Below are 72,089 nucleotides of genomic sequence, written 5' to 3' on the forward strand. Positions count from 1 at the left end.
ATGTGCAAGATGAAGTGCTGCATCTGTTGAGTTAATCCTAATCTACTATTGAAATCTAGTTGCTTTCAAAATGTGTTGGGTGTTGTCAAACATGCCTCCATGGACTCAGTGTGGTATCTTATTGTTCTTCTTCCAGATATTTTTATTATGAATGCAGGTAAGGCTGATGGCACATTACGTGACTTCTATTCATGGGGTTTGTCAGATTTACTGACCACAGATGCTGATCTTATTGTCAGTCTATGTCAACCTAAATCGTGTGCCAACCTTCCAGCAGTCTAGCTCACCTCTTACTGTGTGAAGAGTTAAGAGTCTCAGCGACTTCAGTTGCAATCTCTGCCCTTTTCTCTTCTGTTCTTTTTGTGAGGTCCAAAGCTCCTGTGTTCCACATTCCTTGCAGCTGCATTATATCCATTATAGTACTTGATGAACATTCATTGGTTGTAAGCACTCATACATGCAAGCATGCCCATACGGCTAAAGACAAAATTAACCCTGTTTTATTTTATTGAAGTGGGTTGCATACTAATTGGAGTGAGTCATGGGGCAGGACACATTATGTGACGTTACCAACTGCCTCAAACTAGCTAAGTGAAGGCTATGACCAAAAAATGTTGGGAAAGCTGCATAATGTGACATAGCCTTAATCAGCACTATGTTTTTTTTAATTAAAAGCTCCAAAAATGGTCAGTTTTTTATCTGTTACTTTACTTTACTACTAATCAAAGAATGCATATTGTCTTATTGCCTTGTCTTTACAACAAGCTGAAATGACCATGATGAAACTGTTGACCAAGACCTACAACTGAGATCTCCTTCACAGACATGATTCCATACCTGACAGCAGTTACATCTGATGGCATGTTCAAGTATCTTTTAAGAATGTTGAAAACTTAACCTAGAAACCAGCACATTTTGTTTCTGCCATAGCATGAACATCTGTTTTAGCATGGATGATTGTATTCTTGCAGTTTTTATTTTTATTTTTTATCCTCTTGCTACTTCAGCTTTAATGAACAGGCTGGTTGAGAGTCTTCTTTTGAGCCTGAAATGTGGGATTTTCACTCAAATGCAAGTGTCTTTTTCTGTGAAACAACAGGTAGTTATTTCTACTGGACATTACAAATATCCAGACTTTGTGCTTGGCCATGTATTGATAGCAGTAATTATGGTCATCTCCTACTCTGTGTCTCTCCATCAACATCTTGCTTGTCCTGAAATGGCTATTTCACTCTTCTTTCCTTTACACAATGGGAGAAAAATTAGAAAGACAAGTAAAAGCTTACCTTCTTCACATAATGAGATTTGCCTATTTACTAAAGTCTCCTTTATTGATTTACAAAGGATGAAACTAAGAACAGGAATGTTCAAAAACAAATATATAACATGACAGAAAGATAAAATAGACTATTTCATTGTTATATTTTGTACATTCATTTTAATAGACAAAATAGAAAATATAAAGTAACATTCAGGATCAACCGGGACCACCTCTGGCTTTCACCCATTCATTCGTGCATGTCCACAGTTAATTATCTTAAAAATGAGTCTATTAAATGTTGCCATTTAATACAAGCATGGTGGAAATTCTAACAATGGCTGTTACTTTTATTAAAAAAATCATTAACTGTTAAGGGCAAATGCAAAGTAGAGCCTTAAAAATAAATGCTATAAATGTCTCGTAGCATATCTTAGAGTGAATGGCTAGCAGCATCTTGATCTTATGAAAAATGGAAAAAAAACACAAGGCTCTTTCAAAATGATAAGGTAAAAGTTACTACTTAGTATTTATACTATCATGAGAACAAGCCCTAGTAAAGGTCATAAAAAGACATGATAAGCAATGAAGGTGAATAGTGATGAAGGAAACTGTACCAAACATGCCCAGCAGGTGGAGGCAAAAAGTAAAAATATATTAGTTTTAAAAACGAGCAGTGTCAGGAAGCTCCTGAAATAATTCCTAACCTCCTATTGATTACATAAGTCCATCCATCCATTATCCAACCCGCTATATCCTAACTACAGGGTCACGGGGGTCTGCTGGAGCCAATCCCAGCCAACACAGGGCGCAAGGCAGGAAACAAACCCTGGGCAGGGCGCCAGCCCACCGCAGGGTGCACACACACACATATACACACCCACACACCAAGCACATACTAAGGACAATTTAGAATCACCAATGCACCTAACTTGCATATCTTTGGACTGTGGGAGGAAACCCACGCAGGCACGGGGAGAACATGCAAACTCCACGTAGGGAGAACCCGGGAAGCAAACCCGTTTCTCCTAACTGCATGGTGGCAGTGCCACCATCCTGCCCGATTACATAAGTCCTACCCCAAAAATAGACACAATGTAAACCTACTTTCATTCTACAAACTCATTTTTTCCGTTTTAGCGAGACCATCAAACTCTAGAGTATCAGGCACAAAGTAATGAACTGGCATGAACTGACATTATAGGGCACACTTACCCACTCTGACTCTTAAAGGGTCCATTCAGAGTTTGCCAGTTAACTTAAAATACATGTCATGATGTGTAATAAAACATGGATATTCAAAGAAAACTTGTATGGCCACTACAAGACTCTAGAGAGACAGTAACTTATCCAAAATTGAACTCTGTTCCATGAAACTGTGAGTCTGCAGTATTAAACACTGCACCGCCAAGATTTTATAAATTTCTTTGCAGTATTATTAGTACAAGGAATTCAAAAGTAATCAATGTAAATGTTCCATTTCACATTTATGCATAAACTAAATCCTTATTTTCTCCTGCTGGATGAATTGTGATATTTAGAAGCTAGCTGCCTAAAGCGTTTCTATATTGAAGCACAGAGTATTGATCCTCAGTCAAAGAGATGCCTGACTGCATGAGGGTGCAATCTCAAAAAGTGGCTGAAGCAGTATATTGAAACTTGAGGGGAAAAAATAAATAAATAAAGCTGACTGAAGCAAAGTCATAATCAATATTTCATGCAGGTGCACTGCAATCAGGCATAATGCCGTTAGGCATCCTTTTATGACTCAATAAACCATTAGCTGAAGTCTGAACCTCTGCACAGTCTGGGCATAAGTGAATCGGAGGTGCTTTATTATTATGTTCCTCTGTTTTAATAATTTTTTCTTTAATAAATCAAACCTTAAGCTCACTTTTTTATTTTTCTTATGTTCAATACTTTGAAACTAGAAGACCTCATTGACTTTACAGTGTTATTAAGATCCTGTGTCTCTTTGTCTTATTACTTCGAGAGTGGAGAAAAAAGATTTAGAGGCGACCTGGCCGACCTGGTTAAACCGACAAAGTGGCCATACACAGGTTGTCACTGATAGCTATGCATGTCTACTTGTATGTGTTATAATTCTATGACAAACATCATCATGACCTGTTGCATACTTTGGAAACATAGTAGTCTTATTAAAAATGTTATGTACACCAGTCATTTTGGGCACTACCTTCACTGTTACAATGCAGCTGTCTGTTACATTGAAATCTTCAGAGAAGAAATGTCTTATAAACTACACATTTTAATTATAAACTTATTTAATTGTATTCAGGCAGTGCCATACAATTAATTGAAAACACTTGAATGTAACCAATAGAAAAACTAAAATTAAAAGATTATTAATCCAACTTTCTGTTTCCTGAGCAAACTTTTTCATTTCAGGATTACAGCAAGCCAACATACATAAAGTGGACGGAATTCCAAGACATCACAAAGCACATTCTTAGTACTGATAAACAACCACAAAAAGTGAAACATATGATTTGAACTTTTCTGACATTAGAAAAGCTCCAGGGACTTGAATCTGATATCTGAACTGTTCATTGTCTGTATGGCCTGGACATTCTCTCCACATCTTTGTGGGTCTTCCTGGGTATTCTTGTTTTACTCTGTCTAGCAAAAATATTCGTGATAGGTTAAAGGATATCTTTGGCATTTTTTTTTCCAAGTCCAAGTTATTTTTTTTAAACTATGTTCTAAAGTTAAGCATTTTCTATAAATGTATTTAATAAATAAATAAATAAATAAAAACTGATCACACTGGAAAATAAAAGCCTAAAATCTTACCTGGGTCTACCTCTTTTTGGGATGAATTCACACATATCCATGGTCACTGACACCAGACTAATTTACAAACCTCAATCAACCAAACATCCACATCTTTAGGATGTTGGGGGAACGAAGAAGAAAACAAAGTTGGGGCAAACTCCATGCATAGACTGAGTTGGACTGGACTAGAAACCTGAACCTTGGCATCGAGACACAGCAGAGAGAAGCAATTACAAAAAATGTGCATCACGTACTGTTTAAAGATAATAAAACACCTACAGTCTATACAGATTCCAGCCCCTTTGGGGTTAAATGTATGTTGTTTTTCATTGTAGGTGCTTTATTTTTAAGTGGAATTGTAATTTTATGTTTTTTCTATAGCATAATGTTATGAAAACTACTTAATCCAATACTGAAATCAATTTTGTTTCAAAAATGTAATGTATGACTTACAGTAATGAATGATATTTTATACTAAGGTACATAAAACTGTATGACGCAACATAGATATATTCAATACTATGCTTTCTAGGTTAACATCAGGGTCAAGGTAGTTACTGAGGTCACACTATGATGTGGAATTGAAAATTATATGGCAGTCAATTTCTTTGTTTTATTTTTATTTGAGCTAAGGATCAGTTGACAATTTCAAAGGTCATTTTTAAACATTGGTAGTAAATGTGATTTATTAGCTATCTTATCTGTAAAATTGATGTTGTCCTAAACTATGCATAAGCAAGGGTCAGGGGAATGGGGATACAGAGGGTGACTAAGTACCAGTTTATTTGACCCTGATTTAATTTAAGCCATTACTTGGACTCCATCTGAAATCAATTGAGCATTAGATCTTTCCTTTTTTTTGAGCACCTTCTTTTTAAATGTTTGTATGTTTCTGCCACAAAATATTAGACATACCATTTTTCAAGCTATATTTACAGCTGTCTAATTCACCTCACATACCTTGAGTTGTTCATTCTTGTTTTGAGTGACCACTGATGATGACAGAAAATAAAGGTCACATCACTATGTCTGCTATCTGAAGGGTAAAACTTCTGCCCAGTGAACTTTATCAACAGACTTCTTGATTACAGTATTTCTGTTCACAAATGCCATTGAACTTATGTCATCTTCTAACTATTTACAACAAAGGAATACATATTTACTTATATAAGTAATCTACGCACTAAAATATGTAAATGATAAAACCTTACAGGGTATTTATGCAAAGTATTCTAGAGGGCAGCATATTCTCCCTATGTTTGTTTTCACCAGTGGTGTAACCGAAAAGTGATGGACTCTAGTGCAAAAAATTATTTTGACCTACCCTTTTGTGAAATGAACTTACATCAAATTAAAAATGACTACCATCAATAAGATACTTTTAAGCATATAATTTACATAAAAGGTCAATAGTCATGTTCAAACTTAATGAAGTTGTAGGAATGATAACCTTCTCATTATGATGTCAAGTAGACAAGCATGTAATAAGCCTTGCAAAACGTCAACAATGCAGTCAATGTGGGGCCTGAGGTGTAACTGCCGTCCTTACACAGCATATTGGTAAGCCACTCGTCTCCACAACTTTCCAACATCTGATTGACTTTTTGGATGAGTTTGGAGGTCTCATCTGGGGTGAATTCTAGCCCCTTGCAACCCTGCATTCAAAATAAACAGTTTGGAAATGCAATTGGTTGACAGGAACAATTCACTTTAATTGTTTCAAAATTAAAACCAAATTCATTATCACCTAAACTGCTAAGAGAATTAGAGAAATTTTTGGTTGTTTATTTCAGGTAAGTGGCAAGGTATTCGTTTCCGTGTGCTCTATTTTCCTTCCACTATCCAAAAACTTGCAGGTTAAGGGAGATGGCGTTGCCAAATTGTCCCCAGGGTTTGTGTGGGTCGGTTGGTTTTTGTGTGTGTGATGGACTGGTGCCCTGTCCAGCGTTTGTTCCTGCCATGCACCTTATGATAGCTGCGATAGACTCTAGCACCAAAACCCACCAAACCCTCCACTGACACTGGTCTGGATTAAGCAGGTTGAAAATAACATACTGTATGTTCATATTAGTTGAACTACTTGTCAAGCTTGCACGATCATTTGTCTAAAGTCCTTTGATGTGGAGGTAAATAAAAAAAATGCTACCAATCTTGTTGTTCTCAATATAACAAAATCTATTTTAGATTTTTTTCTAATTCAGCTTTTTGCTTGCTTTTTATTTTATTTATTATGATTATACTTGTGCCCATCGGTTAACTTAAAATGAGCCGTCTAATCAGCACTCTCATTTTGCCAGCAGGGGTGGGTGCTTGTTTACTAATGTTAATGATAGGCACTATTTTTTCTTCTGAAGAGAGACATCCATCATGGTATCCTCAGTGGCAATTATCTTTGAAACATGTCTGATGTTAAAGCTTATTATTTTGGTCTTTGACCTGTAATGTTCTCTCTATTCAAAATGTGCATAATGCATTTATTAATCAGGCCCACACACTACACAGTAATATAAAGTAAAAAATACAATGTTATATTGTTGCTTATACTGTACTTCTTTTTGCGCTGTTACAAAGGCATTAACTATTATATGTTTTACAGTCACATTAATAATGTTTAATGATATGCGGGTCAGCAAAGCCAAATATTGTACTTTTGATGGTTTTAAAAAGCAAAATGTTCTGAAATCAGAAGATACAAAAACTTTATTTCCTGCCATATTTATCCTCTTTTATACAGTCTTATTATTTAAATTGTATAACAAAGTGATATTTTCTACTAGCCAACCCGTGGCGTACCATACGCCGCATAATCAGGCCGGTTTTTTAATAATTTTTAAGCACAGGGAGAAAATTTAACATTTGCAAAAATCAGTAATGTAATAAATCAGCAAGAAAAGCAACATTGTAACAATGCACTAAACGAACCAACACACAATCGTCCGTGCGGCGTAGCGAGGTGGGAGGGAGGTGTGTACAAAGTGCAGGAGCATCTAAGAAGACGCATGTTTGTTGCGGATACGAAATGCTGTATGTAGCGTGTACAACACTTTGCCATGCTGCACGCGGTCGTGCGTCATAACGAAAACTCGTTTTTTAAAGACTGCTCACTTCATTGTGTTTTAACCTCAGTTGTAAAGGAATGTTTTAATGATCCCATGGGATACCCCTCGCAAACAGTTTTACACGCTGCATATGGCAATTCACCTCCGCGAGAAACATGCATCTATTAACAGTCAACGTGTGGAAGGGGGCTGTGTACAAAGGGTAGGGACGAAAACAGTGGGAGCATAGGAGTCGCACTTAGTGGCAATTCCACGGTTTACAGCCTGAATGCTAAGCCTCAATACACTTTTGATTTCCAGATCGTCTCTAGTAGATAAGTCCACCTCTCTTAGGCCATTCGTACTCTGGCTGCAATAGGAAATTCGGGCTTTGTATCCATGTTTTACTTTTGATGAAGCTTTCTATTGTCAAACCTCTTGATGCCTGATCCGCGGGATTTTGCGCAGATGCGACGTATCTCCATTGCAAAGGTTGCGTGTGCTCTCTTATCACTGCGATTCTGTTGGCAACAAAGGTTTTGTAGCGTGCACTTTCATTTGCTATGTACCTTAGTACTGTGGTGCTATCAGTCCAAAAGATTGACTCTTGTAGGGGAATCTGCAGTTCTCGTTTTAACATTTTGTCCATTTTGACTGCAATCACTGCTGCTGTAAGTTCCAATCTTGGTATAGTGACAGATTTTAGTGGTGCCACTCTTGATTTTTGCATTAGAAATGAACAATGTCTCTCGTTTTCTTTGTTAGTCAAAAGGAGGTAGGAAACAGTGCCGTACCCATTTTCTGATGCATCTCCAAAATGATGCATTTGTGCGGTCACGCCTAGACACACGCTCAATCTCATGCATAATTATTTATTGAATGGTAAACACTTCTGGAAAGACACGGTTGTCTAAAACAGGTTAGTGTGAGAATACAACAGTAAGTGAATGAAAAGATGGAACTCTGGAGAGAGCAAAATACAACACAATAGTGAACCTGCGGCATAACAAACGCCGCATAATTATTTATTGATGGTTGAAGACTTCTGGAAAGACACAGGGACACCCCTCGCAAACTGTTCTACACGCCGCATACAGCGATTCACATCTGCGACAAACAAACTGTTTTACACACTGCATACAGCGAATCACATCCGCGACATGATTTTTCCTAGATGGTCCTGTCGCGTCCACCCTCGCACTCGAAGCATACACACTGCCTGCTCATGTGCCCGGTCGCAAGCCGCATCCAGCCTTGTTCTCGAAGCATACACACCGCCTGGTCATGTGTCCACTCGCAAGAGAAACTCACGGAGAGCCTGTGTGTGTGCCTCTGTCTGTCTCTGGTGCGGCTTTCTCTTGCGCTGCCTCTGTGTGAACCGGTCAGGCACAGAGAAGGTCAGCTGCTGACAGAGCGTCTTGACTGTTGCAGGGCCTGCATTGGTGAAGCAGGTGAGATGAAACAGAGGCACAGGGCCTATTGGTTTTTAAAGACTGATTCCTTCATTGTGCTTTAACCTCAGTTTTAAAGGATTGTTTTAAGGATCCCATGGGATACCCCTCACAAACCGTTTCACATGCTGCATATGGCGATTCACCTCCGTGAGAAACATGCCTCTATGAACAGTCAACGTAGCTCGGTGCTACATGACATTAACCTGACCTGCACTGCATGTGGCCTCTACGACAGATGAACATAAATGACGCCATTTTTTCTGTGTCGTCGCGTCCGAGTTGGTGGGCGTGGCTCCTTCCTGCGTGCGCCATAGGTGTCTCACTTGTCGGCGGCTTAGTGAATCCACGCCCCTTCCGCCGTGCTTTTCATGGTTGTCTTGCCTTAGTGAATTATATATATAGATAAGGGAAACTAATGGAAACTTTGCTTAGTTTAAGCAATTGTATCATGCTTGCAAGTTATAAGTGTAAAATGTGCACAAAGTGAGTCACTGATTTGTAGATGTAAAATATTGCTTCTCTAGACCAGCTGTGTGCAAAACTTTAAAAGCAGGTTCAGGAAATGACACTCCTTGATGGAAGCATTTTAATATTTTTAAAGTTAACAGTACAATGCTGAGACTTTAAATGCCAGAACGTCAATGGTTAACATTATTTTGATAATAACTAGTATTGGGACATACAGATTTATTGCTAATCCATACAAAAATTATATTTGTAAATTAGTGCCCCATTAAAGTATACAAAGCACATGACCATTTTTTAAAATTTTACTGATTAACAAATTCTACACTGAAATTTTATTCTGTGTGATATTTTTATTTCAAAGCAATAAAACTGAAAATTATGTTTTTATTGTAACATTGTTTTATGTTGAGAAAATCTTAAAAAGAATTAAACAAGAAAATAGTCCATGCACATAAGTATTAAATCCCTGCTTTATGGAGGTGGTCACTAATTTACACCAAGTTTAGATGAAAAACAAATGCCCAACAAGGACATACAGTAGTTGTTTTTCAATTGGCCTTCATCAGTGACACCCTTTAACATTTTCTGGATAAAAATTCCACAGATTAGGAATCGTTACATAGGCTGGAAATCTGAAGGAAAGAAGTGGAAAAGGAAACATTCCAAAGAAATTAGAGATAACATAAATGTATAAATTAGAAAAATGATATTAAAATATCCAAGTATTTGAACGTCATAGTCAGCACAGTTGGTTCAGTTAATCAAAGGGTGGAAGCCACAATATATTACCCACCCACAGTCTGAAAAGGTTGTCACTGAAAACTCTGCACACAAACAACAATGATATTGTGGAATGGTAACTTCTTTAATATGTTTAAAATTATTCTGAAGCTGTTTTATTAAAGGTATACATTCAGTTAAAGGTTTTTCTTGTGCAAGGAATTCAAAGGTAACATTTATTTTGTCCTATAAGGTCCCTATAAATGCTTGAAATTTAATTTATTTTTATATGGTGTTACCATTTTATGTACTTTTGGCTTTGTTGTTGTCATCATGGTAACCTTTCCCAAAAGGACCCAGGGACATGTGGCACGTGACCAGAGCATACAAAGGTCTGAACATGCATCCTGTAATTACAGTATATGAGATCAGTAACAGCGTATTGCACGATAATGTGCCGTAAATACACTTGACTTGAACATTCATAGTTTTCACACTCTTTTAGCATTTGTTTGCTCAGAAGTTGATGCACTTGCTGCTTCCTGAGCTGCTCTTTTTTCTCCACCCTAGCTGCCCGCTTCTTCTCTTGTTTCATCAGCATTTTTCGGTGTTACTATTGATTAAGCCAGCGTTTGTGTTGCTATTACTTAGTATGTTTTCCTTAATTTTTCAGTTAAGCTGGCACTTACTGTAAGTATTCAATCTGCCTCAAGAATGATTTAAGATATGAAGAGGTAGGGGAAGTGATGGCAAAAGTAGCATGAGAACAGCACCCATATGCATGCACCGCCCTGCTTGACGTTGACAAGAGTTGATTCTACAATAAAATAAAATAAAAGTAAAAAGCTGAATAGCCTTGGAGGTCAATCATCACCCCAAAAGCGGATTGTAGACGTGTAGTATATGTGTACGAAATTTGAGGTCAATAGGTCAAATGATTTGCGAGCTACAGGTAATTAAAAATCCTGGACAGACAAATGGACAACCACAGTAGTGTATTATATATAAAGACTTGGGTAAACTTTGCATGTTTTTAGTTAGCAATTCTAGTTAAGATTGGTTTCTTGACATTTCTTTCTAGCTTAAAGCCTATGCTTTTTGGATAGTGTTTAGGTTTTCATAACATTGTTATCATACTTCCTGGTTATGACAAAAGAACCCTGACCTTACTGATGTATGTAAAAACAAAAATCATACGCCGCAGTGTACTGACTACTTGGGGTGAAAGCAGTATTTCAATAAGAATGGAATCAGGAGATGGGTGGTGGTTTTACGAACATAAAATGGTTAATACTGGAAAGACGTTAATGTTTTAAACAAGCATAGGTCGTGATACCAAAATTGTAATTCAATCAGCATAGTGGAAAAGTTGAAAACCAAAATAATTTCATATAACTAGAGTCAAAATGTAAGACAATATTTAATTTCAATTAACAAATTAATTCAATACCAAAAATAACATCAAGACACTAATGAAAAAGCTAAGCCTTCTCTTTGTTGTATCCTTAAACATGGAAAGTCAAAAACTACATGATGCTGACCTCTATAGTTTCAACCTGGTGATGTCACATGCTGCACACTTCTGATTGACTTTACCTAGCTATGACATAACAGCCGACAACAGAAAGATCCCTAAATGGCAGTGAGTGTAAAAACATGCTGCCACAGGAGACTACATTCCACTTTAAACATGGTTGAAAAACAAAAATAAACTTAAGCTGCTGGATTTCCTGAGTAACAGTGAGCACTCCTCTCTAGACCATTAATGGGATCCATCACCATTACTTTCAAGATATAAGTCACTGTCTTTATGGTACTGGAGTGCAAGTGGCATATAAAAGGAACCTTGTCAATAGTACCTTTCATTTCACAGCAAGACCATAATGTTTATGTCCTTCTATAATTCATTATTATTCCCTAGATATATTTCATTAGTGTATAATTACTCCCTGTACCTAGTACACCGTCTCCGTAGTAGAGCTTGACGCTAACCAATACAAGCAAGTCTAGACTTGGCATTAGAGATTGTGAGCTCAGCCGTAGTTTGCTATTTGACCTGTTTGGCACAGATTTTCCTTTTTATTGTAATGTTTTTTTATTCAGTCCTTATAGACCTAATCAGTATAATATCTGTGGACTAGTGCAACAGTTGTAACTAAGCTGTCCATTGTATTTATTACCCTCCACTTGAGTCAAGTTTATTTACGCTAGTATGGTGGATCACAGCCTAAAATGACTTCAGTATATTTAAGCAATGCAGGCTACAATGTAAATCAGTCCTCGGGCCATTCCAAGATCAATATTTCCCATTTCCCAAAATATTTTGGCAATTATCTACATGACTACATGATTATATTACCGAATATTAAACCATTTGTAGAATGTCAAAGGAATCCCTTCCTTAGTTTGAAAAAAGATGGATTACATGAACAAGGAAACACAGGTCAAAGAGGACCACCCGTTGCTTTGTAAAACCTGCCATGATTTTTTTCACTCTAAGTGAACACACCGTTGGACTCTTTTCAAACACTGTAGGTAAGAGGGCTTTAATGTCAGGGCTAGTCAATTTTGAATCTACTTTTATTTGTAGTCTTGATGGATACATTCCTGGAACACATCAGAAAATATGAGGTTAGCACATGACATTTCTCTGAAGTACCTGACAGAAGAATTGTGACACTCAGAAAGCAGCAGGTTTGAAAAGTCATCAGGTTTAAACAGCTGGGTTCTGTCATCTGATGAAACTTAGAGTAAGATGAAAAACAGAAAAAAGAAAAGCAGCTTGAAGGAAGAAACAGAAGCTGCTAAAAGAAGTCTGTGTGATAAAAGAATGTCTAGGAGTCAGGAAAAAAAATGCCACAGCTTCTGTATATTTCCACTTCTGCTCTATGGGCTGAGGATATGGTCTTAGAAGAATGAATTGATTAAACATGTCAGTGATGCCAATGATCTGTGGCACAGGATGTGTAGCGTATCTAAGCTGGAGAAACTGAAATGAATTATTTGTAGATCAGCAGCGCAAGTAAACGAGGCCTGAAGGAAAGCACAACAAAGAAACCATAGCGTATCACTCGTATACTTTAAGAACAATAACCTAATAAATAAATACCTCAGTAATGAGGAGGCAGTAAACTGATACAGGGTTAAAGGAGAAAATTTATTTTACACTAGAGTATACTAGAAGATTACAGTATGAAACTGCAGCAATCACTATCAAGCCTGTAACATCCATGTAAAGAGAGGCCAACTGAATCAATCAGCTAATTAAAAGGGAAGGCTGGGATATACTCCTGACCAGCTGGAAGCAGTAGAAGAGGAGAGTATTAAAACAAAACTAAGTGCCATTATGTACTGTACAATGCTGCATATCCCATCCCTGACACACTAACACTAAGTACTCTCAAGCAATAAATTATTCACCAGAAATGTGTCAAGAAATGCTACAGGGGCTCCTTTATTCCAATGGCAATATGTCTGCATAATGCTTCACAGTGATTGTGGCTGCTCTTATCTTTAGCAAAGTCAAAAGTTTTTTTTATTTTTTAATATACTTGTTTGTATTTGTTATAATATGAAATCGTGAGGTGGGGCCTCCATGAATTGAACTTTTTTTTGTAGCACATCTCACAAACGCACAATTGGATTGAGATCTTGGGAATTAGGAGATCAAGTCAACACCTTCTTTGTCATGTTCCTCAAACCATTTCTGAAAAATATTTGCACTATGGCAGGGCACATTATCCTAGTGAATGAGCCTACCGACTTTAGGAGATACCAGTGCTATGAAGGGGTGTACATGGTGTGCAACAATCTTTAGGTAGGTGGTACATGTCAAAATTTCAACAAATAAATGCCAGGATCCAGTGTTTCCCAGCAGAATATAGTCCAGAGCATAACATATGCCTACGCCATCTTACTTTCTTCCTGCTTCCTGATTTCTACTGCAGTAGTCTTTCAATGGTAAATGATGCTGTGCACACCAAAAAGCCTACAAGATTTAAAAGAAAACATGATTAATCAGACCAGGCCACCTTCTTCCACTGGCCTGTAGTCCAGATCTGTCGCTCACATGCCATTTGTTAGGATAAGTGGATAGGATGGGTGAGCTTTGTTGAGCCGAATTGCCTGTTCTCATCAAAACTGATGTAATGTTCTAAATGACTTATTCAAAGCAAGTGTCAATGTAAAGGGGTAAATGGCTTAAACTCTTTCTAAATATTGATGAAAACAAACAATGACTTATCTGCTGTAGGACAGTAAATAATAAATTAAGGTTCTTTGTTTCATGCATATTAAACAACCATTCTCCTCACAGCACTGTATCAAATACCAACCACTGCTTGACAAGCAGGCTAAATGACTATTATTTTTGAGCCACCTATTACAAAAAAAAAAAAAACACTATGTCTGTATGTAATTAGTAGCAATTGAAGGATGAAACAGCATCACCAGTGCAACATGTAATGCTAACGCTGTGACTTATCAACGGATGTAATTATTTTCACTGGTATAACAGAGTTCAAAATTATCGTGTATAGTGTCTGTAGATTGTTCATACACTTTCAGACTTTTGTTAGTTGTAGGTTTTGTACAACATAATGGATAAAAGAGATTTTTGACATCTTTCACAAAATTTGAGATTTGCTCATAAAATGTCAGTCTGAAAAACATTAAAAAAAAAAAAACAAAACTATCAGGCTGAGGCTGAATGCACTCGTCATATTTTGCAAATTTTGAGTTGCTAAGAAAGCTGTCAGGATATCTCCTGATGATGGGATGAAGCTGAGCTGAGTTACCAGTGGAAGCTCTTGAGATCTTAGGAAGAACATAATAATGATATGTAGGAGTCTAGCAAATTTAGTTTTCTGAGGAAGTAAAAACATGGCACTATTGTCATAGCTGTATGAAGCACAACAGATTTTTTAAAAATAACTTAATGCTCTAATATTTAATACACACCTGGTTTTATCTAATTGGGAATGTTTATACTTCACTTAGCCTTATCCTGTATATCAAAAAATGTAGGGCTCTTTGCTTATATAGGGATATACAGAATGGTGATATGAAACTGGTAAAGATGGATGTTTTCTTTAGGGTTCCAGGCAATAATACAAATATTTGAATTTAATTTTTAACTCTGCCAAAATTGAGAAACTGTACAAATTAGTTTCTATTTAAGACCAATTATGAATTAATGGTTTTAGTGCAACGCCTAAACTTCTATAAATAACAATGTGTGATTGAGCTTTAGACCACTGGTGAGAACATTTTGTTCTGTGGTGAACAGCTGTCTTCTGTACAAGTTTTACATACACAGTCCTTTTGAACTCTAAAAGCAAGAAATCGGCTGCAGAGAAACAGAATGCGGTTTACAGCATAACATGCGATTTATGCCTAGCTGTATACTGTACAAGGAACAAATGCTAAAAGTGCAAGAGAACTAGCTGAAATGTGGCTATCCAATGAAAACGCCATTAACAGATATTTGGAAATTAACCCAGCATATGGGAGGCTTGAAAAGAAGAACATGCACATGATAAATAAGACTTTACTACCAATATCCTCCAAACCTCATCTCATCAATCCCCCTCACCCGAACATCCACCTACCCTCCCCTCCTTATTTGCTATATTGCCTTGGATTCCTGGAAGTCTAATCATTTTTCCTCTGTTGATGATTCCTGATAGAAGTTCAAAGCTTAGGAATAAAAAAATTGTAAGATATTTTAAGATACGTGATTCATTTTCTCCCTTTGTGGATTTAAAACTACAAATATGCAAACAGACCTTCAGTTCTACACACACACACACACATACATTCAGTATATTGTTGTCTACTTTTAGTCTTGTTCTCTATTACTTGTTAATGTTGCCTTTTTCTGTCTTTCATGAGAATTGTATGCATGCCTTGTTTTTGTAAGTCACCTTGGATAAAGAAATGTGCAATTTAAGAATAATATTAAAAACAGGGTGACTGAAAACCCAATTGAAAATGCAGAAAGACAAGTTTAATAGTTATAATTCCTAGGTCTAGTAGTGAACCGATCAGCTGTATTTTAATGTAACAATTCAAGACAGTCTTATAATTGAACACTGCATTCAATTCTACTTTAAAATGCTTTCCTGCATTATACATAGCAAGGAAAAAGCCATTTTTTCTTATATTTATTTACTGGGAAAAAGCAGGTGTTGTGTAGGAGAATTTTGTACATAATGAAGGATAGACAATAAACAAAGATGACACTCAAGTTACATGCAGATTCAGCAAAAAAAAAATATCTTGCAGTTAATAGTTGAGTATCATTACTATCTGCAATTGTTTTTGCTTTTTCTGGATTTAAAGTAGTTCACTCATTAAACCAATCACTTAATGTCAAATTAGAGAAACATCATTAGGTCTGATTTATTAAGTACAGCTGAGAGATCATTAAAAGGGAATTTTTGCTCATATTTGTACGCCAAGAGAAAACAGGACTGATCCCAGTAGTGAACGTTGAAGCATGTGATACAGTATGTGACATCATGAGAAAATAGTTATAGTCCTATCATCACATTTCTGTAAACATGATAAGTTTGAATTAAACTAGAAAAGAACGAACCATGCCTGGTACCCCAAAATAATTTTAATTTTAGAAGAAAGTTCTTGTTAAAATGGCTCTTAGTAGTAAAAGGTCCAGGAATAAGAATATTTTAACTTTTACATTTTTTTTTTTAATCACTGGCATGCCTACTAGGTAATTAGAATTTGCAGTAAGGCATCCCTATATAGTTTGGAAAAGTTTAAACAGAAGTATAGTCTTCATGGTAGAGTTGCTGCTAAAAAGACATGCCTCCAAAGTGGAAACAAAACCAAGAAATTTACCTACGCACAAAAACACAACAATTGAGGTATTACACGAAGGCAGCATGTTCTTTGGAGTGACAAATAATTTTTTTTTACCTAAACAAGAGGGAGTTTGTTCATAGAATAGCTGGATGGCGAGTGTCTGCAGCCAGTAATGAAACATGGTGAAGGTTCATTGCAGGTTTTAGGCTGCATGTCTGTAAATGGAGTTGATATTGTCTGAATTAATGGAATTCTCAGTGCTGAGACGTACACACAGATTCTCATCCAGTAAGTAATATCATCATGGAGGTGTCTGATCAGTTCCAACTCTGCAGCAGTATAACAACTGCAAACACTTGGCCACGGTCATGAAGAACTATCTTTGGCAAAAAGAGGAAAAAGACGTTCTATAAAAGATGGTACGCCCTCCCCAGAGCCCTGATCTCATCATCATCAAGGCTCTCTTTGATTACCTGGAGAGACAGAAGCAAGTAAGTATGCCAAAGTGTGCTTAAGCATTATGTTAAGTTCTCTAAGATGGTTGAAAAATTTAGAAAGCTGACTTTTCTACAAAACTATATGACAGCTCCCCTAATAGAATGGAAAAATTGTTTTTTTTTACATTCATGGGTCTCTATAGTAATGTTTTTGATGTTTAGAAAATGTTAATTTCATTATTTTTGAAAGCATCTTCATTATACAGAATATTTTTTATAAGTGCACATACATAAAAAGGCACAGGACAGACAAAACAAACAAGAGGTTTAATTTCTTTATTTTACTAGTCTTCTCTTAGAATATCTTCTTTTTGGAGAAGATTGTGTCCTGCTTTATTGCAGCCATCTGTGACACAGTGGGTACTCTATAGAGCAGGGATGGGCAAAGTCATTCCTGGAGGGCTGCAGGTTCTTGTTCCAATCCAGTTGCTTAATAAGAAGCACTTATTGCTCAACACTTGTGCTTCATTTTGGTTATTTCACTCATTAAGATTTTAAACCCTTATTGCTTACTTTAGTTGTAAACAACTGTTCTTAATGGTTTTTAATGTCTTTTTATTAGCAATAAGATTCAGATGACAAAAGAAAGCAGCAGTTCTTCATTTAGCTCGTTTCCATTTGCACATGTGTATATTTATTATGCACCATTTGGTTTAATTAAATACTTGGGAGGAAAATGAAGAGAAAACAGTGAAAGAGTGAGTATTAGTCCCCAGTTTTTGACGTCAAATCATTTGGATGATATCCTTAGAAAGGAAAAAAAATATCTAGGATATGAGAATGGCCTGATATGGCAGAGTTAATGCATTAACAAGCATTGAAATCGAATTATTAGCAAGGATTGTTTTCTAATTAAACAATTGGATTGGAGGAAAAACCTGCAGCCACTGCAGCCCTCCAGGATTGACTTTGCCCACCCCTGCTATAATTACATGGTGATAAAAAATTTCCTTGCTTGCTAATTAGTTTACCTGATGGTCATTACACCTTGTAATACAGTATCAGTTAAGCATGGTATATAAATATTTTTCTTGACAGTTTACTGGGTATTTACTGCACTATTTTACCATGGCGCAAATAAAAGACCATAATACTGAGCCTGGAATGAAATACCTGATACTAGGTAGATTGCTGTTGTCTTTAGTTCAAATGAACAACCTTGCTTGCAACTGAGTGCTCTCATTTAACTTTGTCATATGGTATTTTGTGTTATGATATAGTTTACCTGCGCTCACTTTGAATGGTAGATTATCTTCTTTGTCCTCTGCAACTTTGTAGGAAAAGCATGACCCGGCTAAGGTGTGATTTTGCAGTTTTTCCATGACCACTGGGTGATGAGATTCACTTCATGGCTTCCTGTTGCAATATGTTCTGCATGTACATCTGACATCTCTTGTTTTATCAGGAAAAAAGTCATTGTGTGCCCTCTGAAAGCCAAGAGGAAAAGAGGCAGTTGACAGTTAGTCCTAAATTTTATAAATTATGCCCACGTTCCTTGTTGCTTATAATTTAATGACTAGTCTTTCATGGGTTTACTTACCAAGTGTTATTTGGTAAATTGCATAACCATGTTAATAATTGCGTACACACTATTGTAATATTGTGCTTTTGTTCTTTCTTCATAAAACATTCTACAGGGTGGCCCACGAAAAAGTAGCCCACCTCCCTGGCGAAAAAAGGCGCCCTTCCATAAAGAAAGAACTTGAAATGCAAAAATCTTTATTCACTCTTTACAGAAAGTGCTGAAAATGATTCTTTGTGGAATGGAATATGTCGCTCAGCTCATACTCACACGTTTGCACTACGTCTACACAGCTTTCGTGATGAGGGTAGTCAATCGGCGCGCCACTCTGGCAGGAAGGCGGGCTACTTTTTCGTGGGCCACCCTGTATATAAGCGATACACTGACTACTCTGCCTAAACTAGGCGGCTAATTCTGTACATCTAAACAAAACAGCAGATTAGATATCTCTTCTTTTATGATTTCTTGCATTACTAGCTACAGGTAAAAACTGACTTACCTATAGTTAAAAGGGTTGACTCCTTAGGAAGGTCCTGCAATTCAGCAACTTTTAGAAATGCTACTTAGTCCTCAAATTCTGTATAGTGCAGCAGACAAGCCACATATGCCACAATATGGGCAATCTTAGCAATTTTAGTGCATTTTTAAACCAGTGTCAACTTATATTTGACTAACTACTCTATACTTACCCTACAAATTGCTCTAGTGTTGCATTTACAAACTCCTTATTAATGGGCAAACAACCTGACTGAGTGTCACTATTATAGGCCTCCAACTTTCCATTAAGTTTAGATAAATTTATGAAGGAATTCAAGGAGAGTTCTGATCATCCCAAGCAAAACAAATCAACTTGAAATCTGCCATCAAATTAAAAACGTTAGGAGATTATGCTGTCCATTTAAAACCAGACAGATGTGTTTGAGAGCACTCAGCATTGGTTACACGATTTAGAAATTCTCTTTTAGAATATCTCAGAGTCAGGTTAACAAGGTATGATCTTTGAAATTCTTTAAATGGGATCAACCAGGATTTCAAATGTGGAACAAACACACAAAAGACAATGAATAAAATAACTGCTATCTGAAATATTAGCAGGAAGGAATTTCACATGCAGTTGGGAGAGCAGAGCAGGACCAGGAGATGAAAACGTAAACCTGAATGGAGTTAGACAGACAAAGTGAAAAATCAGCAACCAAAATGAAAAAAGTAGCACTTGGGAAAGGTTTTTAAAAACTGTATCCAATAACTTGGATAAAGATATACATGCAACAGTGTCTTTAAGTAGAGTAGCAACAATGACGTGACATGGCATAACTTCCAGCATGTGTACCCTAAGAAAGATGTTGTGCCATAGCAATGGGCATCCAAAATAGCATCGGCCACAGAAATCAAGATGGCATTATGGTAAACTCCAAATACATAAGTAAAATAAATTAACAAGTAAAACTGAACTCTGCATGGTTTAAAACCTGCAAAAGTTATAAAAGAAAAATGTATTAAAATAAAAACCTTGAGCCACTATCTCAACATTTCTCAGACAAAGAAAAAATAATGACCCATTCTTTCTGTTAAACTTGTCCTGAAGACATTGCCTTGAGGGAGAAGAACATACATTCAAGATGTACTTAACTTAAAAACCACTAATCATCTAAATACTTGGTGGGCAAGGTGGTCTTAAATTTTTAGTAGGTTCATATCTCAATCTTTCACAGAGCAGGGAATAAAAACCTTAAAGCTGAAGCTTTGACTATTCATTTTGAGGATTTCAGAACAGACATTTGACACTGATAATATAATTCCACAAGAAAAATGTTTAACAGTCGTCATGTCATAAGATTTAGCTAATTTGGCATAGGGTCTGGTAAAATCATTTAAAATACAGAATCCTCCGATAATACTCAATTAGAACTTCTTTTTGTTCCTGCATCTAGAAGAAAAAACAGTGCTGCAAAAGTAATGTGATTCTCTAATTGCAAGACAACTTGGAATACACAGCACATTACAATTAATTGAGTGATATTTTTGGTGGCACAATATGAAATCAGATATTAGACATTGTACACAATAATGTGATAACAGAGCCAAATCACTACCTGGATGTCAGATAGGTTTGTTTCAATCCATTTCCCCATCTGAAGGAACTTTGGAGGAGATATCTTTAGACTTCTTTACCAATTTATCAATCTGTAAATCCTGTAATACTATTTTGGATATTGTTGGTCACTTGTCAAAAACAGCACAACTCATCTTATTAAAACAATGGCCTACAGCAAGGGAATTTAGAAGCATTATATTAAAGAAAATGTTTTGAATGCATGAATTCCCAAAAACATAAATTCAGTCCACAACAAAAGGATATTAGATTTTACAAAACAGAATGAGGCAAATGCTGTCATGGTCGCTTAATATTTGGATTTATATTGGTGACTGAGAAACAAATTAATGGAGGACACAGGACTTGAAGAGTCAGGTATTAAAAGTTAACAATATGGATGATTCACAGTTGAAGGATAAGAAACAAAACAAAAAGTGGGTCAAGAAAGAAAAAATGAAAATATGGCACTTCTGGGCTTAGGGTTGAACATGGAAAACCTCGGTGTAAGCCTCAGTACGAGAAACTAGAAATGCCATCTTTGCTAGACTGTACAGGTCAGATGAAAGGGATTGTTTCAGAGTCTCTACCAGCTGTACAGATTGCAGCAAAATTAAACAAACAATGAACTGTATATGCTGAAGGCTGAAAATTGATGATCTTTTACTGGTATCTAGTTATAGACTGATGCTAACCCAACCTGCTATTTCTCTACCACAGATACTAACTTTGCTAACATCTAAAAGCTTGAAGATTGAAACAATTGAATGGAAGGATTTTGCACATGAAAGTAAGGCAAACTCTGCCTTGATCTCCTTTAATGTTTTGAATTTGTATTGATGAATCAATAATTAATCACTTGAGAGGGAAGGAACAGTGATAAACCTGAAAAGCTAAGGAGTATTTTGTGCTTGAATCAGTAAATGCACTCTACATTTTATCCCTTCAGAATGACACTTTGCAGCTCTTCCTGCATTTCCCTCAATTAATAAACAGTAAAGCAAAAGTAAACATATAATTTGTACTGTTTCAGAAATGTTCACCGTGCCATATCTTTTGGGTCAGGTTTGTCCTACCGTTCCCTTTAAAAGATATTCCACAAAATCTAGGCTAATTCGGATATTTCTTTGGGTTGCAAAAAAGCATTTTTTCAGTTCAGAAATGTAAAATCTTTTAGTGTCCTAATTTTACAAAAGGCAAACAAGTTCCCAATTGTCATATTTTTGCAGAGATGCTACACATTTTGAACACTGATGTGTTTTTCGGATACTTCAAAGCATTGCACTTTGTTAGTTGAAAGCATTACATCACCTGTGGCAGGGGTGATTATATAAATGGTAAGCCTGCAAAGTCTCATGCTTTTCCAACTAGTGTAGCAATATGTGAGCAGTCCTTTTGAGGATAGTTAGCCACTTAACAGGTTGGTATGCATGCGCTGATTACAGTATGTTGTCACACCCACCACACGACGAACCACCCTGCTAAGGACCCGAGCGCAGCTGTGCAACAGGTGACACTTCAGCACCACAGCCTGCACCAACCTCGAAGTTCTCTCTGTAAGTTGGAGGACCTGCTTGCTGGGCTGGATGCAGATGAACGTCATACCCGGACAAAGTAATTGCAGGTTAGGGGTCTTGCTCAAGGGCCCAATGGAGTAGAGCTGCGTTTGGCGTTTATGGGATTTGAACCGGACAACGTTCCAATTGTTGGTGCAGATCCACTCCGCCCTGTAGCCACTTATAGAGCCATTTGAAAAGCAAAGAATCTATCTATTGCTGCTCTAGGAGGACCTACATTCGAGTGCCTCGGTGACAACAATGGACCTGATTGGCTCATTGGAAGAGATGCTGGAGAGTCCTGAGGCTCAAATCTGTAATCAGGAGTGCCATTTGCAGCAAAAGTACGGGGGAAGACAGTTGACAGACAGCCACCACTTCCCCATCTATGAAGGTACAGACAAAGGACAAGGCAGATTGTAGAGGCGTTGTCAAGCGGAAGTGGAGGTAGAGTCTCAAAACTGAGATTCAGACCTGACATGCAGTTAGAAGCTTCAGTTTAATGAAGGAAAATAGCCAAAAGACCTGCACATCTGCTTCTTCAAACAAGGAGGTTTGCCTGCTTTCTTACAACTGATCGGTTTTAAATGCCTTGGCAGTGCTGCATGACAGCACAGTGCTCAACATCCAACTGTGCAATCTCACAACACAGCACTCACGATTCCTGCTGATGTGTCTCATCACCAACTGCTCGTCACCAACTGCACAACTGAAAATGAAAGAAACCATGTTTCCATTTCAACAAGTTTGTGTGCCGTTGAAAGGAATTGGTGGTTGCTAGGGTACAGACAAGACAAGCATCAGCCAGAGATGAGTCACCCAAGTATGAGCCAGCATTACATCACCAGTGGCAAGAGTGCAGATATAAAACGGCAAGCCTGCAAAGTCACATCCTTTTCCAGCTAGTCAGGCAAAAGGTGAGCAGTCCTTTTAAGGATAGCAAGCAAACCACCACCATTGTGGAGCTTGGCACAGACACTACAATGTAATACATAATAGTATTAATATAATACTAATACATAATAATTATTGACTGAATGCTAAACAAATTTAGCTTGATCTCCATTATATTTGAAGAAAGTGGTACAGTACTTGGAAGGAAAAGTTATAGGAATAGTGCATATCCTTCAATGTTTGATGTTTAATGATTAGAAATATGTTTGATTACTCTGACTTGCTGGAATGTGTTAATGAAATAATTATTCCCAAGGAGTGATAATTAGGTTTAACCACCATGTTGCAAAAGTTTTGATCAAATACTGTAGAAAATGCTATAAATAACCTTTTTATGTAGGACATTAAACATAATTGAGTCTGTGTGATTACAGATCCTCTACTCCTCTGTAAAGACTATAGAAAAACTGAAGAAAGTCAGAAAATAAAAACTTGTTCCTTATATTAACCTGTCTTTAATTATATGCTCAAATAATTTCTTCTTTATTGGGGTGATTGCCTATTTTCTTTATTCAATAAATTAATATGGCTTTTTACCTTTGGCTTTGGAATTATAGAGACTAATTTCCTTGTTGAAGCTGAAGGCTGTTTGTCACAGAAATTTCCACTTCATTTAGTAGCCTGTGTGGTTCCTGGCAGTAATTTAAAGAATAACAACAGAGCACTAACTAAGAATTATGGCCAAAGATGATAATTGGTAATTGTGTTAACCATTATTTTCAATAAGTCTTCATATTTTCGTAATGTATAAGTGAATGGCTGAATATCATACAGTGTTTTCAGTTAGTTTGGTCTTTATATCTGACAGTTTTCTCCTATATATTGCATGTGTTATAATTTCAATACATTTACATGTATTGCATGCATCAATTAATTAATTTTTTGGCTTAAAGTTTTTTTAGGATATATTGCAGATTTTCAAATAGACCATGTATTTCTGTGCAGAGTATTGCAATATTCAAGTATTGCTGTAGGACCAGTACCAATTGTTATTATTTTTAAATACCTAGATTAGAAAAGGAGACATTTCAGCAGCACTGGACTGTGTCTACTTTATTTTTCTATCTGAAAATTACATTTCCTTATAATTCTGCCAGCTATGGTCAACTGAGAAATATGAATCCAAGCCCAGTCTCTCATATATTCAAATGAGACAGGAAACACATGTCATTCACAATAAAAGGAGCAAGAATCTTCCAAAACCCATTACTATGAAAATAAAACTGAAAAATGTCTTGGATAACTGTCAATTAAATAAAAATGGAAAAACTGTATGCATTAAATAGGAAAAACAACACCAATGCAATCTGTCAGTGTCATAACTAAGGCAATTCATAATTAATTATTTATACAAGAATGATGGGAAATGAACTTTGAAGTAACCATCTTTTCCCCTAGTCAGCAGGTAAGACTTTTAAGACAATGACAGCAATGGAAAGGTTAATCCCCACCTGACCCCAAGCTGCAGTATTCTTACCCTTAGCTGAACACTGATTTATTACTTACTGAGAGGTTATTTTAGACGGTACACAGGTGGACATCTCTTGCCTTTATACGAACAATATGTTGATTTTGGGTGCCAAAGGTTAGTAAGCATTTCACTGCAGGTGGTGATGCTTTCAGCATCATCAATCAATACATTAGCAATTGATCATTTTCCACATGTTGTCCCAAGTGATTCTATGGAAAACCATTGAAGTAGTAAAAGGTGTTGATGAGGATGCTCTAAAACAATAAAAGAAAAACTGTTGTATTGCTGTACTGACACTATTTTGCTTTGTAATCTTTCTAAAAAGTATAATATGTTATAATTAAATGACACAATAGTAAATGTCTTGTAGGCTGACAATTTTATTGCTCTTTTGTAAAAATATGGTACTTTGGTTCATTCCAGTACTCAGCAAACAGTTCCACACTGCAAAATATGCAGAATATAATGATGTACACTCACCTAAAGGATTATTAGGAACACCTGTTCAATTTCTCATTAATGCAATTATCTAATCAACCAATCACATGGCAGTTGCTTCAATGCATTTAGGGGTGTGGTCCTGGTCAAGACAATCTCCTGAACTCCAAACTGAATGTCAGAATGGGAAAGAAAGGTGATTTAAGCAATTTTGAGCGTGGCATGGTTGTTGGTGCCAGACGGGCCGGTCTGAGTAATTCACAATCTGCTCAGTTACTGGCATTTTCACGCACAACCATTTCTATGGTTTACAAAGAATGGTGTGAAAAGGGAAAAACATCCAGTATGCGGAAGTCCTGTGGGCGAAAATGCCTGAGCCACTGCCAGTAAAAATAGTTGCCTCAATTAGGTTGTTTTGCAGACACGTGACCTGAAATCTCGTGCTGTTACAAAGTTTTGGTGGCTGTAAGTTTCTCAGTAACGTTATTGCTGCCCCAACCTTCAAAATGAGATTATGCTCAGGAGTGCCTGGAGGATTTAGAGTGTTGAGAAACTCTACCGGATAGTGTACCGCGTCTTCCACTTCTACAACTGAATCATCAGGCTGATATGTTTTCGGTTGTGAAGGTAGTTCTTGAAGTAAAATGTGGTTTATAGTCGTAGTCATGTCATTTTTTGGTGTCAGGATAGCTCTCTCTCTCAACCATGACACATCGTTTTGGTGGAGATTTCGTAGATTGGGGTAAACATTTTGAAGAAGGTTTTGTAAGGTATTCACGATGAGACAGAGATTTGTAGGATTATTTATTTTACGATTTTCTTGTATGAAGGTGCCATCACCTATACTCATCAGAAGAGCAGAGAACTCCCCGGCTTTTTTGTCGCCTTTCAAATGAACTCTCATGTTTATTCTTAAATAAAATTCAGCCATGTTGCTCTGCTTTGATATGTTACACATGGGGGATTCAGTATGGTTGAGGTTCAGAGGCAGCTTGAAAGCTGAATGAGCAGTTCTGCCACCCTCAAAAAGATTTGCAGCAATGCCAAAATAAGCCACAGCTATGGCAATGTTACGTTTTGCTCGGATTTTCGCAAGGAGAAGGTTTATTGGGAATGTCTTACCAGTTCCTCCTGGAACATCAAGGAAAAACACTGTGCCAGTGGCCGAGACAACGCTGCTCTTGACTTGCTCATTAACTGACTTTTGGTCACTATTTAGCAACAGCTCGTTATTTGTGACTATATTGGCCAATTGCGAGGTGTTGTAAGATGTCTCTTTCAAGTACTCGGGATTTGACGTAAGTTGTGCCAGTTCTCTGATAGGTGAAAGCAAACCGTAATGATGAAGAGATTAACCTTCAATAGCAATGACGTAGTTTTCAAGCAACTGTAGACACTTGTTATAGATCAAATGTAACCACTGGTGGACTTCTGTTCATATATAATCTCTTTCAGTCTGTCTCCTAACATCTTCTGCTATGCTGTGTTTATGTTTTTCCCGTAGGTTTATGGGGGTTTTCATTTGGCAGAAAACCAGCATGACAGCAAACAGTTCACGGATCTTTTGAGGTGAGCGAGACAGAGCAGCTTCCTGTAGAGTCTCGTCCCAGTTGCTATCGTCATGTAAAAAACCAAGTGCCCTTATAGGTCGGATGTAGGACACCATCAACTGTTCTGAGAGATTTGAAAGACGTGGGACCTGTGATTTTGTTGAGCAGCATTCGAAGATGGAAGCATTCAGAGTTATTCGGGTGAACAGTGTAGACCCATCCCAGCACATTATCTTTTTTCACTCCCGAATGTCCTGGTACAGGGTTGCCATGTTTCCTCCGACGAAACATGTTGTTTTCCCACACATAATATGGAATTTCATTATAATGAAGTTGTTTTGCAAAATCATCGTGTTTGCAAAGGTCAAAGAACGCTAAAAGGGTCATCTGTGGTGGATTGTGTACTTTATCAGCAACATTGCCTTATGTGAAATAAATTCTTTCTTTGTCCGTTCTCAAGATGCACAGCAAGATGAACGACCGGAGGGAAACGTTCGTGAATGGGAAAACAGAAGATGCGCCAGTCTGCTTCCGAGCTACTAATGTAACGACCAGCTTCGTATCGAGATACTTCGTCATTTTGATTTTGTATTGTAAATACTGCCTGGTCACTTCCCTTGTTAACATACTTGCAGATGTATTTGATCGATTTTACTGAATTGCAAAATTCGACATTGATGTGAGCATTGAAGAAGCGGGACAGCACAGGACTATAAGGGACCACCCATCTATTGTCAATATTTACTCCTGTGATGTTAATTGCATGACCTCCATCTGCAGGTGCACGCCGGCGGTACTGAGGGTAACCATCCTTTCCGGTCTAAGTTTCTGAGATGAACGGACGCGGGTACTTCTTACTGGATATTCTGTTGATCATGCAGGGTGAGTTGATATTATGAGGTCCACATGGGCCGTGAATCATGGTGGATTTTACTATTTTGTGGAGGGCAGGGTCAGTCTGTGGATCAGGAATTTCCGCACGGATGACTTGATCGATGAGAGCTGGTTTAATCTTATCCTTTAGCCAAAACAGAATTTGTGCATGGGGAATACCTCGCTTTTGCCACTCTATGGTGTACATGTAGAAATTTGTACAGCCGAAAATGTTACTCTTCGTGAGCAAGTCTATCATTTTGCGAATCTTGAGATGAAATACACGACTGATAAGGTCGTGGCGATCGTGAGGTTTTTGACATGGAAGGAGAACTTCAGTGATGTCAGTCCATTTAGGATTGCAAGTAAATGTGATGAATAAGTCAGGGCTGGCCATAATGACGTACGTATGTCATTGCATCTTGTGTACGCTCGTGCATATAGCGAGGTCCTGAAGAACGATGGTAATATCACAGCTTGACCAAGTTCTATTAAATTAGTGTTGTTTTTGTCAATAGCATCTTTTAAGTGAATGTAATTTTCAGCTTGTAGTTTTTTCTGATTTATTCTGATATAATTTACTCTTTCGGATTCAGTTTTTGTGTACATATCAACTAAAAGCTGATTTAATAAAGTTCGTAAGAAAAGGATAGTATTATCATGATGTTGTCTGATCATAAGCCGGTATGAATACAAGTTTGCTGCAGAGATGGTTTTCTTCATAGGTAACCTGCTGGCAGCATGAACTGTGGGTTTCCTTAATGCGTTGCAGTTAATTGTCTCTAGTTTTCAAGACAATATCCCTGTTGTCGAATGTTTGCCCAACGATGACAACACCAACTTGACGAACTGTGGGTTTATTAAATCTGCCTTTGTGTGAATATAATGTTTTTTTGTCGGCGTGAATGACAACTTTAAAGTCTTTGTCTTCATCTGAAATACTGTCCATTGCGGAGTGGAAGTCCTGGATGTAAGTGTTACAATCATGCAGCATTTTTTGTAATTACTTTACCAGGGGTATGTTAACTCCAGAAACATTAGCACAGCGCATTTGTGCTTCCTTTTAATTGTCGCCAAACGAAATAAATTTGCAAAAATTTGTGTTCCTCAGTTGGCATAGGTAAAAGACTGCCAATCACATGATACACTTGTCGCTGAACTTTAAATGAAGGCATAAAATTTCCCTCAACGATTTGGTTAGCACCAAATGATGTCATTAGAAATACACTGTTGTACTTTCGAATGTTGTTGAAGAAATGCTCACTTTGAGGATGTTTGCCATTTAACAGGCCCTCAAGAAGTCAGGAAGCTTACGTAAAAGGACTGAGAGAGACTTTACCACCATTGCAGCACAAACCAGGAGACTCGCATTTCCACTTATGAGCTTGACAATAGTCACAGTGAACATCTATGGATTCAATGTGTACTGTTTTGTCAGATTCATAATGTATGTTTGGGTCATACGCAAATCCAAACCTGTTGTTTTCGTATGAGCCGCTTTTCATTATTGGGATCGTACCTAGAAACAAGCTCTATGAACTTCTGGATTTCCCTGCGAATATTTAGCCAAAGCGTCTCTATGAACTTGTGGATTTCCCTGCGAGTATTTAGCCAAACCGTCTCTATGAACTTGTGGATTTGCTTGCGAGTATTTAGCGACAGCGTCTCTATGAACTTGTGGATTCACTTGTTAGTATTTAGCGACAGCATCTCTATGAACTTGTGCATTTTTCTGCGAGTATTTGGCGGCAGGTGCATGAAGTTGTTTCCGTCTAGCTGCAACAGAAAATGTACCACGACGTCTGACACGCCTCCTTTTTACTGTTTTCTCACAGCTTGGATTGCTGCTGTCATAATCGGTTTGAGTTGGACTTGTGTTGAAGTGACATTCGGCATGTGTCAAGCGATGTAAGCATACAACTGGCTTCATCGATAACTTCGCATTCAGCTTTTGAGAGTTAAAACATTCATAAACATCAAAGTGTCCACTACTCAAATCGTCACCTGTGAATCTAAGATGTTTAACAGGCATTGACGGTTCTCCAAAGGTGTAAAATATTTGGCCATTTCGGTACACTTGAAAGTGACAACCGAACAATTAAGCGGCAGCCATCAACTCACATGCAGAACCATAGGTGAAGGGCTTAAGCATTTCAGTCTTATAGTGCTCCTGTTTAATATAATTATCTCCTGTACCGTCATCAGTCCACACCTTGAACCTGTCCCAGTCATTCAATTAATAAGACACAATGTCCCTCCGGATATCAAAAGTAAGCCTGATATGTCCGTGCAATATGTAACAAAGAGAATGGAAAAGGCAGGCGCCATCTCCGGGCATGGACACCACTCGGTAAGTGACAGTTCTTTGATCTATGGTGATCACCTCGATAGACATGTTAATGGGGGTACGGTTGGAACAATAAAGGAAATGGGTACCTGAACAGTAAACTAAGTCTAAAATATCTACACAATAACTATAATAATCATAATAAACGAACAATAAAACACTGGATTAAATAAAAAGGCTGGTTCTGTGGCGAACCAAGGAAAGGAATGAAGAGACCACAGCGAAGGACGGCCTTATATGGGCAGGCAGTCAGCCAAAGAAGGGAATCAAGAAATAACTATAATCGTAATAAATAAACAGTAAAACAGCGGAGAAGGCGCAGATTAAATAAAGGAAATAGGTACCTGAACAGTAAACTAAGTCTAAAATACCTACACAATAATTATAATAATTGTAATATACGAGCAATAAAACAGCGGAGAACCCGTGAATTAAATAAAAAGGCTGCTTCCTTAGCGAACCAAGGAAAGGAATGAAGACACCGCAGTGAAGGACAGCCTTATATGGCGTTCGTTTATAAAACAACGGAGAAGCCGTGGAAAGACTGCTTCCTTGGCGAAGCAAGGAAGGGAATGAAGACACCGCAGCGAAGGACGGCCTTATATGGGCAGGCAGTCGATTACGTGGGAGGCGTGGGGATGGAGGATTCAATATAAGCAAATCATAATAAACGAACAAAAAAACAGCGGAGAACCTGTGGATTAAATAAAAATGCTGCTTCCTTAGCGAACCAAGGAAAGGAATGAAGACACCGCAGCAAAAGATGGCCTTATATGGCGTTCGTTTATAAAACAGCAGAGAAGCCGTGGAAAGGCTGCTTCCTTGGCGAAGCAAGGAAAGGAATGAAGACACCGCAGCGAAGAACGGCCTTATATGGGGAGGCACTCAATTACGTGGGAGGCGTGACGATGAGGGGCTGCAGGCTATGCCCGTATATATGTACGTAAGTAGGTTCCAGTTATGACCGTTACGCGTAGAATTTCGAAATGAAACCTGCCTAACTTTTGTAAGTAAGCTGTAAGGAATGAGCCAAATTTCAGCCTTCTACCTACACGGGAAGTTGGAGAATTAGTGATGAGTTAGTGAGTCAGTCAGTGAGTGAGTGAGTGAGTCAGTCAGTGAGGGCTTTGCCTTTTATTAGTATATTTTACTTGTGTTCTGTTATGTGTATTGTATTGTATTGTCCCACTTCTTTTTGACACCCACTGCACGACCAAACCTACCTGGAAAGGGGTCTCTCTGCCTTTCCCAAGGTTTCTTCAATTTTTTTCCCTACAAGGATTTTTTTGGGAGTTTTTCCTTGTCTTTTTAGGGAGTCAAGGCTTGGTGGCCGTCAAGAGGCAGGGCCTGTTCTTGTGTGATTTTGGGCTATATAAAAATAAATTGTATTGTATTGTATTGCTTAAATATTACTCAGTTTACAAAATAATTGAAAAGCATTAGGTGATCAAGTTGGCTAGTTCTTAAAATGTATTATTTTATATTATATTTATATATTATTTATATTATATTTATATTTAACATTTATTTAAATATCTAAGCATATTATGCAGAAGCCAGTGAATTACATTTCAATTACCTTTTTATTTTTGTATGTAAACTTAAAGAAAATACTGATTTATTTTTGAATGTATTTTCTAAACATAATCTACATTGAAAGCAAAAAATGAAATCTACATTTGTTGAATGTTTTAAAGACCCACAGGTTTCATTAGGCATTAGTTAACTTCTGATAGTTCTTCTTATATTGTAATTTTAATAATATTACATGTTCAGTAGAAGAGATAATTAACACTGCCCAGAAAAATTACAGAGATATCCACTCTGTGACAAGTCTTATTTCTTAATCAGGAAAGCATGATATGTAGTTATAGCAGTGGCTGCAACATAATCTTACTTTCTCCACAAAGGTGTTACTTTCTAATAAGTTTGGATTAACATGTAGGTTAGCCAGTGTTTAATTTTCATATATTCTTTTTAAGGTTAAGACTGAACAATGCATCACATTTAATTACATGAGTTGTAATACCTTGGATATGGTTATATTATCCACATCACATTTAGTAACAGACATTACAGTAATTCAGTTACAACTTACAAAAATAAAATGCCACACAGTCACCTTAGTATTCTGGATAAAAGTTTGCTAAATGATACAGCTATCTAAATGCACCATTTCTTTAAAAATGACAGACAGAATATCACATCTAGGAAAAGAAGCCACTGAGCTGTTGAAATTCAGCCAAGCCACAATTTATTGGACAGTTTTCAAGATGAAGACTTTGGTGATGGTGAGACAGAATTAATTAAGAAGGAATAACATTCTCAACAAGCCCTACATTTCCACAGGGAAGTGGCAAATAACAAGAATAGCTGTACCCTATGATGAAGTGTAATTTAGAGGAAGGGATAAGAGTGCACCTTGCTAAAGATACTATAAATTATGTTGGTTATAAAGCTTCAAAGATCACTGTTTTTCGGGAGAATGTAACTAATTTTAGTATTCCTTTCCACACATGTTAAATTTCCAGGTCATGGACATTTGTGGAGAAAAGAATGTCAAGACTTAACCAGGCAACTCAACATGGCAATTTCAGGATAGCATATGCGTGCCAAAATAAAATTGACCAGTTAAGCATAAAAGTCGTGACAATCAATCCTAAGATATCCTCTCATTGCTATAGAAAATCCAAGATGTCATCATTGGCTAGTCGGAGTGGGACGAGATCTTGTGGTACGAGATCTCGCAAGATCAGATTTGTCTGGCGAGATGCGTCTGGTCTCGCGAGAACGTGACGATATCCTTGCGTTATTGGCATGATGGAGTGTGAGGAAGAAGTAAGGACAGAAGATGTGCCCACGACATTTAATTCATTGGTGTGGCAACATTTTGGATTCCTTGTGGAAATAATAATAAAAGACAATTTGCAAACATTGTAAGAAATTAATACCGTACACCTCTGCTGAGTACTATGCAAAAGCATTTAGAAAACAACCACAGCTCGTTACTAAAAGCTGCACCTGTGAACAAAATGGAAAGCAATTCAGTTTGCATAAAAGGGCAAACAACCATAACAAATGCCTTTGCAGCTAAACTTCCACCATCCAATGCAAGAGCCACGGCAATAACAAGAGACATCGACGTTTTCATTGCAGCCGATATGAGACCATTTTCTGTGGTGGAAAATCTGGGATTTCAGCAACTCATCCACACACTGGAACCAAAGTATGCCATCCCGTCACGCGCACATTTTACTCGCACGGTCGTCCCGACCCTCTACAAGGGGTGCAAGGTAAACGTTGTACAGGCTCTGAAAGAGGCAGAAACCATCGCCATAACTACTGACGGTTGGACTTCTAGGTGTACACAGAGCTATATCACAATTACAGCCCACATTATCAACAGTAATTGGGAAATGGTACATTTTGTACTGCAGACGCGCCCACTTTTTGAATCACACACAGGGGCAAACGTCGCTGAAGTTTTACAAGAAGCTGTCACACAGTGGTGTCTTAAAAAGCCAAACCATTGCATCGCTATTGTAACAGACAATGCGCATAATATGGATGTGGCTGTGTGTGAGGCAGGATTTGAGCCGCACATCAAATGCTTCGCGCACACAATAAATCTCGCTACACAGGCTGGCCTCGGTGTTGCGCGTGTCACTCGTTTGCTCGGGCGGGTGAGACGTGTAACTGCTTTTTTTCACCGGAGTTCGACAGCTGGCGCAGTACTGACGTCTAAGCAGAAGCTGCTACAACTGCCACCGCACAAATTAATAATGGACGTCACCACGCGATGGAATTCATCATTGGATATGCTGGTTCGTTACCTGGAGCAGCAGGCTGCTATAGCAGCAGCTCTCACCAGCCCAGAAATAAGACAAAATGTCCGAAACATTGACACACTGGATACCTACGACATTGTCAATGCCGAATTTCTTGTGAAGCTGCTGAATCCTTTAAAGACAGCTACCACTGTCTTGTGTGAAGAGAAGAGGCCCACAGTGTCTCTCATCGTGCCACTGAAGAACATGATAGAACAACACATGGCACCAAATGACAGTGATTCCCCCACTGTGGCCGACACAAAGAGAGCAATTCTCCGCAATATTTCAGGTAGATACAGTGGGGATGGATACAAGATGACCCAAGATTCCAGTCTCTACCGCAGCTAGACTGCAACCAGCGTGAGGCAGTCTTTCAGAGGATACAGAAAAGGGTGGAACAGTTGCAGCAAAACCAGGTATCATTGACTTGATTTTTTTTTCCCTAGAAGATTTATGTTTCCAGTACCATATTTTAATGGATTTAATAGGTTCATGCTGTGTTTGTGTGTGTGTTGTAAACATGAGAGCATCAAAGTGAGTGTATTTGTGTTAAAAGAGAGAGGGGGACTTCTTTGCTGCTTGCTAATGTTAAAGCCAGTGTTTCTGCTGCTTAAAGCCCACAGATGAGAAGAGTATGGAGCGCAAGGAAGAGGCATCAGCTCATTGTTCCACACATGGGGGCGAGGGGGCTCTTGAAGCTGAAGGCAGAGCTGAGTCAGAAGAGGAACCTGCTTCCAAGAAGACAGGCTTTGAGGATCTGCTAGGGGACTCTTTCTCGAAGACAGAACAGCCCACCAAAGGAATTGAGAGGGAAACTGAACTTTACAGAAGAGAGGCATCTATCCCACTTAGTTGCTGCCCTCTGACATGGTGGAGAGAAAACAGCTCCAAATATCCTTTGCTGTCTCCACTTGTCAAAGAATGTCTTTCCATTCCTGCGACCTCTGTTCCAAGTGAGCGTGTCTTTTCAACTACAGGAGACATAGTAACTGCCCAGAGGTCACAATTGCTGCCAGAAAATGTAGACATGCTTATATTCTTAAAAAAGAACATGACCATGTCTAAGGCTGTTCTGTATAGGTCATTACCTCATTACCTTGGTCTTAGCTCTTTTTCCATGCTTAAGAAAATTTTGTTCATTGTTTTGCACTCTGAGTTTTAAGACTTAAGACACTAATTTGATAGTTACACTAATTATGGTTAATTGGACGTAATAGGATATTTGTGTTGTTTATTATTTATTTTTATTTATACTATTTAATTTTATTGTGCAATTAATTGCCTGTCAGTTTGTGGCAAAATATTTTGCAGTGTTTACATGTTATTACAAAATCAAAATAAAGTTGATTTCAAAATGGACATGCATTTTTTGCATTTTGTGTTTTTCAGTTAAATAAAAGGCTATTTTTGCTATATATTTAAACATTGAGGATTTCTTTTAAAAAAATGTCTAAAAGTCTCGTCTCGTTCTCGTCTCGTGGGAAAAGTGTCTAGTCACACCCCTATTGGCTAGGATGCATTTCATAAATGTTGATTATGCTACTGGTCTATTTTTATATTATCTTTTTTTAATTGAGTGGTACAGTGAAAACACTGCTGCTTTCCAGTAAGAAGACCAGGCTTCATCTCCAGGGTTCTCCCTGTGTAAAGTTTGTATATCCCCTCCACATCTGTGTGGGTATCCTCTGTGTGCTTCGAATTTTCTCCCTCATTTTCAAAGACCTGCTGGTCAGGTGAAGTGGTAAAACTACATTTCCTTTAGAGTGTGATATACTTGCGCCCTGTCCAGTGATTGTTCCTGCTGTGCACCCTATGGTTCCTGGGACAGGCTATGTGGCCTTTAAGTACTGTAACTAATCTTGCAATGTTCACTTTATAGAACCCGTTTTCCATTAGTAAAGGAAGTGGTGTCACTTGTTTGACAGTAAACAAGAAATGGAACAAGAATGTGCTGCACTGATCTGGTAGAATCAGCTTCATGTTACAAATAGAAAAACTTCATTACCATAAGTAATTGTATATTGAGTTGATATTTATGAGATTAGTTTCTCACCTGAATCTTTTTTGGAAATTTCTTTTCTGAGGCTAGTTATCTTCTCCTTTCATAAAGGAAGCATTTTTAATTTTTTCAGTATTCTCCCATCTGTTTCACTAGTCTTATGTGGTGATTTCATGAGTCTAACATACATTTTTTAATAAATGGATTTCCTCCTGTAGTTTTGATTTATTATATTTTTTATTAATGTTCTTATCTATTTGGCACTTATTGTAGGTAAACAACAACATTGTTACCTCATGTATGCAAGTGTATGTATCTCAAAACCAGTATTGTCTGCCTATGAATTTTAAGACACACAATTTTAAGACTAACATGGTAGAATGAGGGATTATATACACAGACTGATACCTGTAGAGATAACAGAGCCACAGAAGAGCATTTTTAGCATGCCATCAGGAAGTGAACTACTGGCTAATGATGTTCCAGGGCAATGTTGAGGCTTTTTACTTTTGCCCTAATGCTATTGTATGCTAGATTTGTCACAGAGTCCAAGGCCGGACCAATAAACTTTAAACAAATTAAGATTCTGGCAGCAGTATTCTGAATATGTTGCATCTTGCAGACATTTTGTTTTCCAGCAAAACACTGAAGAGTGCTACAGTAATCCATTCATTAATCAAGAATAGCATGGCAAAGTAGATCTTTGTATCTTGTAAGTTGGACTCTTGGGATGCTTCACAAATGACAAAGTAAAATTTTCAGTATAACAGAGATGTGGGGATTCGGTAAAACATCAACAGGTACTACTGTATATATATGCACAACTACTACTAACAAACATTTTCATAAATATACCATGAGTATCATTTTTTAATGGGTTGAAAATTTTATAGTTATGGTCAATCTTGTATTAAAGGCACAAAATTTTACTTCCATCTTAAGCCGCATTATGGCATCAAACAATGGGGTACACTTTTACTCTTCATGATTTACCAATGAAGCCTCTAGAATGAAAAATAAATGCCGTAGATATCAAAATTTAAAAAAAAAAAGGTGTTATATGTTCATTACGTACTATTTGTATAAAACGTATTTAGTACTAGGGTGTTGTACCGTGTCAGCCATTATGAATGTAGTGAGAAGTCAAGCATAATGACACCTTTTTTTGGCTAACTAAAAAGATTACAATATGCAAGCTTTCGAGGCAACTTACAAACTGACAGACAGACGCACCTACCTGAGAAGTGGTAGCTTCCACCCCAAGTATCCATTATTTTCAGCCAAGCAATACGTTACACCATATTTGTTCAGATCCGACAGACCAGGATAAACAGCTGCAGAAGCTTGGACAACATTTCATCAGACAAGGTTATACCCCACAAAACAACGGACACTCAAATAAGAAAAGCTACTGCCATACCCAGAGACAACCTTCTGAAATATAAAAACAAAGACAACAAGAACCGCATCCCCCTTGTTGTCACCTATAACCCACATATTGAATTACTTTGAAAAATTATAAAAGAACTATTTCCAGAACCTCCCCTCCTGGCATGCAGACAACCACCAAACCTGCAGCAACTAATTGTTCGAAGCTCCGTAAGTGAACCAATAGAAAACGGCACATCTCCCTGCCTAGAGAAAAGATGTGAAACGTGCCCACATTTATAACCATGTAATTATACCATACTGCCGACTAGAACATCGCATAAAGGGATAATTTTCCTGCCGATCATCTAATGTAGTCTACCTCATTCTCTGTTTGAAATGTTCTGACACTGTACTCTATGTGGGAGAAAGTGGACAAACACTCCGCCAAAGAATGGGCGTACACAAGTTCTACATTAAGCATGGCAACAGAGATGTTCCTGTAGCTGCCCACTTCAACAGCCATGGACACTGTAAAATGGACTTTAAAGTCACAGTGCTTACGGGCAACTTCAGAACACAGCTCATGCTAAAATTTAACACATTACAACATGGTTTGAATAGAGACAAGAGTTTTATGGCCAGATATAAGTATTGTTTGCATCTCTTAGACTGACCCAGACAACCTGTCTACAGCTCCACATTGTATTTAAAAACTCATCAGAAACTTCAAAAGATTATGCTGGACTGTTAACTTAGCCAAAGATCTTGACTATACATTGTTCTCCTCTCTTGCTAAATGAATCTTAGGCTGAACAGGTGTATTAATTTTTTACATTTAAGATGTCTCATTTAAAGGTTTTCCAATGTTGTTATGTGTCCTAGTGTGTATATAAACATAGGGAACTCCAGTTTCTGTATTACATCTTGCCTTTTTAAAAAGTATTTAAATCCTTCTCTTTGGTAATTTTACTAATTATTTTGGAAAATCAGTTATAGGGCAAAGTGCAGCAGGCATTCATTCCTATTTTGTACCAGCAAACTTTTAGCTCAGTAGAGCCAAACATTGTCAGACAATATCAGGTTCAATAGCCACTAAGCAAATCATAAGGCGGCATTAGGCCTAATCTATGCAAATATATTTTGAGACACTTTTCCTGTTTCTTTGTCAGAACGAATTACAAAGTAATGTATACATTGTATGTGCAAAATAATGACTGTGAGATGAATAAGTAATGGTGTCTGAGAGTACATAAAATAACTACAGTACAGCCTTTTTTAGGAGGGACAAAAAAAGTTAAGATTTAGCACTTTTTAAAATGAGTGCTTAAAATATGTCTTGGATCAATTCAGAAGCTTTAAAAGATTTGTGAAAACTGAATTTGATACTGTGTGTATATTGTTTCATCAGTTGGAGTATTTAGCTTTTGTAATAAACCTTTGTCATTTAATGTTTCATTGTATTTATATTAACTCTTATTTTAATCACAAAAAATAATTTTACAATCAAAACCACTTAACTGCCTAAGGTGGTTTCATGTAAGTTGAATCACATCAGGTGGGTGATAAAGCTACTAAATTGATGTAGGTATGAGTCAGAATAATATAATAATGATATTTTTTTTATCCAGAGCTGTCACAATTACTCCATAAAAAGACTTCAGTTACTATAAGCTTTAAAGCTTACTGTGTAAAAAATGTTATACTAGTGATCTCAATCATGGAATGAATTAAATTGATAAAATAACAGTTTATTATCCTGAATGTCCAAAACCAGGCACATTATTAAGTAGGGATACACTTTGATACAGTAAACTACTTCAGTACATGATTTTAAATAGACTGTAGTACCTTTTTGAAAAAGTGGAAAAGATAAAATGGCATGGCATTGCAGTGTAATATATTTAAGGGATAATTAATGCAAAGTGGCGGAGGATGTACTAACAATTTACTTAAGTACAAAAAACAAACAAAATTGTGCTCTAATAAATGTTGAAGTGCCACATTGACCTTTCCACTTAAGTAAAAGAAAGAAAGTACTTATTTGAAAATATGCTTAAAAAATAAAAGTAAAAGTACCTGTGAAGCATTTCCCCTGATGCAACAGTATAATATGACTTTAGGTGTGCCTGCGAAATGTCTATTGTGTTGATACAAATATAGATTACCGTTGTGCCATTTTAATGATGCACATTGTGATACTGACAAAGCTGGATTACGACCTTTATGGGCCCCAGGGTGTCCAAATTTAAAAGGCCCCTACTCCAACCACCACCCCACCATTACCCCCTGTCACAAAACGAGTCAAAGACAGAAAAAGGTTTGGGGCAGCCACCCATGTAATTTGGTATCCTGGCTGCAACTTCGTTTCTTTCAAATACCAGCACTGAAGTGCTTACAACAGAGTCCAAAACAAGACTGACACAGAAGGGGAAAGGGAAGGCTTTTAAAGGGGGAGACAGGAAGTGAGGTCATAAGGGTCGGGCACGTGTTCATTGTTCATTGGTTTAGTCCCGGATGTGACATCAGGGGGGCCGGAGCTGGCAAGGTCTGTCTCCATTGGCTCGGTCCCAGAAGTGACGTCCAGAGAGACAGGTGGAACCTCCCGGGTTAGGTCTACAGGGAAGTGAGAAAGAGAGTTAGTGCGCTCTGCCACATCCCGGCATGGCTCAGAACTGCCTTCACTCGAGCCCTTTAGCTGCCTCCCATGCGCGCGTGTGTGACACCCCATTATGAATACCACATACTGTATGTCAATAATAAGTCAGGTACAGGCATTAAAGTAGAAAAGAAATCTAAAACATAATTGACCTCGTTTTTTTTGTTTATTACATGGTTGGCTCCCAAATAAATTTAGCAGGTGGAGCACTGGATTGTCCTGGAATCCAATGTGCAATTACATTACAAATAAAGGCCAAAGTATTTTCGATTCACACTAAAAATTGCTGTGAGTGCATAGGCAGCAATGGTGAGTGCAAACAGTCTCTTGTCATACAGAATACCACAGTGCAGGTACACAAGAGAAACAGTCAAAGACAGGTTGTGTTGATCAAACATGTGGCTCCGGCACACATACGAAAAAACCAACACACAACACTCAACATAATAGCATAGTGCAACAATAGATCATAAAATAAAATAGAAAAATTTGAAAAAAAATATCTACCACTGCATGCCAATATGACAAGTTGTTAATACTTAGCCATCCAAAGTAAAACCGGTCTGATATGTTATATCATATATATAAGCAGTGTTTCTGAATTTACCTTTTGGAGAGATGAACTTGAAGAATCCAGAAATTGAATTTCAACTGAAGTCATATCCTTAAAACCTCTCTTTAATTTTTCCTTTTGTTGCATCACTAAGCTCTCATTTTGAGTGACCACCCATTTTCTCTTTTGTGTGCAATCTCATAAAAGTGACTTATTACACACCTAGTCTGATTGTACTGTACCCACTCGTATTTGTTTTAAAAGGTTTTCTTTTTTTTAATTTAAGTTTAATTGGACAGGTTTATAATCATGAGGATTGAATTGTGGCAAGGGTGGGTTCTGACCGTGGGTATTGCTCTAAATACCTGTACTGTCAGTAAAAACTTGTGCATTTACTGTTATTTGCCATTTTTTCTGGAGCATGCAAAGGCTCCTGTGCAAGCAGAGCCCCAGAGTGAGTAACCAAGTAACCCTGATGATAGATGCATAAATGCATTACTTTAATATGTTTATGTATTCTGCTTAAACAGTTCTATTAAGAAATTGTACAAAACAATTAACACATTCAAATTATCACTGTATTGTTTTTGCATGGTTTACTAAAGCGATTCATTTGTGCTTGTGAATCAATTCCCATGATCTACTGAAAAGATTACTTCAAAAAAACGAACTGTTCACATTGTGGACACTCAAATGTTTAAATATTGCAGTTCATTAACTCATATAACCTTAATTCTTAATATTTGCCAAAGATTAAAACACCCAGTGAGTTTAGAAGTATATTGTTGAAGAAAAGACAGCATAAACAGGACTAAAAGAAGTTTTACAGAATACATATATAAAGGAAATCTGTAGCAAAAATAAATGATTTAAGCATGGATGAGCATACTTAAAATCTTGAATGACAACAAAGACACAAAATATTGTATGAAACAGAAACTGATGCAATTAAAAAGTATAACTACCAATATATCAAAAAACTAACAAAATTGCCCTTGAAATATGGGGAAATGAGACAGACAGAAAAAAAAGATTCTTTCAATAGCATGACCCGGCATTTTGTCTTTCACTATCTTTTCTTGGAAGACAATACACAGGAGTTGTCTGTCCATACATTCATAGAATTGCAATAACCAAAGTCTGTCCAAACAGTAGTAGTCACAAAGCAGAAACTAACCTTGGATGAGACAACAATCCTAAACCTATCCACACTCACTTATACTGGACAAATGTAGGATAGGCGATTATTCATGCGGCTTTCACTTGAGCAGACAAAGACCTTCAGAATTCTCAAAGGCTTTGACAGCATTGATCCAGCTATTCTGTTTAATAGTGAATCATGTACTCAAGGACACCAGTGGAAATTAAAAGAAGTGCATTTTACACTGAAGCCAGCAGACATGGGAATCTGGAACAAACCCCTAAGTCATTCAGTTGAAGCCATAACCTTAGTAACTTTATAAAAAGGATCTGGATGAAAGACTAGCATAAATAATTTCTTAGCAAGCCAAATCACTTTGATGTACTAAATGATCTCTGCTCAATTTTCATTACTATTTTCTAAAATCTATATATTTTCAGACAGGCAAAGAAACGAGAACACACAAGGTAAATTTCTTCATGCAGGTGGAGAATTCATTAACAGGTAGTGACCGGAAAAGATAATTAATCCAAGTTACTGGATCTATAAACCACATGGCAGTAAAGAATTTTCTACAATACCATACAACACAGATGTTGTTGAATTTAAATAAATGTGTACTAGAGGTGCCAATTACATGATTTTGAAAAAAAAAAAATACAAAAGGAAGTAAAAGTTAATATAGTCTAACTAGCTGAAGCTTTGAGGTCAAGACGTATGTTGTACTGTGTGCCTTCACTCTGTCAGCTCAATTTTCTACTAGTAACTCGCCAATCCTTCATGTGAGGGAAAAAATGAATAAGTTGTAATAATCAAGGCATGAATTAATTATGGACAGACAATGTACACTTGATTTTGTAATGAAGAGATAAGGATATGAAAATTAACAGCACAGGGTTGGACCTAAGATTAGATTTATGTTGGTAAGCAATAGACCAGTAGTTACCTAGTGAGTCTACTACATGGCTTACTAAGTGATTATGAGCAATCATATGAATAAGCTCTAGTGAAGTGAATTAAGAGGTTTGATTAATGTGATTTGTGCATATTTTTATGCTATTCATTCCAAGGCAGAAGTATGAATGAACATAAATGACAGTAATTTGTGTTAATTCATGTTAATTCAAGTCCTGTATTGCTGTTTATGCTAATGTAACACTAGAAGTTAATGTGGTTTTTAAAGTTCAGTTATAAAATCATTAACCTTTATTCTGAATGGAATAAAAATGCAGAGCTGTCATATATATATATATATATATATATATATATATATATATATATATATATATATATATATATTGTGCTATGCAAAATTATTTGTCCCTGTCATGATTAGCTTTATTATTGCACATTTGTCACTGAATGTTTTCGGGTCATCATCCAAAATCTAATATTAGATTATGGGCACATATGCGCCGTGTAAAAATGTATTTGTCCCCTTACACTTAATTATTAACTGCTTGCACTTCCTTTATCTGGAATGACTACAAACAAATGCATTATATAATTTAATATCTGTCTTTCATACTGTTGTACAGTAAGTTCTGACTTCATTCCCTTACAGAACTGCACTAATTGAAAAACACTGGTTGGTTTTTGAGCATGAACTGATTATTACAGGAGACACTGCAGAATCTCTGTGGGACCTAGAATTTGATTAGGCCAATGCAAAATTTTAATTGTGCTTCTTTTTAGCTGTTCTGATGTGTTCTTGCCTTTTTCTTTTGAATCATCGTTGTCATTGCTGCATGACCCAAGTATGCTTTACCTCTTGGACAGACGATTAGACATTCTCATTAAGAGTTTTCTTATATAGAACAATATTAATAACGGTTCATGTTTCTTTCAGATATAGCAAGTCAACTCATCAGACACCAAACATTTCCACATCATCACTCTACCACGACCAAGTTTAACTGTTCTTTCTGTAAAATGTTGCATTTGATTTACACAAGATAAAATGGGACCAATATCATCTAAAAAGTTCAAATTGTTTTCTCATCTGGTCATAAAAGATTCCCCTAAAAGGTTTCAGGATTTTTTATGCACTCTCTGGTAAATGAGAGCCAAATATTTACATTCTTCATACTTAGCTGGTTTCTGACTTGCTATTCTCCTTTGAATACCTGTGTATTTCTGACTGTGTAGCTATGAACAATTAACCTTTAATAATAATAATAATGTTTTACATATTTTATTAATATAGCGCATACTCATTGTTGAAGAATGTTTCATAGATTGACATGAACTTTCAAGAAAATGTATTCAAACATGTAAACGTACCTCAATGAAAGTATTTTACACCTTACTCATGTGAACTTAGTTGTGTGAGGAAAATAACTTCCACATAAGATAATAAAGAGTTGGGGAATTGCCCCATATACTGTATTGCTTTTTAGCAAAAGTGGTCAAAAAATGCACAAAATTGCAAAACATTCGACAACATGATGATGGTACTGTGGCTTTTTATACAAGAAAATGGCTGCTGGATATGATTAAAGCGGAAGAGGCCAGAAGTGACATCATCATGAGTGGACCGGAAGTGATGTCATCATAGGGAGCCGGAAGTGATGTCTTGGATGAGGAAGTGGTTGATGTGCCATTTTCAGGGATATGGATTATTGCAAGTAGGTTTGTATTATTTGTCTTCTTTGTTTCTATAAAGTCAGAGAGAGAGGCATCAGTACCACAATACAACCCCCCATCTGATTATAAATCGCTCACCTCTGGGTATGTTGACTGCCTCCTAAGCGCATGTGTGTGACAGTTGTTACTGAAGGTGATCAATACTACCGAACAAGGTGATAATGACTTATTAGTCCACTTTCCAAACAAGCTATTTCTACAGCATGACAGGTCCTACCTGGGAAACAGTGGATGCGAGGCAGGAATCAGCACAGAGGGAGAAACAATTCATCATAATGTACATTCATACTTTTACTTGTACAAACAATAGGTCAGAAAAACTAGCAGAGAAAATGGTGACTAGTGTAGAAAAGGACTGGCACTGCTAAGTACTCCAATCCTGATATAATATGAAACCAGCATTTATGCCAAATATGAACAGTAATAATAATGTTTTGAGCTTGAAACTAAATGGCGTATTGTACAGTGCTGATTTTGGCATTGCATCATTCCTATAGTAAATATAGTGCTTATAAAAATATTATTTTGTGCAATTATTTTGCTTTTTAGAACTTTTTGTGTATTTTGTGTATATGTATTTAAGGTAGACTTCAGAGACAGAGATTCTAGTATTAAAAGAACGCTTTAGGATTGATACAAAATGATAACAACATTGTTACTACATCAGCTGGCAAAGAAGGTGCAACATTTGTATTAGACAAAGAACAATATGTCACAGCAACAGAAGAGATGCTCTAAAACACCACTACTTACAAACAACTTACCAGTGCCCCAACTAAAACCACATTTTTTTTTATTAATTTTATTACAATCCATACATAGCAATCAAGTTTTTACAAAAAAAAGAATTATTTTAAGAACAGATCGATCCCCACCCCTGAGAGAGAGAGCATACCTAAATTAATAAATTCTCTGTGCTTTATAAACTTATTTTAAAATATTACTGATTAGATCCTGCCATGTTTTGAAAAAAGTCGGTACGGATCCTCTGAGTATTTGATTTTTTCCAATTTCAAATAGTATAACACATCGGTTTCCCACTGACTTAAAAGAGTTTGGGTTCTTCCAGTTTATCAGAATAAGTCTGCGTGCCAAGAGTGTAGTGAATGCAATCACAATTTGTTTGTCCTTCTCCACTTTAAGCCCCTCTGGAAGAACCCCAAACACAGCTGTTAATGGGTTAGGAGGGATTGTGAGTCCAAGGCTGTCTGAAAGGTAATTAAAAATTTTGTCCAGAATAATGTTAATTTGGTGCAGGCCCAGAACATGTGACCCAGTGAGGCTGGGGCTTGGTTGCAACGTTCGCAGGTTGGATCATGCCCTGGAAACATTTTGGAGAGTTTTAGTCCAGACAGATGTGCTCGATATATAATTTTGAGTTGTATAATTGTATGCTTTGCACATATGGAGCTCGAGTGAATTCTCTGCATTGCTTTTTCCACTCCTTTTCTGATATATTAATTGAGAGATCTTTTTCCCAGTGTCCTCTTGGATCTTTGAAAGGAAGGGATTGTAAAATGATTTTATATATTGTAGAGATGGAGTCTAATTCCTTAAAATTGAGCAATATTTTTTCCAGCATGGATGAGGGTGCAAGATGAGGAAAATCTGGAAGGTTCTGTTTAACAAAGTTCCTGATTTGAAGATAGTGAAAGAAATGTGTAGCTGGAATGTTAAATTTGGAATGTAATTGTTCATAGGATGCAAAGACGTTGTCTATATAAAGATCTCTAAGCAAGTTAATTCCTAATTTTTCCAGATATTAAAACTGCATATGTTTGTGAAGGTTGAAAGAGATGGTTCTCTTGCAGGGGTGCCACAGATAGAAGCTTCTCCGTCTTAAAATGCTTTCTACATTGGTTCCAGATTCTAAGTGAGTGGAGCACAATTGGGTTATTAGTGTATTGCCAATAACATGTGTTTATTGGAGCGCAGAGCAGGGAATACAAAGAAGTACTCCAGGATTTTACTTCTATTGCGGTCCATGCCTGTGTAAGTTAGGTAGAGCCATGCCGCCTTCTGCCTTTTGTCTTTGTAGGGTCACTCGTTTGATGCGTGGATGTTTTGAATTCCAAATAAATGAGGTTATTGTTGAATTAAATTGCTTAAAGAATGATTTATTAATGTATATTGGTATGTTTTGAAATAAAAAGGAGCTTAGGAAGAATATTCATCTTAACAGTGTTAATTCTTCCAGCTAGTGTGAGATGAAGGGTTGACCATCTATGCAAGTCTTGTTTAATTTTTTCCATGCAGACGACGAAATTTTGTTGATATAGAGCTTTATGTTTACTTGTGATGTTTACCCCTAGGTATTTAAACTGTTCTGCAATGATAAAAGGTAGGGTGTCTAATCTAATATTATATGCTTGAGAATTCACTGGAAAGAGTACACTTTTATTCAGATTAATTCTGAGACCAGAGAGCTTTTGAAATTCTGTGAGTGCTGCTAAGACTGCAGGCACAGAATTTTCTGGGTCCGATATATACAGTACCATATCATCTGCATATAATGAGATTTTCTGTTCCAGTCCTTCTCTGCTAATCCCCTTTATCTGATCAGTATTTCGACAATGTTTTGCCAGTGGTTCAATGGCAATCACAAACAGCAGTGGTGACAAAGGGCATCCTTGTCTTGTGCCACGTTCTAGTTTAAAGTAGTCTGAGCAAATGTTATTGATGCAAACTGAAGCTTCTGGGTTAGTATACAGTAATTTAATCCATGCACAAATGTTGGGCCAAACCCAAACTTCTCCAAATAGTAAAAGGTATTTCCATTCAATCATGTCAATGCTTTTCTGCATCCAATGATAATAATATTTCTGGGGTGTTTGATTTAGTTGGTGAGTATATTACATTAAACAGGCGTCGAAGATTTGAAGATAAGTGTCGGCCCCTAATAAATCCAGTTTGGTCTTGTGATATTACGAGGGAGCACTTTCTCCATCCTTCTAGCTATGATTTTAGAGAGTATTTTAACGTCGTTATTCAGAAGTGAAATTGGTCTGTATGATGCACATTGTAATAAGTCCTTATTTTGTTTTGGAAAGACAGTGATTAGTGCTTGGCGAAAGGTTTGTGGAAGAGATTGGTTATCTCTGGCTTCTGTAAATGTTGCTAATAGGAGGGAGCTAGCTGAGCGGAGAATTTCTTGTAAAACTCTGCAGGGTAGCCGTCAGGGCCTGCTGCTTTTCCACCTTGGAGTGACTTTATAGCATCTAGTAATTCTGATAATGACAGAGGTTTATCAAGTTCCTCCACACTAAAAGCGTCAATTTGTGGTATCTGTAATGTATCCAGAAATGCATTAGATTGTATATTGTCTTCTTTAAACTCAGTAGTATATAGGGATTTATAGTAGTCTCTGAAAGTGTACATTATATTTTTGTGTTCGATGATTTTATCTCCGTTAGTGTTAGTGATTACGAGATTGCGTTGCATACATCTTGCTTGTGAATTTGTTGCTAAAAGCTTATTAGCTTTCTCTCCATGTTCATAATAATGATGTCTGGATTTGTAAATTAGATGTTCAGTTTCTTTAGTTGTCAAGAGGTTTAATTCTGAATGTAGAGCCTGCCTCCTCTTATGTAGAGTCTCGCTTGGTAGTCTGGCATGTTCTTCATCTATTTTAGTAATTTCGCTTTTATCTCTGCTACTTTCTTCCTTCGGATTTATTTCTGTGGGAAAGATATGAGATAATCTGTCCTCTTAAGAAGGCCTTAAGAGTTTCCCAGAGTATTCCTGCAGAGATCTCAGGGGATGTATTTGTCTCTAGAAAGAATTTGATTTGTTTGGATATAAATTCAGTACAATTCTCGTCAGCTAATAGAAGCGGGTTGATGCGCCATCTGCTGGGTGAGTGTATGGGGCTTAGTAATTTCAGCTCCAAGATCATAGGAGCATGGTCCGAAATAACAATAGCATCATATTTACAAGATTTAATCTTAGGCAAGAAGTTATTATCTATAAAGAAGTAATCAATCCTTGAGTAGCAATGATGTACTGGTGAGTAGAAAGAATATGTTCTTGAATTTGGGTTTAAAACCTCCAGGGATCTGATAAGTTGTGATCAGTTATAAACTTTGTAATTATCTTTGCGGTGTTAGTTGCCGTTCCCCCTGTGGAGGAAGTCTTATCTAAAAGTGGATTTAAAACACAATTAAAGTCCCCAGCCATTATAACTTTATGAGTGTTCAGATTGGGAATGGATGCAAATAAATTTTGTATAAATTCCTTATCATCAACATTAGGTGCATAAACATTTATCAAAATCATTTTACAGTTAGATAAGTCTCCCATGACCATTACATATCTCCCTTCAGGATCCAATACTACATCTGATGCTACAAATGGTACTGTTCTATGTATGAGAATTCCCACCCTCTAGTTTTCTTTGTAAAACTAGAATGGAACATTTGGCCAGTCCAGTCTTTTGCAGCGGAACTGATCCTTGCTTAGTAAGTGGGTTTCCTGTAAAAATACTATTTTAGCATTTAGACCTGTTAGGTGAGAAAGTACTTTCTTTCTCTTTAATTCGTGATTCAGGCCTTTAACATTCCAGCTTACGAAGTTAACTGTCCCATCATGGAGACACTGATTCTGAGTTTTTGATGTCATTTTATAGTCTTAACTGGAAGTGAAATAGTTTAGGTCTTAATTTCCTATTCCCCAAGAGTTGTTGCCATGCAGCTTATTATTACGTTGATAGTTATAATTATAAAGATTGAGATGATAGATTAGGTATAGATCAAGCCTGCTCTCTTTCTCTTCCCCCTTTAACCCCCCACCTTCCCTTTTTGCCTCCCCAAGTGCAGTGGAGCTTTAGGGTTAAAAGATACAGATATCTGTTACCAATATAGTCTTTAAAAGAAAAAAAAAAAAAAGGAATTTTGCACTTAATATATATATATATATATAATCTTCAGCAATTTTAGTGCATTAAGATGATACCCCCAGATAATAAACCCAGGTGATGGTGTTAAAGATGTGTCCAGAATAAGCATAACAAGTCTTAATGCAGTAATAGCAATAACAGTAAACCAAGGGTATGATATTGAACAGTCTCATTTAGGGTACACATGAAATAATTAGAAAAGAAAAGAAAAAAAAAAAAAAAGGAGGAAAACGTTATTAAGCACAATAAAACATAAACACATAGCGCCCTAGTAATACTTAGTAATAATAAGAATATATGAGAACTAGTAAAATACCCGCGCTTCAGCAGCGGAGAAGTAGTGTGTTAAAGAAGCAATGAAAAGAAAAGGAAACATTTTGAAAATAACGTAACATGATTGTCAATGTTATTGTTTTGTCACTGTTGTGAGTGATGAGTGTTGCTGTCATATATATATATATATATATATATAAATATAAATATATATATATATATTTACACACACACACCAACATATATATATACATATCTATACATATACACATACATATACATACACACATACATACACACACATATATATACATATACATACATATCTACATATATATACACACACAGCTATTTCGTATCAGTGCAATACGCTGTTTGTTAAAACGGATGACACCCGCTCTTACGTGCAAGTCTGCGTGGATATTATCAACTATATTTGTTCAAGTTCTATTTAAATTTTAAATAGAAGGAATTTTTATTTAGTCGACAGAAATATCTTTGGTAGGAATGGTAAAAACAGACAGGAATATTATTCCTGAATAAATCAACTCAAACCTTAAACAACTTATAATATTTTGCTCTCCATAAAAATATATCCTGTCTAAATTATACAAGTTAGAAATAAAGTAAACATTAAAAGAACAAACATTCAAATTTCTTTACTCTTATGTAATTTTATATTTTATAAAAATAAACTTAGATTTTAAATATCCCAAAAGATTTTGCTCTCCATAAAAATATATCCTGTCAAAATTATACAAATTCAAATATGAACATGCTGCATAACAAAACCTGGAAATATAAATAAAATGTGTTCCTTTCAGCAATAACAAATCAAATCATTCAGTTGTCTTTGCTCATATGTCATTTTAGAGCTGGAAGCCTGGCATCTTTTTTTGGCAACAGGTTCGTTTCTGTTTGCTGTGAGGTTCTGTGTTGTGGAGATTCTCAGGATGGATTGCAGGTGCTCATCAGTGAGGCGACTCCTGTGTGCTGTTTTGTTAGTCTTTATCACTGAGAAGAGCTTCTCACACAGATATGTGCTACCAAACATGCACAAGGTTCGAGCCGCATGTAGACGGACTTTTTGTTCTTCAAAGTCACCAAAGCGCCGTGCAAACTCAGTGCGCTCAGTTTATCAGCAAAGTGCGTATTTGGGAACACCGTAGTGACGACTTGGTTTAACATTACTTGGTAATAGGGAAAGTGGGGCAAGTGGTTGTGTCTCCCATAAAAGCAGCTCAATTGAAATCACTTTGTGATTGTGCACGGTAAAACGTCCGCTGAAGTGTCAGATTCTTATTTAATTCTTCTGCTTTCTGTATCTTCTGCATTGCATTCAGGTCTTTCAGGTTACCCTGATGTTTTGTTTTATAGTGCCGTCTTAGATTAAATTCACACGGGTTCAGTAAACATATACTCAGCCTCCCATCGGTTTTTAAAGGCTCTATTTTCAGAATCAACTTTTCTCTTCAGCATCGTGTGAGCTAGCTTCGCAATAACTTGCAGCATCATAAGGTAGACTTGATTAACGTGGTAAGTGTTCGGCAAGGCAGCTGAAGCGCTGCATTATGGGATCTGTAGTTTATTGTGTTACCAGCGCTTCATATACCCGGGCTTTAATAACAATAATACAGTATATAAAATGATCTCGTGGCGGATATAATTACGCCGGGCGGATGTGGCCGGCCCTTGAGTTTGACACATATGGACTAAATAGAACTTGAAAAGATATATTTTTTCAAATGTGATCGCGCAATTCAGATAGAGTTGACATGCACTACAGCCTGCATGCCTCAATAAGTCATCCTCCCCTCGCCCTTACTTTTTTACCGTTCATCTAATGAATACACTGAGTATGGCTTTACCAAAACAATCACTGATGGCGAATAAAGTATCCATTATTCGAGTATGTAGATCGGGTTATATATATATACATATATATATATCCGCGTATCACAGCGGAGAAGTAGTGTGTTAAAAAAGCTAGAAAAAGAAAAGGGAACATTTTAAAAATAATGTAACATGACTGTCAATATACAGTATTTGTTTTGTGAGTGTTACTGAGTGTTGCTGTCATCAAGGATTTGATTATCATTATTTCTTTCAATCAGGTTCGTATTTGTAGGATGTGTTGTGTTCAAGTTACATTCCGTGTTTGTCAATCGTTGTAAAGATGACAGGTTTCATTCATCGATTCGTTTCTTACTGCATCAATAAACAGCTCGTCTTCTTCTTTATCTGAGACCTGACACACTGCATGCACGGTTTTTTTACACTGTCTTCCTTTAGCGGGACATTGACTTTTTCCAATGTGTGCTTTGTTTCCGCAGTAGTTGGATTTATGAATATGCTTGTATGTATGAGACGCTTCATATTTTTTGCTGCCTTTTCAATTGTGTAATTCGGTTTTGTTCAGCTCTTTGGAACTGTTGCCTTTTATCTGTGCACTGCGTCAGTTCACGTGAGCCACTCGGTGTACATGCATCGAAGGTTCCCAGCTGTGCTGGTGCCATCTCGTGCTATGTCCATGGCTGTATTTAATGTTACCTTAGTCCTGGCACTTAAAACTTTCTCTCGCAGTTTCACTGAGTTTGTGTCAAACACCACCCTGACCATCTCATCTTCCTCTCCATAAGCACAGTCCTTCACCCGTGAATATTTACCCGTGGCAGTTTGCTATTGGATTGCCACTGACGGACGGCCTTATATGGGCAGGCACTAAATTACAAACGCCAGCGGCAGCCTGTCTATGAACTTAATTTAAAGTGTAGGTTTACATCGTGCTTTGTTTCCGAAGTAGCAGAACTCATGAATATGGTTGTATATGTCACTCGCTCGCTACTTATTGTTTCGCTGCCTTCTCAATTATATAATGCATGTTTTCTTCAGCGCTTTTTGAGGTTTTCCTGGTTTTCTATGTACTGCGTGATTACGTGGGAGGCGTGATGATGTCACACGAAACTCCGCCCCACGGCGTTGAAGCTCATCTCCATTACAGTAAATGGAGAAAAACTGCTTCCAGTTATGACCATTACGCGTAGAATTTCAATATAAAACCTGCCCAACTTTTGTAAGGAAGCTGTAAGGAATGAACCTGCCAAATTTCAGCCTTCCACCCACACGGGAAGTTGGAGAATTAGTGATGAGTCAGTGAGTGAGTGAGTGAGTGAGTGAGTGAGTGAGTGAGTGAGGGCTTTGCCTTTTATTAGTATAGATATATGCTGATAAAAAAACCCGTATTTTAAAACAAATAGATCAGACAGTAGATTATTAATCCTAGCATTATCATTTACCGCCATGATTCACTATTATGTATCAGAATAGTCCCGGGATCAGCTTTCTTAATTCATTTTCTGCTTCTTCCTTGCTAGCGAAGACATAGAAATGACCTTGCCATTCCACTTTCAGTTTTGCCGGATACAGGAGGCTGTATTTGACACTGGCTTGCCGTAGCCACTGTTTAATATTATAGAAGGCTGCGCTTAATAGCTGTTGCTGGAGAGAAGTCAGGAAGATACGAATGTGGTTATTTTCATATATAATATCTTCCTTGTTTCTGAGGAGTGCCATCACCTCTAGCTTAAATAATAATCATTCAAAACGAACTATATAAGATCTTGGTCAGGGTCTGACGGTGTTTGATCCGCGTACGCAGTACGCCGCTGCTATCTCAGATTCTGCTTTAAAGTCGCCCCCGATTATTTTAGAAAAAAGTTCAGCTGCGAATTTCACAGGGTTTGAACTTTCTCGATTCTCCGCAGACCTTCAATTCTGACATTATACCTTCTACTCCCATCTTCTAAAGCAGCCAGTCTGTCTCCAAGTTTTTCTCCGAGTTTTTTACATTCGGAACTGACATTTACTGCTCTTTCCTTGGCACTGGCAGCTGAATGTTCGGCCATTTTGATCCGATTCGTGAATGTCTCCTTAAGATGCTCCAATTGATCAGCAAGCATGCTCAGTTTAACCGAGTTTTTCTGAATGCGCTCTTCAATTTTACCCAGCACCTGTCGAAGCTCGAGTTGTACCTCTTGACGCAGCCTTTCATTTGCCTGTTGGAATTCATGTCGCAGCCATTCATTGGCCTGTTTCATCTCCTGTTTCAATTCCTGTTTCAGTCTCTCAAGTGCCTTTGCCGTTGCTTTCTCATTAGCCTTCTCGCTTTTCTTTATATCTTGCGTGAGCTCAGCGAGCAACACTTTCAGTTCAGATAGCTCAATTGTGCCTTCTTGTACCGTAGATGAAGCAGCAGACTTTGCTGAAGCCGGTGTCCCCGCTGCTCCAGCCCCGCGTAATTGCGTAACTGAACCCGCAGACTTCCCGGCACTTTCCAGTTTCAGGTAATCTTCTCCAATCGGCGAGCTATCCACATCTGCACTCATGATCGCACCTTCGCTCTCCTTTTCGCTCTCAGCCGGCGACGATGTAGCGGACCGTGGTCCCGAGGAGTCTGTGCTTTCGCCCATCTGATCCAGGTCTGTCTCTGATAGGCCGTATCTTGAACTGGGGCTTGCTGATCGTAGCTTGGATGTAGCTTTAGTTTTCGATTCTTTTGAACCCCCCTTCTTGCTGGCCATGTTTATATGTGCTTACATATACTGTAGCAGTCCCTCTCAGGTTGAATAAATACAGGATATCTCAGAATAATAAGCAAATAATATGAAAAATAGCACCACTGCTAGCGGAGCTCCACTTCAGACGTCCATCTCTCGCATAGGATGAAACCACCTTTAATTGAAATCACTTTGCAGAGATATGTTTTCACTTTGACTTTAAAAAGAGTCTTTCTAATGATCAATGTCAAAAATGTCAAATTAAGTCCGCTGTGATTTCTAGACTAATAAAACGTGAAAACTTCTAAAGGAGGTGAATACTATTTATAGACACGATACATTTATTTGATACTTTATTAGGCATACCTGCTGGTTAACACAAATTGCCAGTTGCTACAAAACAGCTTTGTGACTGCAACAGTCTATACGGCATAAAAATATGTTCTACAGGCTTAGTTGATCACCTTAACTGGAATGAGCAAGACATGTAATATAAATTACACCAGTAACGGCGCATTGCACAATAACGTGCAGTGAATACACTTAACTTGTACATTCATAGTTTTCATACTCTTTCTCTGTACGTTTAGCATCCATTTGCTCAGAGGTTGTGCTTGCTGCTTCCTAAGCAGCTCTTCTTTTCTCCACCCTAGTGGCCCACTTCTTCTCTTCTTTCGGTTGCATCTTTTCACGTTAAAACTGATTAAGTCAGTGATTGTGTTGCAATTACTTAGTAAGCTTTCCTTAATTTTTAACTTAAGCTGGCACTTAAGTCTTCAATCTGCCTCAAGATTGATTTAAGATATGAAGAGTTAGGGGAAGTGATGGCGAAGGTGGTAGGGAATGAGAAAGGCACCCTTACACATGTGCCGCACGGCCGCCCTGGTGGCTGCTGCCAAGAGCTGATTCTATAGTAAAATAAAATAAAAATAAAAAGAGGAATAACCTTGGATGTCAATCATCACTCTGAAAGCAGATAGTAGATGTGTACCAAATTTTAGGTCAATAGGTCAAATGGTTTGCAAGCTACAGGTGATTTAAAATCCTGGACAGACAAATGAACAGCCACAGTAGCGTATTATATATAAAGATTGACTGTGTTATGGTTGTTGCTACCAGATGTGTTGCTTCCATCCTCTCATGAGTTTACAGGTATCCAATGAGCATAACTGCCAAAAATACTTTACTAATGATGGAGGTTAAAGAGGAATGGCCAGGCTTGTTGAATCTAACACAAAGGACACAAATATCCAAATAACTCCATTTTACAACATGGATGTGCAGAAGTACTTTTGCATCTGATCTTAAAATGGATAACCCAGGGGGACAAGCAACTATGCGATATTCCACTTCTGTCAGCAAAGAACAGGAATATGAGACTACAGTGGACACAATTATCAAAAAATGAACAACCGAATACTGGCAAAATGTCAACTGGTCTGTTAATCCCAGTTACTGCTGCAAAATTGCAAATAGTGTGGTCAGACTTTTGACCAGTATCGGATGGTCAGTACAGTGTACTAGTTTAATGATTGTTTTCTTTGCATACAATAAGTCTAATACCACCTGATCATCATTGGAATGCCTCGCTGTACCATAGCAGTGTTGTTAATTGCACATATCCTTTTTGGACACAGGACTATTTTCAATTTTATATATACAGCACCATGTCTCAAGGCACACACTATTTCAGGCCTTTTTTATAAACAAATTAACTGTATTGCAGTTACAAAGTAACTCCAATGCAATGAAATGTGCCCAAATCTCAGTTCAGGAGAGCACCTATTCGGCCTCCAGCAAAGCCTGAATTCTTCAAGACATAGATTCAAGGGGGTGGTGAATTTTGGCCCTTCTATCTTTATATTATCATTCTGTTCATGCAGATTTTTTGGCCACTCATTCATGCTAAAAATCTTCTGTTCCACTTCATGAAAGTTGGTTCTGATTCAGGATAATTATCAATTTGAATTAACTACACTGTCTGTTCTTTAATGATAGTACTTTTGTAGTGAATGTTTTTTCTTAGGAAATTAGTAAAGATTTCCTTAGTTTTTATTTCAGTTGATAAAATCAACTACTTATTTGTCACTTTTTTTTTTAATAGTAAGGCTTCCATCACCACAACAAAAAAACTGAAAGAAGTGAAAGTTTACAACCTTATGGAAACACATAATCAGATATGCAGCCATTCACTTTCATGCATTTTGATTTAAACATCCATTCATCCATTATCTAACCCGCTATATCCCAACTACAGGGTCATGGGGGTCTGCTGGAGCCAATCCCAGCAAACACAGGGCACAAGGCAGGAAACAAACTCCGCGCCAGCCCACCACAGTTGATTTAAATATTAAAAACTCAAACATTTCACTCTACTAAATTAAAAATCTGGGCAGAAATCTTTAATAAGCTGAGCGAAAGTGCATTTAGTATCCATTTTACAAATATATTTACCTTGGTGATTATTTTTCATTTTACATATATCTTTTATGTGAAGTATTATCACATAGCCCTTTAAAAGTTTTAATGTTAAATAATGCTTTGCAGGCAAAACAGTCTAGGAATGAAGGATAATAAGCAAATACAAAATGGACATTGGCGAAGTAAAAATACAATATGCAGTCACTTAATAAATGTCTATAAATACAAAAGCAAATAGTTAACAGGATCATTACTTTCTAACACGAGTAACACAAACTGTTGGCATCACTCCTGGAAACTGCACACGACAGAAGCTGTAAAAATGCGAACTGTTAATAGGAACACTTGGGTATTTTTGCAACAGATGTATTAAAACTTGCATGGAATCCTTGAATAAGGTTCTTTTCTACATTTTCTGTTGAGAAATAATAGATTGTTTTCTAGTTCTGCAACAGCTTTACAAAAGTCAACAAAACTGCAAGATTACTGGAGGTAAAAGCTTTGAATATGAAAGAAACTTGCCTTTCAGACAAGCTGAATGCACATTGTGTTGGCAAAATGTCCCTGAGCAGCAGATACGCATCCTGTGGATTTTTCCCTGCTTTACTGAAAATAATCATTAGCACAAGTAAAGCTGTCACTTGGCACAATATGTGTCAATTGAAGTACTGACAGGGAATCTATTGAAAGTAAAAGAACTTGCAGGGAAACTACCTTTATATGTGATAATAGTTTGGCTCTTTCAATGCAGAGTTTTCTACTGGCCATGACAGTAATTTCAAAAACCCAAAAGAGTAGCTATGACAGTTACTTGGCTTCATTTTAAGATTATTCAAATAACAAATAAAGTAAGTTAAATGGAGGTCAACACACTATGAAAAATTTACCTAAATCGGTTATTACTTTATTACGTTATTATTTTGCCTAAGCCAACTCGACACTATACTCCACTTACAACATGTTTCCCAATCTAATTCCCCAAACTTTCGGTTCAAAGACAGTAAACCACAAAATATAAATATGGAAGGTAAAAATATTGTAAAGAAAGGTTAACCTAAGCATAATAGAAGGTGCCCCAAAATATACGTAAATTAAAAAATAAAAATATAGACAAATAGATAGATACACTTGAGATTAACCACCCCCTGCTTCCTCTCCAAATAAACATAGCACACAACACAGGTAAATACATAGGTATACCTTTATATAGGTAAAGAATAACTTTCCCACCAACTAAACACTGTAGTAAGAAAAAATATTTAAAACCAAATGCACACAAAGCCTAGGTTTGAACAAGAATTGCAAAGTATGCTGTTAAATGGTGCAACTGGCCTAAATCCTTAAATTAAAGTGAAAAAAAAATTCTGAAATTATGACACTTTCTTTAGTAAATAAACCACAAAAAAAAACCAAAATAGTCTCACCAATCTGAGTTCCAGCCAATATAAAGTAATTTCCAGATCAAAGCCGCTAGGAGTCATCAAAAAAACTGCTTGCAATTAAACTCAAGATAGTGGAGTATGAAGAAGAACAACAAAATTGATAGGGAGAAATGAGCTCCTCTATACTGTATATAGAAATGATCTGGAAACAGGAAGTACCGTCTGCAAAGATCAGCAGCGGTCAATCATTTGTACTTCAATGGCTGGTTACATTTACACAAGGAACAGTTCACAAATATGTAAAATGATAGCAACTAACAGAACCCACGGGCCAAACAAATGGTAAAACTCATGTAGCACTGCTACAATGTGAACAGGAATTTTTATGGTTATTTACAATTCTATATACACTGTACAACAGCAAACAGGGAGCACACCACAATAGGAAACACAAGACACAGTTGGGATCTCAAACATTAAGCTGAAGCAGAAATATAACATCCAAACAGTTTCTGTGTGTCTTGTCATATGTGCCACTGTTTTAATGATGTCCTGGAGAAAGTGTTTGTTGTTCAAAAAAATAAGAAAGACTGGTGAAAAAAAATCCCTTTATTTTTGGAAATCAAAACTGCCCATCAGGTACTGAAAGTATTCTTGTCTGTTTTGTAGCGAAGAAGACTGGATATTTCACTTCTAAGCAACAGTTAGTAGAACTTCTTTTTTTACTGCAGGCAAAAGTGCCACAAGAAATGAAAGAGAAATAAAATCTTGAGTAGCATTATTCATTAGCCTTCATTAAAATGGAATTGTAAGAAGGCTTGCATTTTAGAATCATGTTCAGACCAAAGTGTGTGTATTTATTTACTTATTTACTTACAGTATCTCCCTATTTATGTATGGAGTTATTTAAAGATCTTCTGTAAAAAGACAATTTTCTTCCTGAGGACAAATGAATATCTATCTATCTATCTATCTATCTATCTATCTATCTATTTATCAAGTATTGTGTGTACCACATGTTTCATGTGGTAAGGTGGAGCTTGGTCTGGTAACGCTTTATATATGAAAAGCATACATTTTAAGAATTTCTCTGAACTTTGCAGGATTCCAGCATAGAGATTTAAAAAATGGAATGACATTTTCACAGTTCCTTATATGGTCCTTACTACCATATTCAAATCAGTTGTACAGTGATAAGTGAACAATTGTAAAAACATTGCAGCAGCTCTTCAAGTTCTTACTTACAGTATTAAAAGACTGACCTAACCTTGCATTTTTTCTAACATGATACAATTCAGTAAGTGAAGTGATTTAGGTAAAGCTTATATTCACATCAAAATTAGATTAAATCAGAATATCATTTAAAACTATGACCATTGTGACTGAAATTGTGAAGAAAGAAAACTCTCTCAAATATTGTGTTTTTTAAGAGCTACGGAAGTACAATTTTCTGGAAAACTTTCAAAGAGAATAGTACATTTGAAATTGGAATAAATTCTTCACACCATTCAAGACGATCTGATTGCTGTATTAACTTTTTATTAAGATAGGCTACGTTTACAGAATCTGGTAAAATCCTTTTTAATAAAGATGTCTTGATTATGTCCAATTTTTTGCTCCGCATCTACAAACTAGCTAGAACTGGATTTAACAAGCACATATCAGGTTTCATTTTAGAAATCAAGCATATCATTTCCTGCACTGTGATTAATGGAAATTTACTAAGCTCAATGTCAATACATGTGATATACAGGTACTTTACTGCCATTAAATCTGGAAGATGATTGTTTACATTGTAATCTTATGTTTACTGTTTTATTATTAAAAAAAATAATGTCATTGCTATTAATATTAAATTTGATTATATCAGACAGTTCTGATTCAATATTTAATAAATTTAGCTGTTTTAAATAAAGCATGAGAGTTGTTAATATTTTCATTTATTATTCTATGATGTGTCCAGAGAGACTGTGAGCAACAGCTTAGTAGGCAGCAGAGATGTAATTCTTGCTTATGTGATTTGCAAAAGATTTGGCAGTCATCAGCAAGGTCATTATGCTTGGAAATCATTCTTTATTTATCAGTAAGTTAGAAAGTGCTACTAAATTTAAGTCACAAATTTAAGCAATAGCCAAAGCCAGTATTTCCTTTTCTTTTGTATTAGTTTATTTATTTTTTATTTTGATTTTGTTTTTTTATTACTTGAGTGTTACTTCTCTAACAGAGGTCTCCACTTTGTTTAGTTGAAGTTCAGATACCTTGCTGTGTCTTTTAAAGTACACTTTACATAACCTTACCATGTCCCATGTGTGTTCATGGTCACAAAATGATACAGCCTAAATTTTCTCCTGTTGTGAACATCCATCCATCCATTATACAACCCACTATATCCTAACTACAGTGTCACAGGGGTCTGCTGGAGCCAATCCCAGCCAACACAGGGCACAAGGCAGGAACCAATCCTGGGCAGGGTGCCAACCCACCGCAGGGCACACACAAACACCAAGCACACACTAGGGACAATTTAGAATCGCCAATGCACCTACCCTGCATGTCTTTGGACTTTGGGAGGAAACTGGAGTACCCGGAGGAAACCCACACAGACAAGGGGAGAACATGCAAACTCCACGCAGGGAGGACCCGGGTCTCCTAACTGCAAGGCAACAGCGCTACCCTCTGCGCCACCTTGCTGCCCCTGTTGTGAATACTGAAGTTAAAAAAAAAAGAAAACTCAAAATCGCTACACGATGATGTCACAGGGATGACAGTATAAAAATCAAAACAACAATCTGAACTAAAAAATAATAGTATGTCAAAACTAAATTTAAATACATTATTAAATAATAAGCAAGCAGAGGGTGTGTAAACTGCTAGATCGTAGATTTCAGTACATAAAAAATGGTAAATTACCACTATATTGGTCTTTATTTATGTTCTAGGTTTAAGCTAATTTACTAATTTAAAACAGCTAGTGTCATCATTAAACCACTGTATGTCTCTTTTCACTTTGATTGCCTTTGTTTTTAAGGAGTAGCAATTTTACTTAATGCCATTTTCACAAATGAACCATGGTTATTAGTTGTCTTTTCTACATTATCTACATTATCAAACAGCCTAGATGTTCGTATTTGTGTTTCTGATATTCTGGCATTAAATTCTGAAATATTGTTTTCATTTAGAGGCCTCATATGTTTGACTTTTAAGTAAGCACTAATTGGTAAAAAGACGCAACAGATAAAATATAATCTTAAAAATTCAATCTAGCAGCCTGGTGACACTTTTTTAGATTTTTCCAGGCCACTGTAATAGGAAATAGTTTTCTAAATAATAAAACACTGGGTCACATTGCAATTCAAGCACAGTATGATATACTGAGTTTACAGAAATGTAGACTTGTCAGTGTAGATTCCTAAATAATTATATTCAGGCTCTGTTCACTTTATTTCTCTCAGGACCATGAGAAGCTAATGTACAGTTTTATTTTCTAAATGTAGTATTATTTAGATATTTATCATTCAGAGAAATACAGTAACCCTTCACTACAAAAGTCAATTTGATTTATGTAAAGGAGTTCATCCTCCCCAGGTATGTATTATATACTATCTACATACTTGATAGTTGAATGAAAATTAATGATCTTAGTAAAAGTGTCATTTACCTCATAATTATCTAGGAACATTTTGAAATAAAAAATTGTTTTCATAGTATACTACATACTATTTACCACATATTATTAAAATTATCAGTTAATATATGATGGACGATATTATTCTGAATCCATAAGCCTTCTGACAGTAGGTAGCAGACTCATCTGTAAAGGAGTAGATATTATGCAAGATACGCATGTAAGATAAACAGTTATAATATGAAAATTGCATTATTGGAAGTGCTTATTCTGGCTCATTATGATACCTTTCACAAAATAATTAAAACATTTGATTAGAATGAATGTGAACACAAATTGTCCTGTCATCATTCAGGCTGTTTGGCTTTAAAATCTTTAGAAACACTTCCAGAGCTCTGAAACCATTTGAAGAGCAAATTAAAAACTAGACAGACCACTTTGTAAGAAGACTCTGATATACTGTACCTTCTGACCCCACTAACATTGTTTTTGACATGGTGCAGGAATTCCCTACTTCAGCCATGACAAGGTTCATTATATTAACAATTTTGGTGTATTTCAAAGTCTTCTATTTTTCAAAGGTATTTTGGAAACCCCATTTCTGGTTCGAAATTATGTCCAGGATCGATTCCAAGGGCATATGCACTGGAGGGCATTTTCATTCTCAAGAAATTACACAAGGGAGGGAATAAATAATAGTGTTAGTAAAATAAATACATAGACCACATTAAATCCTGCAGGTGGAGGTAATTTATAACACAAATAATGACCTTATCTTTGTTGCCAGTACAGTGTTTTTGATTTATTAATGTTTAACGTTTCTCAGGGCTACTGCATTCCTAATTATTTCAATGTCCAATTTCACTTTGTCCAAATTAAAAGTTTGCATTGTATAACACTATCATCAATTAATTTATAGTTAATTGATCACTTTTGCAGTAACATTTCTTCTTGTAGTACTTTCCAATTTGTTTTCTTGAAAGCCTTTTTCAATATTATATGTTTAAAAATCGAATACCAAAAACTAGAATATCTATAAAAATTAGGTTGACTGGCAACTCTGAATTGCCCTGGTATAATAAGTGTGTGGCCTGTCCAGAACTAGTACCTGCCTTGTGCTCTGAGCTAATTTGAACTTATGTACCCTTAATCGTCTTTTCTATATCATAACAGATTATAGCAGAAGCCCATAATAGTTAACTTACATTATTAATGTCAGATTAGTTTTTATAAAACATAATTCACATGAGAAAATCAGATTAAGCCATAGTTTATTAATGGAGTAATGAAACATATTGTTTCCCACAGTTTCTCCTTCTCAAATTGATCAAAGATGTTCTCGAAAATGTTTCCTGAAGCAGAATTCACATTTCCATTAGTAGCATGGGAGGGATTCTTCAGACTATTTAGCATTAATGCTGTTTACATATTATCACTGAATGTAATTTAACTGTGCCACTCAGATTCAGTTTGGTGCACAGAAATGCTCTGTCATTAAACTTGTAAATTACAGAACACTAGCAATCGATACATTTTTTTATTATGCATTTGATTAACAAGGTGAAATGCATATGAATTTTACTTTAAAAATATTTTATCTGATAATATGGTATCTGATAACTGCTGCCAGAAGCTCAATTTAAGGTATGCATTTTACAGTGCTGTCAAAAAGTATTAACTCCAATACTGATTTCCGCTACTATTGCAAATTCTCTAATAAAACACATTAGATAATAGGCACCCATGTAAACAAATTACTTTGTTTTGCATAATTCATTAATCTAACGTACAAAGTTATCAAAAACAACTGAAACTTATTGCCCCACCCTCATTAACAAAAAGTGTTCAGTATTGATTTGTTAAGGAATATAACATGTCAGCTCTGTAAAACAAGAAATGTGTGGCAACCCTAATCAGGGATGTGCCTGACCCGTCCCACCTTCATTCAGCAGCATGACAGGGACCCTAAACACGTGGCCCTTATCATAAAAAAATATGTGAAGCAAAAAGAGGAACAGAAAATATTGCAACAAATAGCATGGCCCCCAGATCTCTAAGATCACTAAGACAGATGCAAGTAAGACAAAAAAAGTCTGAGGTGGAACTGTGGCAAGTTCTCCATGAAGCTGAATGTCAGTGGACTTAAGAAGTGGAAAAGAGTGTTCACAAATAATGTTGATTTCATTTGTGCTTTTTATAGGTTATATCTTATATATTGAGTAGAGATGTCTTCTGAGTTTATTCTTTTGGTTTTCCTACATTTTAGTTTTGTTAACATATTTTCATTCAGCAAACTTAGAATGTATCCAATTAACTGTATGATATTACTTTAATGTTATCATTGCATCCTCCTCTTAAAGTGTGAGCTTAGAATGATACTATAAATTAATCTATGGACTGAAAAAAATGAAGTAAAGGAAAAGCGTGGCACCCCAAATCCAAAAAACTAAACAACTTCATAATCCAAGAATCTATTAAGAATTAAAAAAAGCGGTATAAAAGGCATTTTAGGAAAAAAAACAGGGTAGAATATTGTGCAAAAATCGGTTGTCTAGAACCTGCCAATGACCAAGAATATATAAAGCAGATTTAAAAATGGATAGATGGATTAGAAAACATAATAAACCCTTTTGTTCATTTATAAATTTGGAATTCATTGATCCTTGTCATTCCTTTTACTCTTTGAAATCTATGAAAAAATATTGAAGTCATTTCTTTTCATCATTTCATTCTTATGTGCACATTAATAAAAATACATGATAAATAAGTAACAACCAATTTTTGGGCTGTTTGTTAATTGATTTATTGTTCATAACAACACCTTATTATAAAGTCGATTCCGGATCAAACAGCTAGTTTTGGGGTTTAAGAAATAAAGTGAAATAAAGAGAGACCAAAAGATATGTATGTGTGTATGTTACCACAAAGCAGTTGGCTGGACTGCACTTTGTTCTTGCATTCCAGACCAATTGCTTTTCTAATTTTGAAAATTAATTTAATAAATATTGATAAATGCATTTTACAAATTGTTCTGTGTAACATCTTTGAAACTACCACACTTGTAAAGTCAAGTCCAACCAATACAGCTTAAAAATTAAAACTAAAAACCATTGTTCTTTATTTTGTTATTTACTGAGTAAAACACATATGGTAAATCATTGTAGATTTTCAGACAGTCAAAACATTCACTAGAATGTAGCCTAATGTATGCTTGTTCACTTTGTGAATTTCAAATTAATATGAAATGAAAAATAAGATGTGGGTTTTATCTTAATAGAATCACTCATCATTAAGTATCAATTTTTCTTTGTGACTTATTTAAGTAAAATATCAATGGACTAGACACTCAAGCATTGTGCTTGGAATTCTGCTTTCTGGTAGATGTAAACACTCAAAGGACAGTCTGTTTATTACATTTATGTCAAGCTTCTTTGATGTATATGTGTTCTATTTTTAAAATCTTCATTTTTCAATTATTGTAGGATAAGACTGATTATTTTTTCTCCATCATGTGTGACAAACGCTTGGTAAGCTATCAGAAAAAGAAAAGTAGTTATTTAGTCTGAAAGCACCATAGTTAACAATTGGGTCAGTCACTGTTTCAAACCCAAAATTTCAAATTGTAAAGTGTAATTTAGGGTCAGGAAAGAGGTAGCCAATTTTTTACATTCTCAACTTTATGAGTTAGTCTTATTCATACTGGATAAAATGCACTCGGGCAACACAGAAAACAGTAATCTGGAGGTGATGTTAGGAATACCGTTCCAGCATAACACTTTTGCCCCAATGGGCAAAAAATTAAATGAAGGATGTCACTTTGCTTCTGCTTTCAGGAATGTGGAATGACAATTTATATAGAATACCATAACATAAGAACAGCCCTAAATTACCTGACAGTCAGTGTATGCTGAGGCACCCAATTAAGTAGATGTTTGCTGGAGGTGCATTAATGGGCATGCTTGGTGACAATCTACATTATCTGAATTACAATGGGCCACTGTTACTACATGTCTGTTTTTTTCAGTGGTCACAAGCCACTTGTTCAATGACCTGCTTGGCGTTGTTTACATCTAGCTTTAGTCAGCATCCTGCCTTGCCCCAGATGTATATGCCTGTAGGTGGGATGGCCACTCCTGGTCAAACCACCACTCTGTCCAAATCCTTGCCTGCTGGTCCATGGACACGCCATAGTGCTTCAAGACCTCTGCTTTTAGATCTTACTCATTCACACTCATTCACAGCGGCCTCCTCTACAAGGTCATAATAGGTCCGCTGAGCCTCACCTTTCAGAAAAAGTGCCAGTATGTTTGCCATTTTGCTTGCTCCCAGTGATGGTAGGTTACTGTCCTTTCAAAGACAAGAAAATATATTTCAGTAGCATCATTATCTTGCAAGGGAAGAAGTGCCTGGGAAGGAACTTATGCCCAGTTCTTTTGGATGCCAACTCATACTTGAGCTGTTTCGTCCATTTCAGCAAGCTGGGTCTGGGTTTCTCCCAGCTGTATTTTCAGCCTCTATAGTTCTGTAGCCATATCGGTGAGGACAAAATTCAGGTTTTGTTCTTCTGAAATCTTGGAACCATCCTGCCGACTATACCACTGTAATATCAACACAGAGACAACACAGGATCCACACCACATACTGAAGAAAATGGAAATGCAAGTGAAAGTCTTTACAGACATGAGCTCCAGACAGAACCGACTAAGGTTACATCATGGCGGTTATATGTGAAAAACAGACAGGAAGAGGCGGGTTTAGGAAGTGATGTAGACTGCAGGATGGAATCCTAGGAACTGGAAGGGGAAATGACATCGGGGTATGGTGAGATCTTGGGGGGCAGAAGATGAAGTGACAATAGTGAAAGGCTACTTCTAAGGACCGTAAAAGGGATTCGGCAGAAGTATCTTCCATTGTTCTGCCGGGCAAAAGAGGAAAAGGTTAGAGATTAGCACCAACCCCTGAACAAGTTTTATGCATATTGCAATGTACAGGACGATCGATTTTGGTGGTATGGTCATGCACTAGTTAGAGCTGCTCCTTTACAAAGCCAGCATCTTGGGTTTCGATATCATGGCTGGTCATTAGCTATGTGGAGTCTGCACATTTTCCTCGGGGTCTGAGTTTCCTCCTTAATTAAAAAACACTGACAACAAATTGGGTTAAGCAGTCTTGAGAATGGTATGGTATATGTCCAATTTCAATATTTGACACCTGCCTACTCTCAAAGGTGTCAAATACCTTAGTATTTACTGTACACTCATCCTTAAGCACTATAATCCACGCTAGACCGGTGTAATAATTTTTAACCTTGCTGAAGAATGAAGAATGAGCACTGTGATGATTCTTTTATTTTCTACAGCGTAAATGCCAACTGCTTTCTCAATGACTTTCCTCATAAAATCACTTCCCACATTTTAAAATGTCTATACTTTATTATAATGAATACTGCTGTTGCAAAGAGTACAATCTGCAAATTACACTCCACCTTATTAAATTTGTTCTGCTTATTACTTCTCTGTTCACCTGTATGATCCTTAATTCACAAAGGATGTAGGTAAGCGGACTTGATTTCTTGATTAGTCTTTAATTAATATTTTTCATCTGCTGGCAATTATATTGCTTTAGTTGCATTGCAAGCTTAGGTTACACCCCAAAATGGATTTTCTGGATTCAATAAGTAGAAGTTGAGTTTAAGAAATATTTTTCCACAAACAATAAAGCAACTGGCTTTTTTATGTTGAAATTCCTGAAGGAATCTGCTACCCTTTATTCTTTAAATTCTTTAAACAAATGAGCAAATAAAAAAGCAGACTTGCAACATGCAAAATGTAAAGGAGTCCCGGATAGTTTGGACCCCCTGAAAGCCTTAATATCAAAACTGTGGGGAGTCACTGAAAGTCAATTCTAAAAACATGTTAAAGTGTGTAGTTATAAATCACTCAATGGCCATTACTGGGTTTGTAAGAAAATTGGCTCAAATACAAATTCAGATTTCCATGCTCTTAACTAATTATCCTAATTCTGCTCCAAAACAAAGAAAATAAATCAAAATTCTTGCTTGTAAATTTTGGGTTTACTTTACAAAAAAATCAGAAATTAGAATGAATAAAAATTTCCCAAATTGTGCTATGCTTTCTCCTAAAAAGAGATTGTATAGTATACAGTACCAAAGTAAGATATTAGTGTAAGCCAACAATACATCTTTATAAAATGAAATAATAAAAAAAAGGTTGATTCAGACAAGCATTGCTCAGTCTGATGAAAACTTATGTCCTGGTGTTCCACACAGATAGTGAACATCAACTACTTTAGTCTGCCAAACCAAACAGGAGTCCTTCAATAAATTAACTGTTTGTTCATTTTTCAGTAGACTCACTTCACTTCACTTTTGCTTGTGGAATATGACTCTTGTTTAATACTCATTATATGTGCACCACCTATTAATGATGTATATTGGCAGCCATTTCAGTGTTCAGCAAAGTGATCTGATTCACTTGGTTCTGTCAAATGAAAATATTCAGGTCATGGTCTCTCATTACATTCTGCATAAATGAATCTTATCCCCTCTCCATTGGAATCTTGCTTACACTCTAGGGACTAATGTCATTACACATCCAAACAAAACAAAAATAAAAGATACTTTACAAAATACCGTTTGTTTAAGTGTTTAAACTGGCACAATTAAGATAAATGTATAGAATAAAAGCATGTATGTATTATATTCAGATGATGTTACATCTCGATGGCTCCATATAAAGCCAAATGAATACATACTGTATATCTGTTTCATTACACCAATAGTATACAGCATATTTGTTGTTAGCCAGTTACATTTCTCCCATTTTCTTTCATACAGTCATATCTCTAGATGTCCTCACCAGCGATGGACCCTCCATCTGATTATTGTAGTATCTTGCTGTAATCATTACCATCTGGCTGTGACTTAATCCACTGAAGAGTGTAGTTGACTGTAGCAGAAAAAGACAAAAGTATATCTGTGTGTGTGTCTTATTATTCCTGTGTGAATTTATGAGTGGTATGGGTCTGCCCTGGCTGTGCTTCTTCGATGTCTTGTGCATATTAGATTCTAAACAGTACCCAAGAGAACAATGAGGTAATTACAATTCAATATATTTTATCTCTTTAAGAATTTACAAATAAGCTTCTCTTTAAGAGAAATGCATGTGTCAAAGACTAAATTTGAACTTTAAATAATAGTTAATGGCATAGGACTGTTGCTAGAATATACCATTTACCTGTGTGCTGATTGGTGCAAATTAAAATATACTTTAATATATTATGTAAATGATCCTAACTGATAAAAAGAATTGAATTCTTAAGATGAACCAGTCTTTCCATAGAGAACTCATTTGTTCACATGGCTTGACTCCACTGGCCAGGTGTAATAAAAGGACGTCCATTTTGAACTTTTTGTGTAATAATGACTGAAGACTTTTGTTCATTTACAAAGTATTCTCTCTGACACTGAACTGATACAGTGGGGAAGAAAACACAAAAACAGGAGTTTATACATACTTCTTTGTACATATTTTACAAATTATTTTCTGTTAGTATTTCATACTTGTTCCAAATTGGGTTGCATATTTTCTTTTCAGTTCTCCCATGTTACATTGTGTATTTTTAATGTATCCTTTTTTTTTTTTAGTAAGTTTATAGCTGGGCGTATTTACTGTTTCTTTCTTCAGAGAGAAACTCCTCAGATACTGTGCAAGTGGAAAGCCATGTCTAACAATTGGTAAGCCATTTGAGCACCCCTTTCAAAGTTAAATTAAAAAAATGCCTTTTAAAGATTTTTCTTCATACACATACAAGCTGTTAAACATGCTATTGGTTCTCTGATTGTAGTTACCCCAAGAAATACTAATCTTTTACCTATTACATTTTCTGTTATATGTTAAAACTTTTTTTTTCTGGTCCCCATATACAGTTTTATTAAAGAAAGTTTTGTTAGTGATGAGTGTGATTTGCAGCATGTTAAATTGTCAGGGAGACAGAAAAAACATAAATACCGTTCTAGCTTTAGGAAATGGTTGAGTCTTTGCTGTGAGGTAGCATTCTTCATTCAGTCAAAAAATATAGTAAATATAAATGAACAAGAATTAGAACTGTTATGTATTATTGTAATGTGAGTATGAGAAGTAACTTTCTAATAAATGTTATAAAATAGAATTGGTTTCCATTTTTCATTTACTATCTGCTTGTATTTTTAGTAGGGCAACAGTTTTCTTGTGATATTTTAAGACGCACTGTTTTATCCTCTGTTGCCATTAAATAGCTTCAGTATGTGCTATGCTAGAAAACAGCTGGGTTCCATAAATAAATGCAAATTTCATCACAATGGAATTTTTTATTAATTTAGTTTAAAATATCGGAACAAATAGAAAGTAACAGCCTATCATCTGTTGTCATTTCACTTGCAAGTTCTATCACATATGGTATCCACGTCTGCAGATTCCTCCAATATTTTTTAGTATATTTTATATTTGGAGATTTAAAACTATCTGTGCAACTCCCCACTGCGCAACAATTTATATGATCTACAGTCTACGCAATGCAGGTTGATTTTACAGAATCTTCACTTCTGTAAATCAGTTTCAATCGAGAAACAGAACCAAGATCTTAATCTCACGTACATTTCTGAGATATTTAAAAATGCTTAGAAAAACTGAAGCTCAAAGCCGTAAAAACAACGTAAATCCATTACGGACCCCTAAAACAGAAAATGAACAAAGGTGCTTATTAAAAAAAAAAAAACATGAATGATGCTTGCTCTGTCCATAAATACAGAAACAAGAAGACATACAAAACAAACTGTAAAGCTGTAAAACTACAAGACAGTTTTATAATAATTAAAACAGTGCTAATGTGTGAATAAACTTCAGGGTGCAGAACAGATGAATACGTGACTAGGTGTCAAAAATAAATTAACATTTTGTTTCATTAGAAAAAAGAAAGTCTGTTAAATACTATCTAGATTTTTAAGTAATGCTATTAGAATAATAAAGAACATCCTTGTTTTGTTTTATTATGAATCAGGTGCCATTTCAATTACATTGCTCTTTATTCTTTAACATAATTAAAGCAAGTGCCAGAAGACAACTCTAATTGAACCTTGTTCACGGCAATGTTTTGCTACCTGACTTTAACAAAGAAATTATCCATCCATCCATTTTCCAACCCGCTGAATCCGAACACAGGGTCACGGGGGTCTGCTGGTGCCAATCCCAGCCAACACAGGGCACAAGGCAGAAACCAATCCCGGGCAAGGTGCCAACCCACCGCAGCAAAGAAATTATGAACAAATTAATTAACACCATTGCACTTTCTTAATGGGGAGCACAATGGAAAAGTAGTTAGTGCTGACTTTCTGCTCCAGCAACTTGGGTTCAAATGCTGGTCCAATCACAATCTGGGTAGAGTCTGTACATTAACTCTGAGTTGGTGTTTTTAGTGCTGCAATTCTTTTGTAAATTCCAAGTATATTGTATGTGTGTGACAGGTATGTACATGAGTGTGCCCATGAATGCCTATGATATATGGTTTACTTTTTTATTCACCATGGATATCTTGCCCTCTTAAATGTGGCAAGCTAAATGTGGGTTTACTCTTTCCATATACCTCTCTTCTTTAAAACCTGCAGCCTGTGTCTTAACTATGCAATCAGAAATTCTGGGACTAGCTGTCTATAATCGACTTTTCTCTTCCAGAATTACCTTGGAGACATCAGTCAGTTCACTGGCAATTAACCTCCTTAGCGTTACATTTTTTCTCGAAAAAATGTGTAAAAAGCGTTGCATTTTTTGGCTTGAAAAAGTACATATTTATTAAATCTGAATTTTCTACTGTAAAACATGCAAAACACTAAAAATACAAAGTCAGAAGTGTAGAAAGCATAACAATGATACAAATAAATAATAATAATAATAATAATAATAATGCTAAAACCATATACAGTCATATGAAAAAGTTTGGGAAACCCTCTTAATTATTTTGTCTATCATTGGCTGAGCTTTCAAAGTAGCAACTTCCTTTTAATATATGACATGCATTATGGAAACAGTAGTATTTCAGTAGTGACATTAAGTTTATTGGATTAACAGAAAATATGCATCATAACAAAATTAGACAGGTGTATTAATGTGGGCACCCCAGCAGAGATATTACATCAATACTTATTTGAGCCTCCTTTTGCAAATATAACAGCCTCTAGACGCCTCGTCTCCTATAGCTTTTGATGAGTGTCTGGATTCTGGATGATGGTATTTTTGACCATTCTTCCATACAAAATTTCTCCAGTTCAGTTAAATTTGATGGCTGCCGAGCATGGACAGCCTCCATCAAATAGAATAATAGAAAAATAATAAATAAAATTCCCATAGAATTTTGATGATATTCAAGTCAGGGGACTGTGACGGCCATTTCTGAACATTGTACTTCTCTCTCTGCATGAATGCCTTTTTAGATTTCGAACTGGGTTTTGGGTCATTGTCTTGTTGGAATATCCAACCCCTGTGTAACTTCAACTTTGTTACTGATACTTGAACATTATCCTGAAGAATTTGTTGATACTGGGTTGAATTCATCTGACCCTTGACTTTAACAAGGGCCCCAGTTCCTGAACTAGCCACACAGCCCCACAGCATGATGGAACCTCCACCAAATTTGACAGTAGGTAGCAGGTGTTTTTCTTGGAATGCAGTGTTCTTCTTCCGCCATGCAAAGCTCTTTTTGTTATGACCAAATAACTCAATTTGTGTTTCATCGGTCCAAAGCAGTTTGTTCCAAAATGAATCTGGCTTGTCTTAATGAGCATTTGCATACAACAAGGAACTCTGTTTGTGGCGTGAGTGCAGAAAGGACTT

This window comes from Polypterus senegalus, chromosome 11 (assembly GCF_016835505.1).
Source record: "Polypterus senegalus isolate Bchr_013 chromosome 11, ASM1683550v1, whole genome shotgun sequence".
Taxonomy (NCBI): domain Eukaryota; kingdom Metazoa; phylum Chordata; class Cladistia; order Polypteriformes; family Polypteridae; genus Polypterus; species Polypterus senegalus.